The sequence below is a fragment of the Chenopodium album genome, chromosome 11 (genome assembly GCF_948465745.1).
Source record: "Chenopodium album chromosome 11, dcCheAlbu1.1, whole genome shotgun sequence".
In the NCBI taxonomy this organism is placed as follows: domain Eukaryota; kingdom Viridiplantae; phylum Streptophyta; class Magnoliopsida; order Caryophyllales; family Amaranthaceae; genus Chenopodium; species Chenopodium album.
Genome location: NC_137844.1, coordinates 2,274,259 through 2,345,758, shown reverse-complemented (window position 1 = coordinate 2,345,758; position 71,500 = coordinate 2,274,259). Strand labels below are relative to the sequence as shown.

General features: G+C 33.5%; 8 protein-coding genes and 1 non-coding gene across 10 annotated transcripts; 3 read left to right on the top strand and 6 right to left on the bottom strand.

The window, feature by feature from the left end:
• The first annotated feature begins 2,330 nt into the window (after nt 1–2,330).
• Nucleotides 2,331–2,401, top strand: TRNAG-GCC (transfer RNA glycine (anticodon GCC)). Its single transcript has one exon. It is a non-coding gene; the product is annotated as a tRNA-Gly (tRNA).
• A 415-nt stretch (nt 2,402–2,816) lies between these two features.
• LOC145567143 (photosystem II reaction center W protein, chloroplastic-like) lies at nt 2,817–4,105 on the bottom strand. The gene is made up of 2 exons (XM_081626377.1): nt 3,888–4,105; nt 2,817–3,275 (listed from the first exon to the last, which is right to left on the bottom strand). The coding sequence occupies exons 1-2, from the start codon at nt 3,982–3,984 to the stop codon at nt 2,956–2,958; spliced, it is 417 nt and encodes a 138-aa protein (XP_081482503.1). The 5' UTR covers nt 3,985–4,105; the 3' UTR covers nt 2,817–2,955.
• Nucleotides 4,106–4,994: 889 nt separating this feature from the next.
• Nucleotides 4,995–11,749, bottom strand: LOC145568198 (putative galacturonosyltransferase 6). Of its 2 annotated transcripts, none has more exons than XM_081627633.1 (9): nt 11,382–11,749; nt 11,253–11,287; nt 11,065–11,112; nt 10,799–10,955; nt 10,627–10,700; nt 9,249–9,496; nt 8,568–8,925; nt 6,237–6,755; nt 4,995–5,697 (listed from the first exon to the last, which is right to left on the bottom strand). In XM_081627633.1, the coding sequence occupies exons 1-9, from the start codon at nt 11,491–11,493 to the stop codon at nt 5,422–5,424; spliced, it is 1,827 nt and encodes a 608-aa protein (XP_081483759.1). In that variant the 5' UTR covers nt 11,494–11,749; the 3' UTR covers nt 4,995–5,421. The 2 variants fall into 2 exon arrangements, with proteins under 2 accessions (XP_081483759.1, XP_081483760.1); XM_081627634.1 differs by having other exon boundaries at nt 11,065–11,106.
• Nucleotides 11,750–22,199: 10,450 nt separating this feature from the next.
• LOC145567142 (magnesium transporter MRS2-I-like) lies at nt 22,200–25,715 on the top strand. Its single transcript, XM_081626376.1, has 11 exons — nt 22,200–22,651; nt 22,758–22,787; nt 23,227–23,347; nt 23,538–23,659; nt 23,823–23,897; nt 24,088–24,312; nt 24,404–24,448; nt 24,541–24,585; nt 24,698–24,727; nt 24,870–24,989; nt 25,417–25,715. Exons 1-11 carry the CDS (start codon nt 22,448–22,450, stop codon nt 25,501–25,503), a joined length of 1,104 nt encoding a protein of 367 aa, XP_081482502.1. The 5' UTR covers nt 22,200–22,447; the 3' UTR covers nt 25,504–25,715.
• Nucleotides 25,716–25,727: 12 nt separating this feature from the next.
• On the bottom strand, nt 25,728–32,120 carry LOC145567139 (uncharacterized). Its single transcript, XM_081626374.1, has 2 exons — nt 29,574–32,120; nt 25,728–25,995 (listed from the first exon to the last, which is right to left on the bottom strand). The coding sequence occupies exon 1, from the start codon at nt 32,011–32,013 to the stop codon at nt 29,830–29,832; it is 2,184 nt and encodes a 727-aa protein (XP_081482500.1). The 5' UTR covers nt 32,014–32,120; the 3' UTR covers nt 25,728–25,995; nt 29,574–29,829.
• Nucleotides 31,972–35,301, top strand: LOC145567141 (hexose carrier protein HEX6-like). The gene is made up of 4 exons (XM_081626375.1): nt 31,972–32,319; nt 32,911–33,001; nt 33,506–33,828; nt 33,895–35,301. Exons 1-4 carry the CDS (start codon nt 32,260–32,262, stop codon nt 34,954–34,956), a joined length of 1,536 nt encoding a protein of 511 aa, XP_081482501.1. The 5' UTR covers nt 31,972–32,259; the 3' UTR covers nt 34,957–35,301.
• Nucleotides 35,302–52,877: 17,576 nt separating this feature from the next.
• Nucleotides 52,878–54,302, bottom strand: LOC145568057 (uncharacterized). The gene is made up of 2 exons (XM_081627497.1): nt 53,297–54,302; nt 52,878–52,942 (listed from the first exon to the last, which is right to left on the bottom strand). Exons 1-2 carry the CDS (start codon nt 54,300–54,302, stop codon nt 52,878–52,880), a joined length of 1,071 nt encoding a protein of 356 aa, XP_081483623.1.
• Nucleotides 54,303–54,314: 12 nt separating this feature from the next.
• On the bottom strand, nt 54,315–55,736 carry LOC145568056 (uncharacterized). The gene has a single exon (XM_081627496.1). It carries the CDS (start codon nt 55,734–55,736, stop codon nt 54,315–54,317), a length of 1,422 nt encoding a protein of 473 aa, XP_081483622.1.
• Nucleotides 55,737–63,732: 7,996 nt separating this feature from the next.
• On the bottom strand, nt 63,733–68,356 carry LOC145568055 (uncharacterized). The gene is made up of 10 exons (XM_081627495.1): nt 68,179–68,356; nt 67,129–67,263; nt 66,786–66,928; nt 66,178–66,264; nt 65,431–65,556; nt 65,116–65,268; nt 64,442–64,543; nt 64,150–64,320; nt 63,960–64,039; nt 63,733–63,811 (listed from the first exon to the last, which is right to left on the bottom strand). The coding sequence occupies exons 1-10, from the start codon at nt 68,354–68,356 to the stop codon at nt 63,733–63,735; spliced, it is 1,254 nt and encodes a 417-aa protein (XP_081483621.1).
• Between the last annotated feature and the right edge of the window lie 3,144 nt (nt 68,357–71,500).

Sequence of the window (71,500 nt, the reverse complement as noted above, 5' to 3'; positions counted from 1 at the left end):
GAGGGTTAATCACCCATTAAAAAGGGAGAGTATATTAGGGGTTTTTAAATAATTTTCAGATTTTTATTAAACTTTAAACTTGCTGTAATTTCATGTATAAGAGTATTTTTTAAGGTTTTTATGAAGAAAATTTAAAGAACTATATATAAGCCTTTAATTTTAACTAAAGGGAAGGTTTTAAAGTGTTGTTTGATTTGGATTTTGAAGGTTTTAAAGTAAGTTAGTATTGCTGTAAATTTGATTAATTGGGTATTGATTGAGATGTTATTGTTTGGTTTAGGAGAGGAGTTTATTGAAGGTGATTTCTAGATAGTAAAGTGGCATACCAATTCGTTTATTCAAGGTACGTACAAATTACAAAACCTTGCTTTTAGGTGCATGTTTAAGGACGGATCGAGAACCTAGTATCATGTATAGGGATGAATGGGTTAAATTGTTTGGTTATACATTGTGAATTTCATTTGATGTGCACTATTCCTTATTGCAATTATTGGTTATGCTCTAATTATGCAAGGTGCGCTTAGAGGAAAAGGTATGTGATTGGTGAAATGATTTATTTATTACTCATTCATGATTAATGAAATAGGATGAGTAAAGGAAAGATTCAAGTCTTATAAGACAAGGTTAAGAATTTGGGGTGCCTTACGCACTCAAGGTGTTTATACACCGAGGTAGTAAAGGAATAAATAATAAATGTTGTTTTGTCACTAATAAATCAAGAAATGAAATCGGAAACTTGCCTTGCTTGATTTAATTGTGTTTGGAATGTTTGTATTGTTATGCATATGAGTCATCACCAAGTTTAAACCTGTAAATCACGTAAAGTGCAAGATGGATGAGCAATAAAACTCTGGATTGGTGCACATCTGGAGTAATGACAATCAGGGGTTGGGGTACATGGGGTATTAGCCGTGTACTTTTCTCGAGGCCGTCTGATCTATGAGTCTCTTATTTCAAATATTTTTCTTAAAACTAGGAGTTAGGTGAGATCTCATGCTAACTACGATCACGGAGTCGTTGGATGTTTACTGATGTTTCCGAAAGGAGGCATGGGGTTTTTCTTTATTGATGTTTCAAATGGGACATGGGTTGGACAACCTTATCTATTGCTAAATCCAATGAGTAAATTGAAATGAGTTAGCTACTATTAACTAGTGAAGTCTTAATAAATTGGATAGTTGAGTCATGTGTTGAGTTTATTATTTAATGATGCATATGTTTGATTATTAGTAGCATGTTAGGTATTTCTTAAATTATTTCGCAGCTTGTATGTACTTAGCTTTGCTGATTGCGTGCTTTTGTGTGTGTCTTTCTTTGGTCACGGCCTTTGCCTTTCAATGACCCTGTGACGATCCAATTTTTACACTTGTAATATTGGGGAGCAGATTAACCACAGGTTCTTACACATTCAGCATTCGCATCAAGGTTGTGGGATTTTGAGTGGAGTGTTGATTACTTTTCACTATTTATTTTGCTATTTACTTTTGAATTCATCAAACTCAATTTCATTTTATACTATTTTAACTAAATTGGGTTTTGAATAAGGGCCTTAATGGTTCCAAGTTGTAAGATTTAATTTAGTTTTGGTTATTGGTTTTGAAACTTATTTATAACTGATTTAGTTTTCCGCTGCTAATTTCTGATATAGCCTTAACGTTTGAACACGTGGCGGTAGCACGCCAGTAATTCTCTTGAATATTGTTCAGGTTACTCCCAGGTTTAAAGAGAGAATTATTGGGATGTTACAGCCGATCTTTTAGTTGTTGACTTTAGTATGTTAATACTTGATATATATTTTTTATTTAAATACTAACTATAATTTCATTTTTAATCAAATGTTTTACTTTGTGGATATGAATTAGAGTAATAGTTATAAATGATTAACTGAAAATTGTTTGATATTATCAATATTTATTTTGATAGTGATTGAACATTGAAGTATCATTGTCTCCATCCTTTCTCCAAAACTTGTCATTTTACATTCACATGGAGATAGTTGCTTTGCTACAATCAGCGGCAGACTTTAGTGAGGCTTAGGTCCCTAATATTCATCACCGATTATTACTTTATAACACTATAAGTACGAAACTCGTTAAATATTAATTGCAACACAAAGTCTTATATGTGGCTGGCCACACGGTGTGACCAACCATTATATGGGTTACTTCGTTAGTGTAATAGGGATTACTTAGTCAGTATTAAAGGGGTTACTTATACTAAATATCTTGTTGGGAAGAAATTAGCCTAATTGTGAGAAGTTAAGACTGTCCCAATGCTTATTTAGCTAAGTGCGGACTACTTGTTTTGAGAGTTAAGTTTATCATCAAAGTGCACCAGTGGTCTAGTGGTAGAATAGTACCCTGCCACGGTACAGACCCGGGTTCGATTCCCGGCTGGTGCAATTCGTTTTTGGTTATCTCTTTTTTTCCTCAATCACCCATATATGGTGCATGAATCCAGGGAAGAAGTTTTTTTTTTTGCTATGAGGTTTTGATTCATACTACTTGTACAACATTTACTATGAGCGAGGCGTGCGATTCAAGCTTACCTAGCTGACAGAAGTTATACTATGAGGTCTTGATTCATACTATCAGTACAACATTTACTATGCCATTCAAGCTTACCTCGCTATTTACCTACAGAAGTTAGACAATGAATGAGGAACGATTCAAGTTTGGAACCTAATTTATCAGATCAGGTACCTCAGCCTTAACCTCAACCTTAGATTACCCATATATTATATCAGGCACTCATTTTTAAATTTGACTCATTGTAAGAATAACAATAGTACAATATTATATCAACAAGCTAGAAGGTAGTAAAATCTTACAACAAACTTGATAAACCATAATATCTTGTCATTTCTACATTCAAAATATAAAAAAGTTTACCAAATTCGATCAGATGAAATTCACATCAAAATACATTTGGTTGAGTAGAATATGGTCATTTAATTTAGAGGGACAATCCAGACTCCTCATCCTCCTCAAGACCAGAAACATAGACAAAGTAAAGAGCCCAAATGAGACCAAACACACCCAAAAGGATCCACCCAAGAAGGTTGTTGCTTAACCCAAAGGGAAGTCCTGTTCCTTCTGTGCTCATTCTCTCATCAACAAGAGCCATTGCTGGGCTCGACATGGCGGTGGCAGCAGCCGCGGCTAGCATTGAGGCACCCATCATCCCCTTGTTTGTGGTGCTTTCTTGGGTTGATGGCTTGTTATTCTCCATTGAACATGTTACCTTGCCACCCTTCTTTGTAATTGCTGGCAATCCTGAAACATTATGAAAGTTTTCACCATTAATTTCATCTGATATTGACTAAGTTTAATGAAATTGATCAATAATACACTATGAACTATCAAGAAATTTTCAGTTATATATCATGCTTAGGGACAATTCAGAAGTCATGTGTTCCTGTTTGGTTATATGTTGCTTTTGAATTGTTTATAAATAAAATATCAAAAAAAAAAAATATGCCAAGTTATATGTAGATCATATCATTGTGTTGTGTGATAACTAGACATCTCTAGTTAAAAACTACTTTGTACTCTTAATAGCTTTAGGTCCTATCCTTCTAGACAAAGTAAGATCTACTTCATGATTTATATGCCTAGGACGGCATACAAAACCCCTAAGATTGGGGGAGGTCGATAAAATTTAATCAATAAGAAATTGAGGGTATAACGAGATGAGAATCAAACTCTTAACCTCTTAATTAAAAGGCGATCTTTTGAGCCACAACAAATCTATAAAACAATTTTAAAAATCAACTCCAATCAAACCAATTTGGATCAATATGAAAGTACGATGCTTTCTACCAACAACATATTATAAAGAAAATCAAAATATGAAAACGAGGAAAAAAGAAACATTAGGAGACGAACCGAGAACGGGAGAAGATGAAACACCAACCCTTCTGCTCTGCACAAGACTAGCACGGGCTACCAAAGATGCTGAAGAACTAGCAGTAATGGTGGCCATTGTTTTTCTCTTTCTAATTAACGGTGTTAGACCACTGCAAAGCTAGCAACGAACACAGCTTATTGTTAGATGAAAAGTGTGTAGTTCTAAGTTTGTGGTAGTAATGCAAGTCCTTCAAATTAATATTTGATGTAACAAAATAAGTGGCAATTGAACCACTTAGCGTGGATAGATTGACGGCCCTCACTTCATATCCTTTATCTTCTATCAACCAATTGATCAGCTCCACGTGTTGTATCATCTATTTTAATTTATCCTATGTGGCATCATGTATTTGGTTGTTTTTCTCACCCTTGGATTGATGGGACCTCTTAAATTGTCCAAAATAGATAATTTTCAATTTTGGGGTAAGAAATTAAGAATGCCAAGGGGGACGATAGCAAAATTGACGAATTTCATAACTTAAAAAATAAACGACAGAGCTTTTCATGAAATATGCTAAAACTGAAACTAATTCCTTATGTGCGTTGGTGTGAAAAATAATATGGTATACTCATTAGTTTCTCAACAACAGTAGAGCAATAGGTAGATTAGGTATCCGTATTATTGTATTAATTTACATTATTGAGTACTGATTTATGTCAATTGAGCTCCTAAAATGAATACAACAATTTCTCGGCCAATTAATGTCTACATGCTCACATTTCCTTCTAGGATTGCTTAAACCACATAAATGTGCAGATTTATCAATGATTGACCGACTCACATGCAATTAGCTGTAAGAAACAGAATATGATTATATTACAAATATCTCCAGCTCCTTACAAAATTAGCTCTAAGAAAGCAACGATATCATCACTAATTTACAGCTCCAACGCAGTTAGTATATCTCCGGGTACAGTTTGATACGGAGTGACCTGCTGTGAGAGACCGAGAGTTTAGGATTCACCAAGACGCCAACACCATCGGTATTTCTCGGACTTGAGTACTCATGTTAATTGATCGTTAGCAGTTTAGCCAAGAGACGGACTGAAAGCAATAAATACCATTCAAATAAAAAGAATATCATATACCAGTACATAAAAGCTGCCACAACTCTTGATCGAGTTATATACAAGTAAAGCAACTGTCATTACAAAAAAACTCTGCAAGTAATTTCTCATTTTGCTCACTATTGCTATAAGCTGGCTCAGATCAGCTCCCTAGAATACTCTGAGCAGGATACTGGAAATGAAAAGAATTATAATCGGCTGAATTTACATGAATTAATTAGATGAAAGAATGAACTATTCTTGTATCTGTTTGTATGACTTGAAGAGTAGTTAACAAGCCAAAATTGGCAAAAGAATATACTGTGAGTTGCCGCTGTTGGTCGAAATCCCGACCCTTGATGTCATTGCAAGCCCCCGACAAACCTCGTACTCAAGGAATGAAGAGCCTTCCTTCATGGGGTCTTGATGAGCGTGTGAGCCAATTTCCAGTCTCAACTAAATCATATTACCCATGAAGATTACATTGTTGCATGTAGGGATGATCATAATTCGCAAACTTGTTCCAGTATCCTTTGTACTTCTTTATCCCAATATCCAACCAAGGTTTCATGATTCCATCATAATGTAGAACTGCTGCCTGTTCAATGTCCTCCAACCTCAATACTGAATCAAATCCTAGCCCCAAAAGATGCCATCTTTGGTCCAAAGCCACTGTCTGATTATAGAAAGTGACCCAGCCTAAAGGTAGACTTCCTGCCTTCCAAAGAGGCCTTCCATTGCCCTGCAACCAGATCCAATGAGGCAAGTCATGCAACGGTGATACATAATAACTAAGGTCATAGCAGAAATGTTAAGAATCCTCGGGTTGGCACCCTCATGAGGAAGATGTAGAGACAAGCGAAGGAATGCCGTAAAAAATACTGCACCTATGACACTCATTTTATCTTTCTTGAGGGTTGTCAACTCTAAGGTTTAACGAAGTATTCACCTAGTCTTAACAGTTTCACATCAAAGAGACATTTTCTACAAGCATAATTTATTAGTAACCACGAAAAGAATCAATGCGTAAGTCATTTTGAAAATCATGAGTAATTCAAGGAATTGTACAGAACACAGCATGATCTTTGAGAACAAGATGAAGGAAAGATGAAGGAAAGACGGACACAGAAACTGAATGGGAAGGGAAAGGGGAAAGGGGTGAAAAAAAAAGGTTGGATGAACAAAAAACATTTAACCCAGACGCAACATTACCAATGAAGAAGAATAAAACAAGAGTGACAATATGGTACAATGAATGAGGAAACAAATCATTCAATTTACCTCTTGAAGGAATCTATGGTAGCTTGAGGTCAAATCATGGTGTCTCCACTGTCTGAGGTCAAACAAATTCACCCCAAAAGCCCATGTACATGCATTGGCATTAAACTTCCTAGCCACCAGAGGATCTGAAAAATTGATGAACATCGCCATCCGCCTGAACGAAGACTTGTCTTCTTGGCATGTCTCTACTGCACCATTAACTTTCCCCTTCATATCAATGGTCCAAAGACCACTTAAATCTCTTTGAACCACCACATCATGGTCGAGAAATACTATTTTATCTAGCTGAGGGAAAATTTCAGGAAGGTAAAAGCGTAGGTGATTAAGTAGAGATGAATATCTTGGATCACGGGAACCTTGCTTCTCGTGTGATGATTCATATTCCTGCCACCACTGAAAATCTTGCATATTTAGAACCTGGACAGTGGCTTTTCCAGGAGGATTTAACAAAAACCACATGGAGAAGGCAGGAAAATTCAGAGAATCTGTCACCACATGAAAGACAACTCTCTCCGGTTCCTGCAAGCAATACCAATGTAATGTCATTTAAAGTGATAATCTGAGGGCAAATATAAATATATATGTCTAAAATGAGTAGGCACATATAGCCAAAAGATTATGTCAGACTCAACAGAAATACAACAGGCAGCTCTTCAGTTCCCCTCAGAGGTAAACCTAAGCTTTAACCTAACTCTCTGGTCAGCACTATAACGAGCATCATCATACATTAGTATTTCACAGGTCCCCATCAGTAAAAAACATAAATCTTATATTTCTGTTATAGACTGGTAATCTGATTTGTATACTTTACTGATTAAGAGGAAACTTAAAGGAGAAAGCTTGGAAATTTGATTTAACAGATAAATGGTTTCTTACAAAAGATAGCAAGTTTAGCCTACAAAGCTCGTATTGGTCACAACTCTCTAATGAATGACTTGAGGTCACAACTCTCAAAAGGACTTTCACTCCACAATTCTGCCTACCTCCATCCTTCCCCTCTCTCTCTCTCTATTTATACTAAGCTTAAGACTACTAACCTAGCTAATAATACTAGACTACCAATATTGCCCCTCCTTATGTTAGTCTATTACAATTTCTCAAATTAAATTTACCCAAATTTCATTAAGTTGTACTGTACAACTTTGCAACAGCAATAACTTTGCTAACCTTCTCCAAAATAGGACCAACTCATTATTTTCTCCCAACATACATATCAGACTTCGTCAACCGTCAAGATCCCCAACCAGCAGATCTTCAAGTTTCACCAGCCCAAGACTTTAATATTAGATGCTTTTATTTCGTGCAAAAAAAAAAAAAAAAAAAAAAAAAAAAAAAAAAAAAATCAATACTGACTATCATGCTCTATTTATATTTAATAGTAGATTGATTTCTACTAGAGTCCATCCTGGAAGTAAGACAATTATTAAATGGAATTAGTTTGCCGAAACTATATTGCTAAAGCCTCGCACTCTTTTGGCCTCTTTTCGCCCAAAAAAAAAAAAAACAAAAAAAAAACTTTTGCCACTAATAAGAACAAGACAATAAGAAGGGGAGGAGTAATAAACTATAATCCTAAACTTAGCGAGATTCAGGCAATGATACGTTCGGATAAAGACCATTTCTACAACAGTCAGATGATCTGCCAAGCCAACTTTCTGCTTCTAGTCAACAAATAAATATATAATGATAAAAGTATACACTGATTTTACATAAAAGGAAAGACCACAACCTTTGCAAACATCTCTATCCTGAATTCCTGATCATCTGACTGTTGTAAAATTGCATTTAATGTTTTGATCTGAAACTCCCAAAGCTACGTTAACAAATCCCAATTTCGCACGTCCCATCCATGAACGTGGTTTAAAAAGTTCAAAATGTATAGTCCTAAAAGATATGATATGCAGTTCATTTCACTGATATCAATAAGAAATCAGCACTCCAATCCATCAAAACACTAAACAGTTACGGAGTAAAAACTATGCGGCCTGATAGAGTTCGTCCAAAGAAAAACCTAAGAGGTACTCCTGTAGAAAACCCTTGTTTATAAGTTTCAAAAAGCAGATGTCTACTCAGAAAATAAAATTTAGATAGAGAGGGGACATGCATGCAAGAAACAATCATGAGTAAACACCATAATCAACACATAATGAAGGGGTTTTTCCCAGCCACATAAAGATTTTCAGATATTGATTAAAGGAAAATGAATAGAAGTAAAGTAGAGCGTAGAACCATAGAAAAAAATAGAGCAAATGGCATTGGACACTGTGGAGTTCACACAATCACTTATGATAGAACCAAATCAACAGAATTAAGTGAAAGTTAGGCAATTACCATGGCATTGGACACTGTGGAGTTCACAACCACTGCAGCAGCCAAGACATTGTCCGAGAAGGTAACATAATGATGAAGATCAGGGTTGTAAACATTCTGTTGCTTGGGAAGCTTCTGTTTTTCAGACTGCAACATAAAGTAATCTGTAGTGAGTCGCATAGAAAGACAATGCAGCCCTTTTGGAGTTGTTCTTCCCGCAAGCTCGGTAAGAAATGTTGTCTGTTTCCTCTGCGACTGGACTTGTTCTTCAGCACTGTGTGTCATTGCACGGAGCTTATTAACCATGTTTGAGCAATCTGGAAATACATGATTTGCTTTTGACAAGGTGTTCTCCATAGATTTAATTTTTTGCAGACGGCTGCAAAAACAGAAAAAATAGTACAACAGAAATTAGAATACATCCCATAACTTTATGATGACCAAATTTAGGGAGATACAGTACTAATCTTCACACGAGCAACAAGAATATATCACGTTTGACATAAGAAAATTACAGCAATTAGCTACCGTGAAGAAACTATTTATGTTGATCACTTGCCCACAGTTTTCACTACTTGTCTAGTCATCCCTATCTACTCTGTTGATAACAAAGTAAAAGAGCTCCGAAAAGAAAACTAGGAAGAAATTCTTTTCAAGATAAAGGTCACGACACATAAATCCTTGTACAGTTTGACATATTACCTTCTCGATAATTCTGAATCTTTTCTGGCTTCCCCCATTGCCCGTTCAACTTCTTTTATACGTAACTTCAACTCTTTCACTAAATGAGTATTGCTTGCAGCCGTAGCAAAACTCAAGTATGCCCTGGCCCTAATCACCTGATCTTTCATTTGCTTCACCTTCTCATCTGTAGCTCTCCGCGTATCAGGACGTGGAGGGGCCCGAACTCCATGATCATGTTGACTAGAAGACATTTGATTTGAGTGAACCTGATACACCAAGAGGAGATGTAAATATGAGTCATGCAAGGAGCCAAGGACGATAGTTGACAACTCCACATTATCTATGATGTTTTCTGCAAGTCTCAGCTCTTCACATCAGAATAGAGGGTATTCTTGGAAAGGAAAGCATGATAATACATTAGAACACAAAAGGATGACTATCTCAGAGTCCGACTGAACAATTTTAATGTGTGTTGGAGCAAAATTTTGGTCCTCTATCATTTTGAGCTATGAAGCACTCAGAATTATGTATCCTGTAAATTCTCACAACAGAAGTGGTCATGATACTTGATCCCCATCGAGGATAAATCTCAACCTTCAGGTAAAGAAAAACGATAGGAAAACCTCGATTCAAACATGCCCCAATCTACCTATTACTACCAGCTCAATTTGTTCGAAGAAAGGAGTTATGCTAGTCAATTAGTATCAAAAGTGAAAGTCATCAGCAACTGCTGTGAGCTAGCCACCTAAATGGTATCAATATATAGAATGGAGCTTCACCCTCATCCATGTCTATATTGATGACAGGATTTATCACCGTTAACAAGGTAGCTTTAGCTTTATTAGTCATAAGGCGTACCATTAGTTGCCTAAATAACTCAAATCACTCATTGGTGTCATGTCAGCAGCCAGCAATTGATGATGAGTAGATTGCCACACAGAATTTTTACTTATAAAACGCTATAAATCACTATTGAGCATAATTTATTTAGTAGATAAGTGGTCAAATTGACATTTTCAGTCTGGGACAAACAGAAAGATGTGACAGGAATAAGAAACAAAACATCTCCAGAACTGGGTCACAACGTTGTATATTTGACAATATAGGTCCAGATAGCTGAGCCCAACTAACTACTTGTGATAGCCTATAGTTGGTAAAGTGATTCTATCATCGGACTATTGAACAGTACGATTAGGACAACCATAAAAACTACAGCCAAGTTTTGTCCTCAAAATCCATAACTGCGGCGATCAAACAGGCATTAAAAGCTAAAATGTAATCCTAAGTTTTCTCTTCAACTACTACAATAACAACATTCTGATATGATGATTCATGATCAACATGTGAAGTTCTATATAATCATTTGTTATTAAAACTTATTTCCTGTAACAAGTACCTCGTTAATTTTCGTTACGAGTTCTTCCCTAAGTTGAATTGGCTTGACTTCTTCCCCAACAAGTTGCCGAGTTCCTAAAATGCCAAATCAATAACAACATTATCAATCCTCTCATCATCATCATATAGCTAAGCTAAGAATCACCGAGCAAAATACAGTCAAGTATACTAACCCCGACGTTGTGATCCAGACTCTGCCACCTTGCCGTCACTCGCCCTCGAACCCTGCACCGTTGAATCCCCACCCTGATTCTGATTAAAATTAACTACTGAGTAATTCTGATCTCTATAAACTTCTTGTTTAGGCTCTTTCACACCCTCCTTTGCTTCCTAATTTAGTTAAAATATTGAAAAATCAAAATATTATCACTAAATCAAGCTCAACTAAAATCATCATAATAATTCAAAAATACACACTACATTAATTGCGCTTATATACCTGTTCAACTGCATTTAGTTGTAACGCATCTGACTTATACTGCTGCATCTTAAAAAAAAAAAAAAAAAAAAAAAAAAAAAAAAAAAAAAAAAAATAATGAATTTCTTTGACTTAATCATATATTCCGCATTAATTTATACACAAAAATGGAAAGAAATTAAATAAGAACGAAGAGAGAAAATACATACAATACTAGGTAAATCTTCAACGAAATTGCTACTTCCTGGAAATATATTCACACACAAATTCAATCAGAAACATAAAATTATCATAAAAATTAAAAAAAAAAAATGGAGATCAATAAACATAACAATCACCTTCAGAAGTAAGAGTTTTCAGTCGAATGGAGACTAGAACAAGAGGAGCAAATACAGAAAGAGAGAGAAAAAAGAGGATGAAGATCCTCTGCCATCTTCGAAACCGCTTCATCAATAATATCAAATTAATCGGACAAAAAAATCAATCGATTAAGACGATCAAAGAAATGAATCGAATGAAGAAAAATGTGTAGAAAGAATAAACAAATTTAGAGGAAGAGATCGACAGTTGTGATTGAATTTCTAGGGTTTCCTAAAAAATAGGGATTTGAAATCGGAAAAACAATAAAAATGGAAATTGATTGTAGAAGAAGTTAGAGAGAGAGAAAGAAGAGGAGGAGAGAGAGAGGTTCTTCCATGTTAGCGCTGTAATGTTATGTAAGGTAAGGTATCTTATTATTAAAGCGAGTGGTTTTAATTAGGGAGTAAATTATTTAATTAATTAATTTAGATGGGTAATTAAGTGCGGAGAAGTGTTTACTTTCTAGTCATTAAGTGGAACCCACACGCCATGAGTGACAACCCTGTGATGCTGATTAGTTTGTCACTTTTTTCAACAGTTTCCCGGGACTACCCACTATGTTTAGAATAGAAGCCGCATATACGGTGCTACGGCCCTACGCTTGGTTTGCTTTGCATCGCCGACATTTAGGTTATAGGTTCGATCCTGTGAAGTTCAACTCACTTAATAACTTAAAAAATAAAAGAAAATTTTGTTAAAAAAATCCCTTTTAAAATTACCATTTTGCGAAAAAAAAAAAAAAAAAAACTTTTTAAAAGCTTTTTGGTTAAAACAAAACCACCACGTTCATTTTTTTGCGAAAGGAAACTCATTTCCTTAATTATTAACTTAATTAGACTCTAATTTTCTCCCATTTCTTTTTATTAACCTCTAACCCACCCAATTACTTAATAATTATATTTAATTTATACATAAAAAAAACCACCACCCCAATCACCAACCAACCACCCTTTCTTCCTCACTTTCCCCCTCCCTTGGAAGCAACCCCCTCACCTATTGGACTCGCCGCCCAGATCCCCCACCTCCGGCAACCTACCTCCACCGCCGGTTGACCCTCCCTTTCCCCTTTATCCCCTTTGGGGACCACCACCTCCCTTCGAATTTTTGGCTCTTATTTACTCAAACATTCTCAAATCAAGTCCAAATCAATTGCAATTTGATTCTAAATCACCCTAACATCACATACATACATAATCAAAGCCAAAACAAGCATCAATTGTAAGCAAGATGCTTAAAAACCACAAAATCGATTTTATAGGGTTTTTCAAAATCAAGGAGGCGGTGATTAGGGGGAAAGGCCGGGAGGGTGGTTTGGCGGTGGAGGAGGTCGCCAGAGGTGGGGGGATTTGCTAAGCGGATCCGGTGGGGGAGGGGGTTGATGCCATGGGAGGAGGAAGGGGTGGGGGTGGGTTAGAGGTTAATTAGAAAAAAAATAAGAAGAAATTAGAGTCTAATTAAGTTAATTAGAGGTTAATTGGAAAATTAGGTTTCCTCTGGCAAAAAAAAAAAAAAGGAACGTGGTGGTTTTTTTAACCAAAAAGCTTTTAAAGGGTTTTTTCCGCAAAAAGGTCCTTTTAAAAGGTTTTTTTGACAAATTTTCCAAATAAAAAAGGAAAATTCATGAAAATTACGATGCTATTTTTTTTTCTTTTATTTTGTTGTTGTTGAACTTTATGTTTAACTTAGGGTCTGTTCACATCTATTGGATTGAAATAAATTGATTGGAGATGAACTGAACTGATTGGAGCTAAACTGAACTGAATTGAGCTAAAATAAATATTTTATGAGAGAAGGAAATTAAGAGCTGAACTGAACTGAACTGATTAGAGCTAAACAGAACTGAATTGAAGTGAAATTAAGCTGAAGTGAACAGGCCCTTATCCTATTTTTTTCGGATTCTTATGTTTAAATGTTGCTCAGTAAAATGGATTTTATTTGATTAAGGTTTATTGTATTTTATGGGTTTAGTTTGAATTCTACTAATTCATTTCTATATGTATTGAACATACTTTGTTTATTTATTGTACGAGATTTTCAATTTTACAAATTAAATAATTTAGACTTGAGCTATGCTTCACTATCAAAGTTTAAATGTAACTTTTAGTATTACCTTCCCGAATTATAATTCAACTTATTTTAATATGCTAAGAAAAAGAAAAAGAAAAAAAAAAAGAAAAAAAAAAAAAAAAAACAAAAACTTGTGGAGTAAATTTTAGGCAAAGCCAAGTGAAAAGATAGGTGTAAAAAACAATGCCTTAACCCCTTAATTATATAACTAAAAAAATTGCATTATTTTCACTTATTTGTTTCTAACTAAATTTATTTAAACATAATTTCGAAGGTGAACATTGGTATATCAACATTTTTTTTTTCCAAATGTTATTTTCTACTTTCTACCATATAAACGTTGTTTTTTTTTTTTCTTTTTGAAAGACTAAGGGCCTGTTCATATTTACTTATTTTCAGTTCAGTTCAGTTCAGCTCTAATCAGTTCAGCTCTTAATTTTTTTGTTTTAGATGTTTTAGCATATTACAACAACAACGACAATAATAATAATAATAATAATAATATAATACTAATAATAATAATAAATATAATAAAAAAAATAATAATAAAAATAATAATTATTATTATTATTTTAAATTATATTCGTCGTTCAAAATGGTCACATTTTTTTTTATAGTTGAACTCATTGACAAAATGAGAGTATTACACAACAGTTACTAGCTTTCATAATCGGTTAGTTCTTCGTCTTCTTCTTCTCCATTAAGTTGCTCCATTACCTCGGCACTCCTCTGAATTGACTCCCATATCTGATCAATTATTTGGTTTCGTACAATATCCATAGCTGCTTTTCTGTTATCATCGTACATAGTATGATCTTCTGTTGGTCCCATGACTTCAACTTGGTTATTTTTACAAAATTTAATAATTTAAAATATAATAATTTAAAATACAGAGTTATTTTTATAACACTTTTATATTTTCCACAATCCACTATATATATTATCATTAATTTTCATAAACGTTTTCATATATTTTTATGCATTTTAGTTTTCCGTTCAGTTTAGTTCAGCTCCAATCAGTTCAGTTCAGCTCCAATTAGTTCAGTTCAGTTCAGTTCAGTTCAGCTCAGTTCAGTAAATATGAACAGACCCTAACCATATAAACTTATTACGGAGTAACCTATTTACGAACTTTTTTTGTTTGTTTTTTTTCTTTTCTAAATTTAACTTATTTAGACTTATCATTAGACTCTAATTACATGCACTTATCATTATGAGATGATCATTAATTCATTTTGAGATGTACGAGTAGGTTGTTCAAATAAATAGTACTATTAATAGCAAGGATGATATTTATAATTATAGTTTGGTAGAATAGCAAGGATGATATTTATAATTATAGTTTGGTAGAATAGCAAGGACTAATTAAGGAGTGACGGGTAATTAGTGAAGTATCTAGCTAGTGCGATTTTATGCTGCAATGATGACACTTTTAGTCCATTGGAGAGATGATGCTAGGTAGGCAAGAATGAAAGATAGCGTAAACATTAATATGCATTCACTTCATATTTCAAGAGGATGGTTAAATGGTAATTGGTGAATGATGAGCCGAATTGAAGAATAATAAGGCCTTATTTAGTTGGACGTAGGAATTAAAAATTTTCATAAAATTTCAATTCCTACATAGAGATGTGTACATACATGGTACATGTATGATGAATTTATAATGCGTCATTGAAGTTTTTGATCAAATTGTAACTTATTAATGATTTTTTTTTTTTTTTTTTTTTTTTGGCACATTAGTGATATGCTAAAGTAATTAGCCAAATATAAGAAAAGTTTTATTTCAAACAAATGTTAAGCTATTACAAGTTCTTACTTTTTGGTTATTATTATTTTCTTACAACAAATTTATTTCTCAATGTATCAATTGTACGTCTACATAATGAATTTTACAGTTATTTAGGGCTTGTTCTGATATATTAAAATGAAATAAGCTGAAATGAACTGATTGGAGGTGAATTGAACTGAACTGAATTGTTTATGAGAGAAGGAAATTGAAAACTGAACTGAATTGACTGAACTAAACTGATTAAACCTGAATTGAACTGAACTGCATTGAAATTATGCTAAAGAGAACTAGCTCTTACTCATGTTTGATGAACTTGATTTATGTAGCGCTATATATTATATTGTGCGTAATAGCAGAAAATGTAAATAATGCTCCCACTTTTACCGAGTGTATAACACGAAGATACACAATATTATTATCAATTTATTGTACATATGTCTAAGTACTCCGTATCGTGCTTAATTAAATGCTATCAAATGCGACAGCCATCTCAAACGGATTTCTGTAATTAGAAATCATTTTCCATTAGTTTTGAGCATGAAAATTTGCCTTTTATCTCACAGTACATGACCCACCTCTTGTTTGTTTGTTTATTTATAAGCCGTTAACAAAATGGTCACAATGTTATCGTTATGGCATTGAATGTGTGAGCAATTATACAAAAGGCATACTTTTCCCCTAAACAAATAAACACCCTTTAACCTGAAGGTCCATAAATGGTTCTTCGCTTTAAGAATAGGATTGTAACTTATTGCCCCAAAAGGTGCTAAAAGGCTTCATGAGTCTCATTCCTTTTCCTCTTTTAGGCCACATTAAAGTATTAAACCATTCAATTTCTAGACCAAATGTCAGCATTTTAATACGAAGCAGTTAAAAAAGTTCAATTTGTCATTAATGTGACACATGGTAGAATAAAGATTTTTAAGCAGATTTAGAGTATAAAAGTTGTGAGTTTGTGACATGTAGCTTTAAGTTTTAATGGCCTATCCAAGTATCCAGTGATAATAGATGACATAGGGAGTAATACTATTGTAATAATTTAATACTATCCCCATTACATATAATTTGCAACGATTTGACATAAAGTAGAGAGGAAAAATGTTTAATCGTTGCAAATAATATGTAACGGAGGTAGTAGGAGTAATGAAATTATAAGTAGTTTTGTACTCCGTATTTTGTAAGCAAAGTGAATATCGACATTGATTTTCATAAGGTTTATATAAAAGTGAAATCATCATTATAACGTTTATTGGTCCGTCAACACTAATTAAGTAATTAATACTCGTAGTTTAATACCAGCAGCCATGAAGTAAAAGGTTAGTGCTAATTTTAACATTGTTCGGTTTACCTTATTTTCAATTGTTTAAGGTTTATAAGTTCTCTTTCCAAAAAAAAAAAAGGTCTTATAAGTTTAAAAAAGTTTAGGTTAATAAAGTTCAGAAAAAATTGATTTTGATAAGGATAAATTCAGATAAGAAAAATCAAATGAATAAAATACACCTCCATTGATAATATTATTTTGACATGACATTTCAAATGCTAATTTTTTTTTTATTATTTTTTTTTTAATTTTAATAAAAATCCGTTAATTTAATTTATTATTTTTTTTTTCATTGGGCAACTCATAGCCCACATGGAGAGTACTACTACGAGTAAAACCTGGCAGACAACCTTAAATGATGCTACTCAGACTAGACTTTCAGTGGGCTGCATACATATGTATACTTGTATATAGTTGACTCATGATCATTAAATCTATAAAATAAAGTTTCTTATGCAATATTCATATTATAAAATTTGGTACACAATAAATATAATGGGTACTCGTAGCAAATATTATATGAGTATGATGATATGATTGGGACATTATAACTAAAATTGTGCCATCATCGTCATCAATATTGACCTTATGTGTTTATGCGCATGTACCATGTATGTGCAAATTCCTTGTGATGACATGATGAGTATGTTGAGAAAAAAGAAAAAAGTTATTGAAATAAATAACTTATAAGTCATTACTTGGTCATTTTGGTTCCTTGTTTTGAATTATTGATGAATTCAACTTTTTTGTACTATACTAGGATTTGTATATTTTAAAATAAACATAGTAAGGCCCCGTTCTTTAGAGCTGCTCTGCTCTACTTTGCTTCTGCTTTGCTCTGCTCTGAAGAAATCTGCTCTGCTCTGCTCTATTTTCAAATAATAATTAACAATAACAATAATAATAATTAATATTGTATTGATGATAATAATTTATTATTCTGAAAATTATAATAATTATATAAAATAGTTTTAATAATTATTAATATTAATGATAATTAATATTTATTAATCATAATAATAATTAATAATAATAGTTATCATTATTAATATTTAATAATTCAAACTATTAAGAATTAATATTTAATAATATTATTAATTAATAATTTCTAATAATTATAACAATTCTTTCAAAAAAATAAATAATAATAATAATAAAAATTAATAACAATTTCTTTTATAAACATTTGATATTAGAATCACAATGTGTAGAAACATTATATATATGTGGGTATTGATTGTTAGTTCATTGAGTTGAATTATTTTTCAAATCTTTCCATACAATTTAAGAATTTAAAAAAAAAGGTTGTTTCAAGTAGTACTTTTTATATCATTATTATATTTAGGGTATAAAATATATTATTAAGACAAATTTATAAGTAAAATCATAATTACTCATTAAATCATTTTATTTTAAAATTTTTGTGAAATAAATATAAGTAAACCGTTGTCTTTTATCTTTCTACTATTAACATATGTTAAATATGGTATACATATATTTATATTTTCACTCACCTAAATCAATGGTATATGCACTTAGTAATAGTAATAGTAATAGTAATAATAATAATAATAATAATAATAATAATAATAATAATAATAATAACAACAACAACAACAACAACATTAATAATAATAACATTAATAATAGTATAAATAATAATAGTAATAATAATAATAATAACAACATTAATAATAATAACATTAATAATAATAATAATAATAATAATAGTAATAATAATAATAATAATAATAATAATAACAACAACAACAACAACAACAACAACAACAACAACAACAACAACATTAATAATAATAACATTAATAATAGTATTAATAATAATGTTGAAATCTACTCTGCTCGGCTCGGCTCTGCTCTGCTATCCTAAAATCTGCTCTGTTGAAATTTAATCTGCTCTGCTCTGATGACCCCAGAAGCTCAAAAGAACAAGGCCTAACTTCAATTTATATTAAATTTATATATTAAAATATGAGTTTACATCCGATCCCTTTCAATGCATACTCATAAAGCCATAAGTATCATGGCTAATAAGAATAAGGTCAATTTCGATTGGATAAAAAATATATGAAGTATTAGAAACTAATTTATGAAATAAAAAGTAATTGCAATATATCATTACTATCTTTATAAAGCCTAATGACAACAAATTACTCCATTAAAATATGAGTTTACATCCCTTACAATGCATACTCATAAAGTCATAAGTATCATGACTAATAAGGTCTATTTCAATTGGATAAAAAATATATGAAGTATTAGAAACTAATTTATGAAATAAAATGTAATTGCAATATATCATTGCTATCTTTATAAAGCCTAATGATAACAAATTACTTCATTGATTTTAAAAGTTAGAAAGCAAATCTAATAAGAAGAATTATTTAAATTAAAAAAAAAATCATAGTAAAAATATAATTTGCTCATTTGTTGATTAAATGAGCAAATAACCCTGGGTGTACGATACACCCGGGTGTATATAACAAATTCTATAGTAATCGATTTGAAATTTGGTGTACAATTCATTCCAATGATACATAAAAAAAATGTATTAAATAAGTTTATTTCTCATAAAATTGTATTTATGGTCAACTAAAGCTTTTTCTATCTATATATCATATAGTGTGACATTCTCTCTCTCTCTCTCTCTCTCTATATATATATATATATAAAATACTAATACATTTTTAGATAATTTTCTTTAAAAAATTGTAAAAAGTATAATTAAAAAAAGTGTAAAAACTAACTCAAGAAATAAGAGTTACAAAACCTTAACCTTTTATCATATCCGGCCTTTTTTTTTTTTTTCTTTTTTTCAATCGTTCATGGGCTTTTTGTGTACCTTTTTTCCCAATTATTTTGCCTTTTTGAACTATACTTATTTTACTTGAATGATTTTAACATGAACATAGCTAATATAAAATTCTTTTAATGATAAAAAATTGAAAATAAGGCAAGAGGAACAAAAAAATAATATAATAACACAAAGAAATAGTAAAATTAAAAATAAAACTAGGCAAATAATCCAATACCAGAATTTGGTAACCTTAGATTTCTAATTAGCCTACATTGAAATTGGAAAACAGAAATGATTTACGAATAGGCCCAATATATAACTAAATGGGCTTGGACAATCCCAAGGCCCACATCCATTAAGCATTGCTGCATTGGGTACTTCCAAATTTATTTCTCTATATCGTTTTATGATAACGATATAATAATATGTAGTACTACGTTCTTCGTTTCTTATTAAAAAAAAAAAAAAAAGAAAAAGTAATTCCTTATACTGTATTACATTATTATGCATTAAAAAAATAAAAATAAAACTATTGAGGGAGAAAATGTCAAAATGATACTGTAAGAGGGTATTAGTATGGAAGATATCTATCACTTTTAGTTGATCATCAATCATTGAGTCATTGTAAAGTGGTTAATTACTAAAATAAAGTAAAAGCTACCAACCTTGCTTCACTACTTCACTAGTAATAATTGTAAGTGTCTAAGGCCCCGTTCTTTAGAGCAGCAGCAACAGATAATAATAACAATAACAATAATAATAACAATAATCTAATATAACAATAACAATAATAATAACAATAATCTAATATATATATATATATATATATATATATATATAAAGTAAGCATTTTTGGAGAGCATTCGGCGCGCCACATAATAAAAGGTATTATTTCAACCAATTAAAAATTAGATTTGTATTTTATATTAGAATTAAAAAATTCACTCACCACATAAGAAAAAGTGACGGATGATAAAAAATTATATTGCCACGTAGGAAAAAGCAACGAATTATATTTGATATCTAAAATTTCAATTCCATGTTAATTAAAAACCACAAATAAAATTATTTTAAAAAAATTAAAGATAAGTGCACTAAATTATAAGATAAAATTTGATAGTAGCGTTTATGATATGATTAAATTGGAATCAAAATTAAAATTTAATTAAATTAAAAATTAATAGAATTAAAAATTAAGATGCCTATTATTATAAATAGACGCATTGGACCAGCAAAATTTCGTATCAATACGAAATTGGTGATTTACGTGGCTTAATCAAGTTATTAAATTATCTTATTTTTAATTATGGGCAAATTAAAGCCAACTGTGTTCAACACTTTTGTGCAAAATTGACTGAAGGAAAAATTTACCCCGTTAGTTACTTTTCAATCGTACCAAATAAGAAGCAATATCACGATATTAATGACAACAAATTAATGATTCAATTTTTCTAGAATATTGTTGTTCTAGCGATTAGGATGAAGTTGGTGATTCTCCTGAAATAAAAGATAAAAGGTATACGTTTTTTTTTATTTTTTTTTATTTTTAAATTATAATACTTCTTATATATATTTATGTGTTTCTAATAATTTTTGTTACATGTGTTTGTGTATATTTTTTTTAATAATGTTCTTATCAAAATATTTATTAGAAAAAACATAGTCCCTTTGGATTGGAACAATTTTGTGACGGATGAGATACCAATCATACCATATTTATGATTTATGTATTAATTATAAATGCAATTTTCACACAACTAAAACTAATGAATAATAAAAACAAGCAAATTAATCAAAATATTATATGGTTTAACATTTAAGTACTAGGATGTAAATTATTTTTAAAAAATATAAAAAATTATCTTTTTAAAAAACTGAAAATTATCTTTAGATATTAGTATATAATTTATTTTTAAAAAAAATTATCTTTTGATATTAATGGTTTTATCTAAATATATCCGATGAATGACATGATATTTTCATTAAAAAAAATAAAATTAAAACTTATAATGCAAGAAAAACTTTATACTATTAAACATTTATGTGTAATTTATGTTAACATATTTAAATAAAAAAACAAAATTGTTAAAGTTTAAGAAATCACCAGAAATATTCAAAACAAAATATAAAAAACCGTGCATCGCACGGGCTTTTATCTAATAATAATAATAATAATAATGATAATAATAAAATCTGCTCTGCTCTGTTCTGCCCAAAAGCTCAAAAGAACAGGGCCTAAATGACTTGGTAAGGTCAATAATATGCTGAAATTGATAAATGGATGTTAATGCTCATTTAACTGATCATTTACCTTGTCAAATGTCAATAATCATTCCGGTTGCAAAATTTTTGATCTCCAAATTAATTGTGTAACTACTCGATTGAAGTTGTTATGAGATCACTAAATAACCTCAAGTCTTATACGTTGATTAGAGTAATAATCATTCAATTCGAAACAAGCTTAACTGGCCAACCTGAAGGGTATCTATTTGTCAACCTAACACCAACATGACTTGAATTTCCAAACTACCTTGTACATGAAGAAATGAATAAAACTCAAAATTTTGACTAATCTAATACGACCAGAAATGATCTGATTTGTAACCAATCCAAATCATCTGATTGTCACCTCTAATCCTACACGGGAAATTTGTTTACATTGTAATGCCCGGAATGCCCCCGCCCACAAATTTAAACACATCAAGAGTTTGTGAGTCACACAGCAAGCACATCCCTCCCCCACCACCTGCCGCTAAATGCCATGCAAAATTTGATGATAACCACCAAACATCGCACTCACACTCTCTTACCAGTTATCACTCTTAATCAGTGCCTCATTACCATTAACCCACCTTTCTCTCTCTTCCTATCCTTTCATTTTTATTCTCTCTTCACCTTACCCTCTTCAAATCTACCTGTTTGATTCACTTCAATCATGCAAATTTGAACTATAATTGAAGAATTCTTCAGTACCCATTTGATAATTTGAGCAATATTTGAAGAAATTGTGAATACCCATTTAATAATTTGAATATTATTTGAAGAAATTATGGCATTGAAGAACATTACTTTGGTTTCCAGCAGCTGGGTTTTGTTCAATTCAGAAGGAGAAAGCAGATTTTTGGACTTGGATAAATATTCAATTCTTAGACGTTTGAGAATTCATGCTAGAGATTTGAGAATTTTGGATCCTCTGTTGTCTTACCCTTCAACTATTTTGGGTAGAGAAAGAGCTATCATTGTCAATTTGGAGGTTAATTAATTTATTTAATCATTTAATTAAGTTTATTTCAGTCATTTTATATGTTTTTCTGATCTTAATTTCTGATTTTTGTATGTTTTTTTTGGTGTGATTTCAGCATATCAAAGCAATCATCACAGCAGAGGAGGTAACACTTTCAATTATTAAATAAAAAGTCCAATTATTTCTTGTGAAGTTGTGATTCGTAAGATTCGAACCTGTGAACATATGCGTACTAGAGCTAGTAAAGGAAATTCAATTGTTTGACTTGAATTGTTGTATACGACGTCCGTTTCATGTTAGTTGTAACTTTGGGGTATTATTTGTGAGATATAAAATATTCTAAAGTTGCAACTAATACGAAACGGAGGTAGTAAATGATTAGCCCCTACTTTTGGAAAATTGGCCTATATCACTATATGACACCCATTATAGCACCTTTGAATTGGGACGTAAAACAACTAAAGCGAGTGTACAAGACATCATCAACTATAATGTTGGGTGCGCTCAATACGTGCACTAAAGTTTTATTTGTTATGAAAGTTATATTTTATTTATTCATTTATTATTTTTGTTAATTGGGTCAGGTATGGCTTCGGGATCCACTAGATGAAAATGTGATTCCCGTGGTTGAGGAGTTGCAAAGAAGGTTAGCTGTCCGAGGAGCATTTTTCGAAGGGCTTGGAGAGGAGGACGAGCAGGCTGCTGGTAATTTGATTAGTTTAATTGTTTAAAAAAACTCGTACTAGAATTGTTTTGTTGTGGTCTTGTTGAGGTATTGATTGAAAAACGAAAATTGTAATGCCAATAGATTTGATGTATGGTGTAAAACTACTCTTAACTTTGGTACACCTTTGATATTGCTGATTATTAATGAGTAACAAAATAATAAATGTAGATTTTCCGTTCGAGTTTCGGGCGCTAGAAGTAATGCTAGAAGCAATTTGTAGCTACCTAGATGCTCGTACCACAGAGTTGGAAACTGATGCCTATCCAGCTTTAGATGAGCTTACTTCTAAGGCAAGCTCCCTAGTCTCTACCATATTTTTATAATTGAGTGCATTGAAAAATTTAGTCGTGAATCTTAAGAGGTACCATAGCCACTTTCTTATCCCTAGGACTATGATGAATTGGATGCTTTTGCCTGACTTTAGAATGATGACTTTTGTAAGAATTATGACAGATTAGTAGCCGGAATTTGGATAGAGTGCGTAAATTGAAGAGCGCGATGACAAGATTGACTAACCGGGTTCAAAAGGTGTAATTCTTGACTATACTCTTTGGAATTGTGAAATCCACACATCCTCGTAAATCCTTGCTTGATCATAAATGATGCTTCATTTCAGTTCTTTGAAGTTAATTGATAACAGATTATTTGTGTTAAGCATATTGTTGGGAAATTTCCGCAGCACTTATCTTATTTGTCTTGTAATATAATTGGAGGCTAGGTCAGGGATGAACTAGAACAACTCCTAGATGATGATGAAGATATGGGAGATCTTTACCTGTCAAGAAAATTATCGCGTAATTCTTCACCTGTCAGCATTTCTTGTGCCCCAAACTGGTGTCCTGCCTCACCTGCTGTCCGTTCGAAGATGTCCAGAACAAGCCGAGCAAGTGGGATATCGGCTCATGAGGAAAACGATGTTGAGGAACTTGAGATGCTGCTAGAGGTGAGGATATTAGTCTTGCTATATGCCTTTGTCTCTTTGTTGGCAATGATGAACTTAGTTTAAGATAAGATTCTCTGGGGGTACATTACAGGCTTATTTTATGCAAATTGATAGCACAATGAACAAACTGACCACTGTAAGTACCTATCATGCTGTCCTAGTTATTTTTTCCCAGTGTTTTCGATTCCATGTGTGATATAACTGTTACATGAAACATTCTCTTTTCAGCTTCGTGAATATATTGATGATACCGAGGACTACATTAACATTCAGGTAAGAAAATGGGAGATGTAACCTTATTTCAAGAAAGAGCATGTATATGTGTATTTCTGTTTAGAGGCTCCTTGCAGAGTAATCTGATTATTCACTCTCTCTAATACTGCAGCTTGATAACCACAGAAATCAGCTGATTCAGGTACAGATCTTAGTTTTTCGTTGCTGCTAAACTAATACTGTATGTTCTGTACTCATAGTTTCTTAGTCGTAAATTTTATGGAGATTGAGCCACCCCTTTGATACTTTTCTGTGTTAAATGTTTCTCCTTCAAATTGATGCAGCTAGAGCTTTGTCTCATCTCTGGGACCCTATCCTTGTCTGTGTATTCCTTGGTAGCTGCAGTATTTGGCATGAACATCCCATACTCATGGAAGGACAATCACGAATATTTATTCAAATGGGTATGATTTCTTTCTTATCTACTACGTTAGCAAATTTTAATTAAATTTTAATGAATTCAGGTATTTTGGCACTCCACATAAATCACACCTAAATATAGAAGATAATAAAATATTAAAGATTCCACGTATTCGATAAAATTTCTGGTCCTAGGTTTCATTTATGATATTTTGTGCACCCAATGAAGAAGTTGGTGCTGTTACGGCAACTAGTCAAAGTTCATGCTGCTACATGCACCTTGTTAAAAGTTCGTGTTGTTGAGGCCAATTTTGCCTATAAATTATGCAAGTTTCTTCAAATATAGAAGCTTGGAAGTCTATATATCTTGTAATTTAACTTTTTAACAAGGTGAAGTACCTCCAAGCTAATATTCTTCTCTAATCAAGGACAAAGCATATAAGGTATTGATTCATTGAAATCCTTACTTAGGTGGTCATCCTCGCTGGAATGGCAAGTGGATCCGTCTTCATATGGATAATGACTTATGCTGGCCATAAAGGTCTTATTGGGATTTGAATGATAAAAAAGTGACATGAAGAAAGGAGGTGCTGTGAAAATCATAGGGGGCAATATTACAGTATTAGTTATTTACACATTATCAAATTGAAGGAACGCAGAGATTTGCTAGCTATAGAGATATCTAAATAGCGGCATCATGCAGTGGAATATTTATGTCGTACTGTATTCTGCTAATTGATACTTTTTTTTTTTTTTTTTTGAGGTAGAAAAGGAACTTAGTTAATAATTAAGGAGGTAGTTAAGTTTACAAAAGGCGATCTCTCACTGTGAGAGAACAAAAGTACAGTCTGATCAGAAGCACGATCATCTAGAGAGATACAGTCAGAATCTAGGTAGTTTATACAATAAGGAGGGGGACTTTGTAAAACAAAAAGCTGGTTCCGTTCAGTTGCCTCCTTCCGTGCCTCCTTTGCCATGATGTCAGCAACTCTGTTCTTCCCTCTTTCTCCATAGTATAGTTGGACCTCAGGCAGTTGAAGAAGCTGCGCCCTGCATTCAAGCAATGGTGGGGTTAGGACACTATTGCTTGTGTCATTTAGATCAAGCACTATGTTCCTGCAGTCTGTTTCAATTTGGCATCTATCCCATCCATTGTTCCTGATCCATTTTAATGCAAGGGAGATTGCCTGTAGTTCTGCATCTTGTGCTGAAGGTGAGAAACCTTTCCATTTGAAACCTTCTATCCATATACCCTTGTCATCTCTAGCAACACCTGCACAGCCCACTTGTTTGGAGTGGTTGATGTATGATGCATCCACATTTATTTTAATGAAGTTTTGGGGGGGGGGATCCCAGGCAATAGGCTTAGGCTCTGTTCTGGCTGAACTAACACTGGAAAAGTACCATTCAGCAGCAGCCCAAGTGCATTGGGATGTAGATTTTTGAACAGGGGAATTTGAGTGTGAGAATATCCAGGAGTTTCTCCTCTTCCAGATGAACCACAAAGCAAAGGTGAAGGTGATGTGCCAAGGGATATTGTGGTGGCTTAGAAGTTTGTCTTTCAGGTTCCTAGATAGCCAATTTGGGAAGGTATCTAGCTGTGAGTCAAATGTAGAGGGAGGTGGCTTAAGCTCAGTCCAGAATTCCATAGCTCTTGGGCAGTCAATGAACAAATGGGTAAGGGTTTCAATGTTTGCAGGGCAAAAAGCACAATATGGTGTGGGTTTGCAGTGTCTATTATACAAGTTCCTTGCAGTGGGAAGTCTATCCCATAACAGTTGCCATAGGAACAGTTTGATTTTAGGCAGGGTATGCACCTCCCATACACATCTCCAATGGTACTCAATGCAAGGGGTGGTAAGATCTGAGTTTATTATCCAAGCCTTTGCAGCAGCACTATCAAACTTCCCTCTTTTTGTCCAACTTGTGAAATTAAAATCTTCACAGTCAGATAATTGAACACTGTTAATTCGAGCCCTGATATCCTCTGGAAATACAAAGCCTAGCTCACCTTCTAACTGTTCTCTATCACTAAGTATTGCACTGAGGGATTTATATTGTGAAGAGAGTGTTAAAGGTCCCACAATCAAAGTTCTTGGAGTCTCATGATGTAGCCACTTATCTTCCCAAAAAGTGATTTTCTCTCCATTCCCAGGTTCCCACATCAAACTATGTTTGAAGAGCTCCCATCCTTTTCCTATGGCAGACCAAATGTGGGAGCCTTTGTTAAAAGGGGTTGGGTTGGGTTTGTTTTTTACATACTTCTCAAAAAGGAGTTTTCCAGCCCAATTTGATCTGGTATCCACCATCCAGCACAGTCTAGCAAGGCTAATGAGATTAAGGTCTGAAAATTTCAGGAATCCCAGCCCACCCCTCTCCTTAGGTTGACAGACAAAATTCCAAGCTATCCAAGTTATCCTCTTTCTAGTGATATCCCCCCCCCAGAGAAAGTTTGAGCATATGGAGTCAAGCTTATTTAGGATGCACTTTGGTAATTTTACACAGTTCATTTGGTACCTGGGGATAGAGAACAAAGTGGACTGGAGAAGAGTGAGTCTTCCCCCCCTTGACAGTGTCTTTGCTTTCCAAGAGGCTAACTTCTTCCCAATTTTTTCAATAAGGCCATTTAGTTGCCTCCTAGTTGGCTTTTTCTCAGACAGGGGGTAACCTAGGTAAATGCCTAAGTCTGCAGATCTAGTAACATTTAGGGTTTGTTCAAAATCATCAATCATGTGGATGGGGGTGTTAGTAGAAAAATAAATTTGGCTCTTCTGTTCATTTATCTTCTGACCAGAGATGGAACAAAAATGTTTGAGGGTGTCACTCAGGGATTTTAGTGTTTTGCTATCAGCAACCCCAAAGAGTAGGACATCATCAGCAAAAAGGAGGTGAGAGATTGAGGTCTGGCCCCCTCTAAATCTAAATGGTTTCCATTTATTCAGGTTGCATTGATCATGGATCTGTCTGGATAAGAACTCAAGACAAAGGATGAAAATGTAAGGGGATAGGGGGTCACCTTGTCTAATCCCTCTAGATGGGTGGAAGGGGGAAGAGAGCTTACCATTTATGAGAATTTGGGAAGAGACAGAAGAGATGCAGGACATGATAAGGTGTACAGTCTCAGGTGAGAAGTTGAAAAAGAGAAGGCAGTGCCTTATGAAACTCCACTCAAGCCTATCATAGGCTTTCTCCAAGTCTAGTTTCAAAGCAAAAAGACCTCTAGAACCTCTTTTTTTCCTCATAGAGTGTAAGACTTCAGAGGCAATTATGTAATTTACCTCTGTCCCCCTCCCTTTTAGGAAACTGTTCTGGTTTGGAGAAATTATTGAATACAGGTGAGGTCTAATTCTGTTAACCAGAATTTTTGACAAAAGTTTGTAAGAGGTATTGACAAGGCTAATGGGTCTAAAGCTAGTGATTTTACATGGAGAAAGCACCTTGGGAATGAGGCAAACAACTGTTTTGTTTATTTCTGGTGGGATTTGTTTGGAGGAGAAGATAGAGTTTATTAATGACAAGCAGTCCTGATGAATAAAGGGCCAAGAGGAGTGGAAAAATGAGGCATGGAAACCATCAATTCCAGGAGCCTTGAGAGCTCCAATAGAGAACATGGCCTCCTGGATTTCAGGCAGGGAGGAAGGCCCTGCACAGTGTATACTACCAGAAGAGTGTGGGGTGGAGGGGACAGAACAGGGCTCAGAAGAGAAGAGTTTTATGAAGTGAGCAAGAATATGCGAGTGAATATGACCAGGGTCAGTGATCCAATCCCCTACATCATTTTTCAAGGCATGAATTTTGTTCCTTCTGTCCCTAATAGTTGCTGAGCAATGGAAGAACCTAGTGTTTCTATCTCCTTGTGACAGCCAGTCAGTTCTAGCTCTAGTAGCCCAGTAAAGTTGTTCCTGGTCAAGTGTTTCACTCAGAAGTTTCTGTAGGCTACTCTCAAGGTCAAACAGGAAGGGGTTAGAGGGATTTGATTGGTAAGCTAGTTGGACTCCATTTAGTCTAGCATTTATTCTTTTAATTTGGCTTCTGAAATTCATAGGGTGATTTTTACTCCAGGTCTGTAAATCTGCAGTGAGCATGTGCAGCTTGCTGTGGAGATCTCCCAAGTAAGAGGGCCAATTATGTTGGACAAAGGAAATGAAATCTAAGTCAGTTAACCAGAGAGGTTCAAATCTGAATGGTTTCTCACCAGGGAAAATTTGTGTTGCTGTGAGAGTCAGTAACAAGGGGTTATGATCAGAGGAAAGTCTAGGGAGATTTCTAACAACATTCTGAGGGTGCATTTGAACCCAGTCAGCAGTAGCCAAAAATCTATCTAATCTCTCTAAGATTGGATTTCTTTTTTGTTTGTTGAACCAAGTAAATTTGTGCCCCACATACCCCAAGTCTACAAGATTGCAGTGTTCAATGGTATCATTAAAGGCACTCATTTGATGCAAGGGATGAAGATTGCCCCCCCATTTTTCATGTTGATAACATAATTCATTAAAGTCACCACATACAAGCCAAGGTAAGGACATAGATTCACTCATCTTTTTCAAAGACTCCCACATTTCCAATCTAGCATTAAAAGAAGTAGAAGCATAGATTGCAGAAAGAAAGAATTTGTGTTTTGAATTTACCTGTACCACAGCATGAATTGCACGTGGTTCTTTACTCACAACATGGAGAGAGTTGAAACCAGAGTTCCACAGAATGAGGATGCCTCCGGAGTAGCCAATTGGATCCACCACCTCGAAGGAGTTATAGGGTAGGATTGAGAGTATGTGTTCACAGCTGATTTTTGGCACTTTAGTTTCGGTTAGGATGATGATATCAGGGTTGTGATCCCTAATCAAGCAACGGATGTTGAGTTTAAAGCCATCACGGGCTATCCCCCTAGCATTCCATAGTAGGATCGACATTCCGGGTTTCATGTGGGGGAGCTTTGATAGTTCCTTCCTCGTGGGGTAGGCAATCTGAGTGTTGAGGTCGACATATTTGCTCAGAAACGGACTGAACATGGAGGTGGTGTTCTTTTTTATCTTGATTCCCGACATTTGGGTCTCTTTCCCTTTTTGTTTCCCCCACCCCACTGAGAGATGAAGTTGTTGGGCTTCCTGTGCAAGGTGCATGAGTTTGACGTTGTTTGTGCCTGACACTGATTGAAGCACCAGCAAGTCGTCGGTAATCGACAACGCTTTTCTTACGCTCGGAAGAACGGGAACCGGGTCTAGTATGAATTGTAATTCCCATGGTACCGCCATTAGTGAGCCTTCCTTGTTCAGTTTTTCCATCCACCATTTGAATAGTATCCCGAGTGGTTCGCTGATGATGGAGACATCCGACAGGGAGGGGACATGTGCTGGAACAAGGTAAAAAGGATTGTCCGGGGACGCCATTCGCAGGTTGGAGTAGAGGGGGGACTGATCTTCCGGGCTTAGGAGAAGCCCCCTGATGCTCGTCGGCGAGATCGCATGCCATTCCCCGAACAGGCCTTGAGCGTAGAAGGACATTAGGTTGAGCATTGTCTCCGGGAAGGTTATCACCGGCTTCGTCTTGGTGATAATGTTCCTGTCCTGCGATGGTTGAAGATGGACAATCGAAGGGGGCATGATCGGAGGTCTCAGGAAGCCTCCCTGATCCGCTAGCTCGTCCGGGTCTAAATTGATGAGCTTGTTCAAGTAGTCTGGGAGAGACATGCTTGCCATGGTCGCTGTTTTGGTTTTCTTGTGATGGATGGCAGTGGTGGTAAGGTGGGAGGAGTGGTAGATAGTGAAAGGGGATGGATAAAAGAAGGGTAAAGGGTTTCTCGGAAATAGTCATTTTAAAATTTTTTATGGGAAAGGAGGAAAAATTGGTGATGAGACAGGAGGGGGAAGGGCGGCGAGAGGTAGGGGTTAGCTGTTGTTGAGTGTTGCAGGGAAGTTGAAGTGACAAGTTGGGAGAAGGTAAGGAATTAGAAGGCAAACTGTCATTTTTGGTGGGATTTATAGTTTCCTCGGGCCCCACAAGTTGAGATAAAATCTCAAATTGATTTTCCGTATTTTTGGATGAGTGTGGGCCCCACGTGTTTACTTTTTGATTTTTGGAAGCCAAATTACCGGTGGATATTACCCCCCTATTCTGTATTTGGCGCCAAACTTTTTGATGTTCCTGCATCGGCGATTTCGTTGTTGCCGGAATGGTATTTCCGGCCATTGTATCCGTTAGTTTGATGTCCGTGGAGTGCTGACCCTGGTTTCTCCTTGAGATTTGATCCAAGTAAATCAATCTCTGTTTGAATCCTCCTATCCACAGTCCGTCCTTCCTCTGTTTTTCGTAATCCATCATTACCAGGATTCGGGCATATCTGAGGTTGCCCTGCTCTAATTTTCTGGTAGTGGCTCGAATGAAAACTCCCAGTGAGTTCCCTATTTTCCTAAGTATGCAGTCATTCATGAATTCAATAGGTAGCTCCGGGAGCTCGACCCAAATTGGAATGCGGTTGATCTTCTCCTCTGAGGGTTTAAACCCTGCTCTCCATTTCTGAACATGTAAGAAGGTACCATTAATGAACCAAGGTCCGCCTGACAGGACTTTTCCCATGTCTGCCGCGTCTTCAAATTTAGATATGAAGAATCCCTTCCCAATTGGAAAGGATAGTACCTTTGCCTTTGGTTTCCATATGCGAGGCAGAGTTTGCACAAGGTATTCAGTGGAGAAGGATTTTCCATGAGGTTTGGATATAATTGCATTAATCCATGGTTGGCAAAGGGAACTATATTCTTCCTGGGTAATTGGAAGAAAAACCTCTTTTGTTTCATCGAAATTTGAGGGGGGTGAGGAGGCTGGGAGGGTGGACAAGGCCTGCAAGGGGTTCGTACTACCACCCAATTGAAGTGCTTTTTTGAAGGAGAAGGGGTGCGTGGTGGTGGGTTGTTTTGGGGGAGTTGGTGTGGGGAAGGAAGGGTGGGAGTTCTTGACGGCAGATTTGGGGAGGGGGAGAGGGAGGAGAGGTGGGTGGTGGGGTGAATGAGTTTTCATTGTCCTCACGAAGAACTTGACAGATGTATGTATGCAATCATGTTCAATGCAAGTCATACCTCCCCAATTTTATTCCCTGTAGAATGGTTTGTTGCAAAGCTTTAGAATATGTGCCCCTTCCATTGATGCTGAATATGTGAAGTATATAATTAATTAAGCATCTGGCCAAAATCTGTTTAGGGTGCTAGTGTTGGTCAACCTGTCTTTTTTTCTTTTGTATGGTAATGGAAGGAGGACTAACAGCTAATTAGTTGAACCAAGCCTTGTACGATAGCCTCACAATTCAGGCTCGGAAATTCCTAAATGAACAGGCCTAAGCAAAAGAAATCAGTTGAGCCCGAGTTTGTTACATTGCAATTCAAGGTAAAATGTAATAATTTTTTAGACTAATGTAATGGTTAATGTTATTTTATGTATAGTTATTAGTTGCAGTTGTTTGTATATAAGTTGATATTTCTGCTAAAATAAAACTTTTGTACATAAAATCTTAACACTCATACAAGCATCACAGTGAAACAAAACATCAGCAAATTAAGCAAAAACCGACTATTTCAGCAAATTAGCCTATCTCTGTAATATCAATTCCCCCCCTCCCCCCATTATTATTTTTTGGGTTTTATTTATCTCTTTTACTGCTGTTAATCTATCATACGATATATTTTCATTAGCTTTTACTAATTAAAAGTCATGTCCATTCAAAATGGCTTTGAATCCCAATATTCCCACCATTACTTTTCTGGCATGGACTTCCCTATCCACTTTTGTCCCCACTATCAATATCTGTAGACTGTAAGTAGAAAAGTCTTGTACACAACTACACACTCAAACAATTTAGTGGATGAAAACAATTTGTTTAGGGTGTTAAGACTCTTAGTGTCGGTCGTTTCTCTGTTTTTCTGTTTTTCATTGATAATGGCAGGAGGAATACCTATAACAAGTGATCCTACTGTGCAGTTCAATGGAAAAATAACCTGTTTTGTTATCTTTTCCTGCATAATTGCTGCTCTTGGAGGAGCCATTTTTGGCTATGACATTGGTGTATCAGGTATATGTATAATATCTCAAAGTTTTATGTAGCCTTTATATCTTGACTGTAAAGTTTTATTCTGTAGAAAATTTTGTATTGTCATATATATCAGTCTGGCACAATTCACAGAACTGAGGGAAGAATCTAAAACAAGGCAGCACTTTAATTTGATAAGTAGTGTTATACTGTTATGCAGAACAAAGCCTGAAGTGTAGATAATATAATAAACCATCATGAAATCATTCCTCGTCATAGGTGAGGTCGCTAATGGGTTGTTCGGATTGGGTTTATTTAGATCATGTGGTCTATTGGAGATTAGCTTATTAATGTTGATTCAATCAATATTACTGTCATTATTTTTTGGGTTATGTATTTTGATTGAATCTTGGGTTTGGGTCAGGGAGTTTAGGTTGGGTATTGGCTATGGGTCAATTTTGTGAAATCAGAAAGTAGTAAATATGTAACCAAAGTAGAGAATTTACGTTACATTAAACTAATGAAGTATTTTATGTCAATGTGAAGGTGGAGTTACATCAATGGATCCATTTCTTAAAAAATTCTTCCCACATGTATACATTAAGATGAAAGAAGACACAAAAATCAGCAACTACTGTAAATTTGATAGTGAGCTATTAACTTTTTTCACCTCATCTCTATACTTTGCTGGCCTTTTTGCTTCATTGTTTGCCTCGTCGATGACCAAAGCTTTTGGACGTAAGCTATCGATCCTGGTTGGAGGTATAGCAGTAATTGCTGGTTCCTTTCTAAGTGGTGGAGCTCTTAATGTTTACATGCTCATTTTAGGCCGCGTCCTACTTGGAATTGGTGTTGGCTTTGCAAACCAGGCAAGTAAGTTGGTCATGATATAGTAAGACTAAGGTTATTATAAAGATATCCAAATTTTCCTGCAGGTAATTCCAATGTATCTGGTAGAGATAGCACCAAGTAAATACAGGGGAGCATTCAACAATGGCTTCCACTTTAGTCTTTCCGTTGGCATACTCTTAGCATCCTTGGTCAATTATGGGACTGCAAAAATAAAAGGCGGCTGGGGATGGAGAGTCTCAATAGCTGTGACAGCACTACCAGCAATTGTTGTGACTTTGGGCTCATTTTTCCTCCCTGAAACCCCGAACAGCTTGATTCAAAGGGATCACCAGAAGGCGAAGCTTATCTTACAAAAAATACGAGGTACAACTAATGTCCAAGAAGAATTGAATGAACTCATAGAAGCAGCATCAACCTCAAAATCCATCAAACATCCCCTCAACAATTTACTCTTCCGACAAAAATACAGACCTCAGCTCGTGATGGCAATAGCAATACCGTTCTTCCAACAAATGACAGGAATCAATTTGGTGGGATTCTATGCTCCTGTACTCTTTCGCACCATTGGGTTTGGTGAGTCTGCATCCCTTCTCTCATCAGTGGTAATTGGGGTTGTAGCGATTGCTGCAGACGTTTTCTCAATAATAACAGTTGACAAATTTGGGAGAAAAACTTTATTTTTCTGGGGTGGTGTAGCAATGTTAGTTCCATTTATAGTTGTGGGAAGTATACTCTCAGCAAAGCTAGGAGATTATGGAAGTTTAAGTGAAGGATATTCCTACATAGTTTTGATCCTTTTGTGCATTTACAGTGCTGGTTTTAGTTTCTCTTGGGGTCCTCTAGGATGGTTGGTGCCAAGCGAAATATTTCAGCTCGAGATACGTTCTGCTGCTCAAGGCATAACTGTGGCTCTCAGCTTTATATTCACTTTTCTTGTTGCACAAACACTTTTGTCTATATTATGCCACTTGAAGGCTGGAATTTTCTTCTTCTTCGGGGGGTGGATTGTGTTGATGACTGCTTTTATACACTTTTTCTTGCCCGAGACTAAGAATGTGCCCCTTGAGAAGATTGATCTGTTATGGAAGGAGCATCGATTTTGGAGTAGGGTCATCGGTGAGACTGCAGATAATTTCAGTAGCTGAATGAGAGGGGGAGTGTGAGTGAAAGTACTGTTATATATACTGCAGACTATATAAGTAGCTGAATGTAAAGCCTGTTATGTTTCTTTAGCATCCTAAGCCTTTAAAAAAAGACACATATATAATAATGTTGATGTTTTCACCTAAACATAGAATTTGGCAGAGCAAAAGAACGAATTGCTCGAATCAAGCCATGTACAACAGCCTCACAATCCAGGCTCGAAAATTCCTTAAGAACCGGCCTAAGCAAAAGAATCAGTTGAACCGTAGTTTGTTACATTGCAATTCAAGTTACAATGTAATAACTTGTTAGACTAATCACTAATATAATGGTTATTTTTTATTTTTTTTAATGTACAATAACAGTTCTTTATATATCAGTTGATATTTCTGTTAAAAAAATCTCAACAATCATACGAGCATCACAGTGAACAAAACATCAGCAAATTAAGCAAAACTTGACTATTTCAGCAAACTCGATGATTACCTATCTCTTTTTCTTGACACAGATCAGTGGCGGATCATGGCCGAAAATATTAGAGGGGCCGGGATTTAAAAAGTATACCTCTTGCTTAAAACTAATCTTTATATCCCAATATTTTATAAGTAAATATAGGTTATTTAAATTCATTAACTAATTAATTACAATAATTTACGGGAGACCTGGCCCCGGATGGCCCTGGTGGAAGGTCCCCCTCTGACACAGATTACCTATCTCTTAAATACAAGTAACAACATAAGCAACTAAGGAAAGGTACACACTCCTCAGGATAACAGGATTGGATACTCTTTTGCTTGTTCTGCTTTTAGGGTAACGGTTTAGCATCACTTGTTTATAGTTCGTTCAATAGGGAGAGTATGCAAATTTTCTTTGTTGTATCATATAAAACTCTTAAATTAGTAAATGTGACAATATTTTCCGAATAACTAGAAATGAATCAATTATAGTGTATATATGTGAATTATGACAACTAATTTTTGACGAACATGGGGATGATACAACCTTTTTTTTTTTTTTTTTTTTTTTTTTTTTTTTTGAGATAAATTGATTAAATACCCTATCATAAGAATATCTATAGAATAATTACTTATTAAAGAGAATTCAGATATGATTAACCAAATCTTAAAAATGGGGTAGAAAAAAAATTTGATTTGAGATCTCACAATGTAATCAAAAGTGTGTGATTTGTGCACACCCATCTTTTTTTGGGGGACCTTTAATGGTTAATGTAATTATACTGAACCTAAATTATACTAATGTATTGTATCTTTATCTTCCAATATATTACATGATTTTATTTATTTAAATTTTTCTATCTAATAATAATATAAATACATAGGCATAATGCATGTAAAACTCTCACAAAATTTTCAAAATACAAAACATACATTTTAGAAGGAACACCAAATCCTATAGCTAAGCCTCTCAAGAACAAAAAAATACAATGGTTTCTTATTACAACCAAAACTCCGTAATATTGACACTATTAATTCCTCTCCTTTGCCTTAACATTTTAACACATGGCGCTGACAACGATACATTAATAAACCAAATGTGTGGCGCAACATACGTGCCAAACGTATGCATCAGCTGCATAAAGGGCGACGGCCAAGACGCTAAAACCGACGTAGATGTCATCCAAGGGATGCTTGGATGCGGGGATGATGATGCTACGCAGCTCGAAGAAGACGCGAACAAAATACTCGACGATATAAACACGGATCCGAAGACAAGAGAGACCTTACAACATATCAACCCATGGATTCAGGCTATTATAATTCAAGGTGGCACAGTACAAGATCAAGCTGCTCATAGAGATTTTAAAGATGCTAGATCAACAATTCGCGACGTAATATATGCGAATCTTCATTCTTGTAATTCTGCGCTTAGTTCGTCTGGAATTAGTATTCCTCCTCCCGTTTTTTCTGGCCTTTTTAATGTTGAAGCTGATTATAAGCTATCTGATCAGTTGATGGCTTCTGTCAAGGCGTAATTAGTTGAGTTTATCAAGTAGTCGGTTTTTCTAAAGAGTGTTCATAAAACTTGTTAAGATGTGACTTATGGTTTTTTAGATTGTTATGCGCAAGAAAAATAAAATTGATTTTATCATACTGACTTATTTTAGAAGAAGTCAAATGATACTTAATTTATTACTCCGTATTTTAATTTGTCCTTACTATAATAAAATTTGTATGGGAAGATACAATTTACTGCTTTTTCATCAAATGTCATTGAGTTTTTTAAAATTCATCAAATGTTATCGAATTATAAAATTGAAAAAAATTCACCAAATACCATTAATGACTAATGACCATTAACTCTGTTAGTCAATCATAACACGCATTATGTTATGTTTGATTTTTTTAATAATTTATATTAATCAATAAAAAAACAAATTTCTCGATTTGCGTGCCGAAAAATATTGTGTTAAACTTTTGGGTCATTTTGCCCCTCTATGAGACCAAATTAAATTCTAGATTGTCAAAAAAATAACAGAAATGCCCCGTTAGGATTAAGGTTAAGTTATGATTGATTACGAGAAGAAAGAATAATGAAGTTTAATTTGATTAGATTTAAGTGGAATTATGGCTCAATTTAAACCAAGCGGGTGCAATGTGAAATCCAAATAATTTTACCTTTAGCCATATTTTCATATCCATTTAATGTCAAATTGAACACTACATTAAGAAATGTGACAATATCTTCTTATAAATGACATTGGCTTAAAAACCTCAAGTCCTCTTATCATGCCATGCTTTGAATTCTCATGCATTGATTATATAAATTATGTGACAATATTTTCGGAATGTTTGTATATTATGTGACAATGTGAAGCTGTATAACTATTATTTCTCGGCGACAGTAATGATACAACTATTGTAAAAGACTAAAAGGAATCAACCGCCCAAGACCACAATTGCTAAATTAAAGTATTCACTCATTTTAAGACATTTAAAAATGGATTAAAAGAATATTATTGATTATTATTGATCTCACAATAATGTAATCATAATTTTATCTTAGGCTTGACGTGATTTGTGCACGCCAATTACTGTACCTAACCGAATATATCTTTACCTCCCTATTAGTTACATGATTACATCTACTTTAATTTAGTAATTAGAGATCATATTAATTTCATAATGCATGCATAATTCCATATTTTTAATTAAATTTACAAATTAAGTAGATTTTCTCATTCACCAAAACACATATAATGGCTTCTTATAATGACCAAAACTCCATGATATTGACACTACTAATTTCTCTCCTTTGCCTAATTGCGTTCACACAAGCCGTCGACAATGGTGTACTTGGTTAAGGATGCTAAAAAGCTCGAAGAAGATGTGAACAAAATACTAAAAGACGTAAAAGTTGATTCCAATACGAGGGATGCCGTACTAACAGTTAGCTCTAATATTAGGGCTATTATAATTGCAGGTGTCCAGGCAAATGACAAAGTTGGGAAGAGGAAGCTTAATGATGCTAGAGTTTAATTAGGAACGTCATTGTTGAGAATCTAAGAACTATTAATTTTGCAATTAGTAAGGCGGTTAGTAAGGATGGAATTAGTATACCTCCTCCTATCTTTTCTGGGATTTTTAATATTGAAGCTGATCATAAGATCTCTGATCAGTTGATTGCTTCTGTCAAGGCTTAATTATTAGATAATTAGTTTATCAAGTAATCTAAAACTATTATTCAAGCAATCCCTTCAATTTCCCTCCTTTCCCTCCCCCTCTTAAATTATAGGAAGGTTTTTAGTTGATACTTTTTCCTTTACTTATTAAAAAATATTTATAAGTTTGTTTAACACTTTCAACACACTCCTAACAAATTGTAGAAAATTATTTCCCTTGATTTTTTAAAGCTTTGATTTTTTTTTTTTTTTTTTTTTTTTTGGTGTTTAGGGAGCCACAAGAGCGGGTGATGAGAATCGATCACAAGATCTCTTGGAATCGGGAGGGGAGCTCTAACCACTTGAGCTATCCCTCACTCTCAGCTTTGAGTATTAAGTGTATTATATTTTACAAGTATTTTTTTTCTTCTAAATACGAAAATTTTAAAATAAAAATTTTAAGGGCATGTTCATATTTACTTAATTTCAGTTCAGTTCAATTCAGTTCAGTTCAGTTCCAATCAGTTCAGTTCAGTTCAGTTTAGCTCTTAATTTCCCTCTCATATAAAATATTTATTTCAGCTCAATTCAGTTCAGTTCAGTTCCAATCAGTTCAGTTCAGTTCAGTTCAGTTCAGCTCAGTTTAGTAAATATGAACAGGCCCTAAGTAATTATTGTTAAAAAAATTTAAGTCATTCCCTAACTATTATATATATATATATATATATATATATATATATATATATATATATATATATATATAAAATTGCCACAACGCCTATACACTCACATTATATCATTGATTTGGTAAAGTTGGATATGACAACATAAATAATCACTTGTCATGTAGTATCCATTAAATCGAAAATTTGGTACTTTGATATTTATGGATGCAATTAGAGAAAGAATGAATTGAGGTAATTAATTAAAGACAAATAGTAGGGTTCTTGTACAGATATGGAGTTTGAACAAAAAGAAAAAAAAATTAAAAATTAATGGAGTTGAATAAAACGTAGGGCATGTTCGGCAAAATATAGCTGTGAAAGTTACTGTAGCTGTGGAGGTAGTTGTGAGCTGTGTATGTAGCTGTTAGCTGTCAACAAGCTGTTAGTTGTGAAGATAAATAATTTAGATATGAGTGTTCGGTAAAGTAGCGGTTGACTAGCTGTTATATATAGAAATCAACATTTTATTTTTAAAACTATAGATTAAATTTTCAACAGCTACCTCCAATTTCAAAAGCTAATCTTTCTAACTTTTCTTAAAAATTACCTCAACCACTAAAAGCTACCCTAACCACTACTTTGCCAAACACTCACATTTTTTGTCAAATAGTGATTTGACTTGGTCAAACCACTAAAAGCTACTCAAAAGCTAGCGCCGAACACGCCCGTAGTATACAAGAAAAGAAAGAGAGGTAAGGATTTGAACATAAATTTTGATTGCTATTAAAAATTAAATCAAGAAAGAAATAGTTAAAATGATGTGAACCAATAATGTTGAATTGTTGAGTGGTACATGAGATGAGACACATGAGTGGAATAGAGAATTCAGACTAAAAAATAGTACTTTTGTGAGGAAATTTAATTGCATTATTCAAAACCACATTAAAATTATATTATTATGGTTCAAAATATATATTTGTCCAGCAATTTATGTTTGGCCTGACGTGATTTGTGCATGCCCATCCATAGGTAGCCTTCATACATTTCAACTCAAAACATACATTTCAAAAGCTAAAGCACACCATATCATAGCTAGGTAGCCTTCATTCCAAAAACATAATACAATGACTTCTTACAACCAAAACTTCATGATTTTGACACTTCTAATTTCTCTCCTTTGCTTAATCGCTTTCACACATGGCGCTGATAATGATACACTAGTCAAGAAAATGTGCGGCACAACATATGCTCCAAATGTATGCATTAGTTGCATAAAGAGCGATGTCAAAGATGCAAAAACCGACGTAGATGTCATTCAACAAATGCTTGGATGCTTGGTTAACGATGGTACACAGCTAAAGAAAGATGTGAACAACATTATGAATGATGTAAAAACCGATTCCAAAACGAAGGAAGCCCTAAAAAATTGTAACCTTGCTATTCTGAATATTATAAGTGCACTGATAAAATGAAATACGTAGTTGCTCAAAGGAATTTTAGCAGTGCTAAGACTATAATTGATAGCATAATTTTTGGAAATCTACATACGGTTAATATTGAGCTTAGTACGGCGGTTAGTACGGATGGAATTACTATACCTCCACCTGTCTTTTCTGGGATTTTTAATGTTGAAGCTGCTTATAAGCTTTGCAATCAGTTGATTGCTTCTGTGAAGGTCTAATTATATAAGTTTATCAAGTTATAATAATTGACATTATATGTGAATTGTTGATCAGGGCACTGGTATCAATAAGTTTTATATAAGGCGAATTTTTGTTAATAGTATTGAAAGATAGTCAATCTTAGGGTAATTTTAATAATTTTATGATAACTTTCACTTCACCTTAAAAAAATAATATTTAGTAAAAATAATTTCATTTCAGTAAAATTAATTTCAATTCAGTAAAAATAAGTTCAGTTCAACAAAAATAATTTCAGTTCAGTAAAAATAATTTCAATTCAGTAAAAATCAGTAAACTTAAAGAAGAAATATAATAGAACATTAGTAAAAATAATTTCAGTTCAGCAAAAATAATTTCAGTTCAGTAAAATTAATTCCAGTTCAGTAAAATTAATTTCATTTTAGTAAAAATAATTTAAGTTCAGCAAAAATAATTTCACTTCGTTAAAAATAATTTCAGTTCAACAAAAATAAGGTAAAGTGAACGGGGTCTTAATTGAGTTTGATGTATTTTAGTAAAATTTGTGTTAAAAAATGATAATTGTTTATAGTATATAATAAGAGTTCCTTTAATTAATTTTAGAATTACTTATTAATTTTACAATAAATTAATTAAAAAAAATCCGTCTTGTTCAATAATTTGTGATTTGATATTGGAGAGTTGATGAATAGGTATGATATATCTCTTGGTATATATAAATGTTATTATTAATTTATTATATCCATTCATCATCTTTGGTATATTAGGATATCATATTATATAAAAATATATGATGGGTTCCAGGTTAGGTTCTAGGATCCAATCAAGGTCCGTTTTTTTTTCCCTAATTTACAATTGTATTTTTTAGTGTATAATTGCATATAGCACGCAAAAATATGAAAAACAATACATGAGAATATTAACAATTAATTTGACAAATCGTAAAACAATTATAAACCGAGGATGTGGATGGCTGCCTAAGACCGGCGGCTCGTCAAACAAAATGCGGTGTAGTATTGAAGTTGAGGACTTGGGGTATCTCTGTTTGGAAATTGGAACCTTGGATCGGTGAAACAAAATGTGGGATATGCGGCAAGCCGGCAAGTCATAAGCTCCTTACATACTTAGTGCTTTACAACTTACAAGTATTTTTTGATTTTGATATATATTTTTTTGTTGGTCTAGGCCCTATCCACTTGACCTTAAAAAATAATATTAAGTAAAAATAATTTCAGTTCATTAAAAAATAAGTCCAGTTTAGTAAAAATAATTCATGTTTAATAAAATTCAGTATCTTTAAAGAATAAATATAATAGAAATTCAGTAAAAATAATTTCAGTTCAGCAAAAACAATTTCAGTTCAATAAAATTAATTTCAGATCGATCTGTAAAAGTAATTTCACTTCAACAAAAATAATTTTAGTTCAATAAAAATAATTTCAGTTCAGCAAAAATAAGGTAAGGTGAACGGGGTCTAAGTACAAGTATGGATAGGGTCTAAGTTTGACAGGTCCGCGGGTAGAGTCTGGGTCTGAATACATTGTACCCGAACCTTTACCCTACGTACCCGATAGTCCGATACCATCTATACCCATACCCATAGGTTCTATAAAAATTGGACCCATGCACGTATCTTAGGCTAGGATCCGACATGGTCTAGCAGGGTCTTGGACCCATTGCCATCTCTACCCCGAACTAGAATACTCCAGCTCCTTAATCTGTGTATTTGGGAGGAAAAGCTTATAACATGCCTGACTTTGTACGTAACTTAAAAAAGCTTGAAACAGATTAATAAATTGAAAGATCGATTTTTCAAACTTTTAACTGTTGAATATTTAAACACTATTAATATCATTACCGTTAGACTTTAAAAAAGTAATTGTACGTAACTTAAATCCTACGTTAAAAAAAGTAATACTCGTATTAAAATTCAATTGCATTGAAATTATTTAAAACCACATTAATATTATTGGTCAAAATATATATATGGATGCCTTTTGAGTGGCTACGATATAATTGTGGTCATTGTATTAAATCTGATCACAACCATTCGTTTATGTTGACTAATATGAACGGTTGATATAAATTATTTTTTTAAAAAAGAAAATTTGAAAAAAAAAAAAAAATTCATGATTTGTCAGTTTCTTTTGTGTTACAGTAGGTTTGCTCCATCGAGTTCTTCTATCCCATCCCAGTTCAAATAAGGTTAAAAACTTTCAGTTCACCAAGCATTATGATGGAAACTAGTACTCCGTATGTAGGTGTATTTATTGCAAATCAATCAATTTGGGGAAAAACTAATTAACTTCATCTTCTTTCATGCATTATAGATAGACCTCAATTTTCTTTTCGTAATAAGAGAAGAATTTGCAGAATGAATGTTGCGGAAAATCCTACTCTCCATTTCTTTCGTAGATTTCGAACAAGATTGAGGAGCAAAGCCAAAAATTAACTACTCGTAATCAAGAGAAACTGGCAGATTTTTTTTTTTTCCTCAAAATTTTTGAAACAAAAATTAAAAAGTAAACCCTATCAACGGTTCATATTAGTCAATATAAAATAAATGGTTATGATTTGATTTAATTTAATGACTACAATTTTACTGTAACCATTTGAAAACTATCCTGTATATATGTCCAACAATTTACCTTCGGTCTGACGTGATTTGTGCACACCCACCCTTTTTCTTGCCTCTTATGGTTAATAATTTAAACCAATTGTACATTTGTACCTAAATCTTTAATTTTAATTAGATGGTTCATAATTCCGTGTCGTAAATGTTAAATTAACATTAGTTACCAAGTAAGTTTTATCTAATACGGAGTACTAGTGTATAAATAAATTGTTAGGTAAAATGCAACAAAATTTTCAAACCAAAACATACATTTCAGAAGGCACACCATATCATCTATCATAGGCAGCCTTACAAAAACATAATACAATGGCTTCTTACAACCAAAACTTGATGAATTTGACACTTCTAATTTCTCTCATTTGCTTAATCGCTTTCACACATGGTGCTGACAACGATACACTAGTCAAGAAAATGTGCGGCGCAACATATGTTCCAAATGTATGCATTAGTTGCATAGAGAGCGATGGCAAAGATGCAAAAACCGACATAGATGTCATTCAACAGATGCTTGGATGCTTGGTGAACGATGCAACACAACTCGAAAAAGACGTGAACAAGATTATTAATGATGTAAAAACCGATTCCAAAACGAAAGAAACCCTACAAAAGTGTAATCCGTTTATTCTGGCTGTTATAGATGCAGCTAGTAAATTGAATGACGTAGTTGCTAAGAGGAAATTTAGTGATGCTAGGACTATAATTAAAAACATAATTTTTGGGAATTTAAGTACGGTTAATTTTATTATTAGTACGGCGGTTAGTACGTATGGAATTACTATACCTCCGCCTGTATTTTCTGGGATTTTTAATGTTGAAGCTGATTATAAGATCTCTGATCAGTTGATTGCTTCTGTAAAGGCTTAATTACATAACTTTATCAAGTACTGTAATAATAATCAAGATTATATGTGAGTTGTTGATCAATGGGCACTGATATTAATAACGGTTTATAGTATATATACTTAGGGGGTTCCTTTTAATAATTTCAGAATAACTTTGGTTTGTTTAGCATTTATTTTTTTATTTTACGTTTTCTAATTTTTTTGAAAACTAAAAATTAAAAATAGGAAACAAGAAAATAATGTTTCCACTTTTCTACTGTTAGTTTAATAAGTTTGACCAAATTTTGATTCATTATATAAAAAAAATCATATTATTTTTACAGAAAACTACATCAATTACAAACGAGTATATTACAAAAAATTAATGAAAGTCGTCTTATTATTCAGTAATTTGTGATATGATATTAGAGATATGATCGATAGGTATGATACATCTCTTGGTATATATAAATGTTATTACAACAACTTTTGTGTGTGACTGGTAACTAACACACGAGTAATCCATAACTAAGTAATCTTTGATTGAGTAACCCTTAACAAGTAACTGAGTAACCCTTGACAACCGAGTAACCCTGATTGACTGAGTAACCCTGGATTGAGTGAGTATTCTCTTATTGACGGAGTAACCCCTAACCATGTAACCACCATTCTTTTAAAATAAAAATGTGATTGGCCACACGACTAGCTACATATGAAAGTTTGTGATATTATTGTATCCAATCTCATCTTTGGTATATTAGGGTATCATATTATGTAAAAATATATGATATCATCTTTAATTTTTGTTGATTTCAAGAGATTATCCTATCCTATTATATTTGGTATATTAAGATATCATATTATGTAAATATCTTTGATAGCATCTTTTGTAGGTATCAAGAGATAGGAAAATCTTTTGTCTTTTGACATCAAAGTTATTATATTATCCTATTATCTTTGGTATGTTAGGATATTATATTATGTCTTTGATATTATCTTGATTTTAAAATTAATAATTAATTATTATATTAGATAATATCAATGATATTTACAACTTATGATGATAATAAACCAAAAGATAGCATTCTGTTTACATTAAGATATAATATTATGTAAATATCTTTGATATACAATTAATTCTAGAGGATGTAACAAATTTGTTTTCTTAGGTCCGTTTCCTCAAAGTTTATTAACTTTGGCGGAAATTGATCTCTGTTAATATTAATCCGCAAGGTGATTAAAAAAAAAAAGCTAGCATGATACGATAATAACATTGATACCAAAAGATATTGCATATCTCTAATATCTATTGTTATATGCATAATTAATATTGCTTTTGTTATATATTGGTCTAATATTACTTAATTATCTGTTATTAGACTATGTTTTTCCAGTTCAACAAAGATAATTAAGTTCAGTAAAAAAAAATAATTTAATTAATTAAAGAAAAATTATTGTATGACTTTACAGAAATTAATTTTTAATATCAGTAAACCCAATTTTAGTTTCGTAAATAAATTAGGTTTAAAGAGAATATAGCCTTAGAGCAAATTCAATGGTAATTTAATAAACAGATTAATTAGTTTGCTATACCACATAAGATTGGTAATTTAACGAGAGTGAGGGATAGCTCAAGTGGTTAGAGCTTCCTTCTCGATTCTAGGAAGTCCTGAGATCGATCTCTTCCCCGCCCTTATGGCTCTCTAAACACCAAAAAAAAAAAAAAAAAAAAATGGTAATTTGACTAACGTGTGATTTAAATGAGCCTTACTTTCTTAATTATCTTTAAATTTAATTTTATAAATATTAAAATATATCAACAATCAACTCTTCTTAGCTTTTTGGCAAATTTTTTAATTAGCTGATTCCAAGCAAGCTAATTTTTAAATTTTATAAGCTAATTTGCTTGACCAAGCTAATTTCATTTTTTAAGCTCCAATAATCAACCTAGTAGCTAGAGAATTTTTTAAATTGCAAGCAAGCTCCTAGCTACTATACATAATTGGAGATTATCTTCGTTTCATGCATGCATGAGTTGTGGCTGAGCTAATTTGACAAAGGAGATTGTTCTCAAAAAAAAAAAAAAAAAAAAAAAAAAAAAAAAAAAAAAAAAAAGATTTTACAAAGGAGATAGTATTTAATTAGATTGGACATACAAGCTAATTTATTTGGTTTAACTAGCTAGTTAGTGAACTAGAGCGACTCCAAATCCCCAATAATGGTTGTTATTGGAGTCACAGTCACTTGCAATTTATATAACTTTCAATTAAGTTAAGCTAATAGCCGGACCACTTGTGGATGTCTCACTAAGTAGTCACTAGCAATATTGTTGGAATATTTAGAACGTACTATTATATACTCCGATATATGTTAGCATAAAATATATATATATATATATATATATATATATATATATATATATATATATATATATATATATATATATATATATATATAATTTTTTTTTTGGACAACGGTCATAAAAGGGTAATCCCCATAACACCGTAAGAGGTTTATAGCTCTTTTTCCGTTTTTTTTTAAACGTTTATTTCTTGGTGGATGTAGTAATGACTAATGAGTTAATGATACAATGGTTACGAAAGGAATCGGTCAAACACCTTATTACAAGAAAATTCATATATAGAGTATTCACTGGTTAAGGAGAATTTGTTTGATAATTTGCCATCTCTTTGTCAAAAAAAAAAAAAAGATAATTTGCCATCTTAATAGCGGAGTAAAACAAAATTTGATTTTTGAGCTCACAATTTAATAATCATAAGTTTATCTTCGGCATTGCGTCATTTGTGCATGCCCATCCTGATGCGGGAGCAATAGACCAATATGGGTATTCTTGAAAATTCATGGAATTTTAAGAAAGCCTACACTATCTTTTAGTTATTATTAATTATTAGGATTTTTGCCTATGGGTTTTTACCTTTCACTTGAAAGGATTTTTCTTATTTTTAGGCTTTAAAAGTTTTGGCCATTAGGATGTTTATTTATTTAACTTATTTATGATAGGATAGATTTAGTAGTTGGTTAAAATATGATTAGTAGATATATTAAGATTAGGATTCTTAATATTTTATCTTATTTTAGGATATAATTATTAGTTTCCTATCTTATCTTTGTACGATTTGTCACCCTATAAATATAGGTGTATATCAATAATAGTTTATGAATGAGAGAGTTTATTTTGGGAATTAATCCTTTTTGAGCGTTGCTCGTTTGATTGTTAATCAAAAACATCACTTGTTGCGACTCGTGATCATCTTCTAGTTGCGACTAGGAAGAGACCCTCTATTCTTGTGAGAATTAGAGTACTAACCATTTAATTTTCGTGTAATTTTTTTACTTATTAAAATCCGAAGATCCAATGTTATTATAACTTGCGAGCCTTGTGAGAGTCTTGAGAGATCCACATCACATCCCTTTTTTTATCTAATAATAGTTGTATAAATAAATTCATTGCCAGGCATAATAATGCATGTAACCTAAACAAAACTTGCAAACCAAAACAAAACTTGCAAACCAAAACATAAATTTTAGAAGCAAAACCATACCAGATCTATTGATAGAGTATAAAACACATAACTTAGCTTAGCTAGCCTGCCGAGATTGAACATAAGAACAATGGCTTCTTACAAGAAAAACTCGAAGAATTTGACACCAGTATTTTCTCTCCTTTGCCTAATTGCTTTCACACATGCCGTAATCACAATGATACATTAATCAATTCAATGTGTGGCGTAACATACGTTCCGAATGTGTGCATTAGCTGCATAAAGAGTAGTAGCAAAGATGTTTTATTGCCAAAACATGTTGGTCATGAAATTCTTGGATGCTTGGTTAACGATGCTACACGACTCAAAAAAGATGCCAACAGAATTATGAATTATGTAAAAGCAGGACCCAAGACGAGAGGTGCCCTAAAAGCTATTATTCCTCGTATTGAAATAATCATAGAAAGTGCTACAAAAGCGCAAAACTTTGTTGATGGGGAAAATTATTATGATGCTAGCACTCAAATTGATAACAGAATTACTATGCAACTTAATCATATTAATAAGAACTTTGATTCAAATTCAAATATTGTACCTCCTGGGCCTGTCTTTTCGGGATTTTTACTGTTGAAGCTGATTATAAACGTTCTCAGCAGTTGATTCAAGGGTTGAGAAAAGCTAACCCGATCCCTAAGTACACCTGATATTGAAATAACCACCTATTTTTTTCAATATTATAAAATACCACTTTTTTTTTTTTTTTTTTTTTTTTCAAAAGCATCAATTTTAACTACCTCTTAACCAAAAGTTCCATTTTTAACTCTAAAGAAACCGACCTAGCCCACCTAATAAAAGCTCTCTCTCTCTCTCTCTCTCTCATTTATCATTTTTTCCTCTCAATTTTCTCTCTCTTCAACTCTTTAACTCTCAAGAATTTATAAGGTAATTTCGATTATGCTTTTATACAGTTTTGCTTTAGATTTTGTTGTTTTGCCTTGTTGATCTGCTTTAGATTTCTGTAATTGTTCTCTTTTTGATATAATTCACATAATTTAGACATTTTAATTTTGATTTAATTTGTCTATGTTTGTTTCTTCTTTTTTTCCTTATTTTGATTTAACATGTATTCTCATGTATGATACTTTGAGGGTTGATGATGTTAGCAGTTTTTTTTTTTTAATTTTTTATTTTTTATTTTTTTAAGGAACAACAATGTTTTATTTTAGTAATAGTTAATAGATTTTATTGATTGATTTTGGATTTTCTTTAATCTATTCCTTAATTTTGTTTGATTATTTTTCTTTTTTCCTCATATTTTTTCTAAACTTTCTTATCCAGGACATGCAAGTTGCGAGTTCATGGTTTACCAACAAATTAATGTGATGCATTTGACACCCTAAATATTATAGTAGGGGGTGTAAGTACATTACATATAAATAAAAGAGTATTGGAATAATTTTAATTTTTTTTTATTTATATGTAATTTTTTTTTAAAATAGAAATTTATATGTAATGTTTTTTAATTTATTTTATATGTAATTTTATTTTACCCCTTCATTCTCTCCCTCTCCATCTAAATTCTTCTTTCATTTTATTTCTTGATTTTTTTATAGCTTTTATGTGCTTAATTCATCACTCACAAACTAATAAAAATATGCTTTTCACCCTTGTACAAGAGCATGTTGGATTTTAAGTGTGGATGTAGCATTGACCCTCCTCATACACAACGCAGATTATTCCACTTTGAAAGGGAGATATGGATGAGATTCGAACTTGTTACCTATGTGTCACGCACTCACGCGTTGACTCTGATACTATGTTAAAGAACAAACTCAACCAAATTTAAAGATTAAGCTAATGGTCTAGGCTAGAGTTGGTTATTGGGTAAAGTAGTCCAATAATAATAGGGTCAGGGCCAAGCTAAGCTTAAAGGGCTTTTAATGGACATGGTCTTTAACGGATAAGGCCTTTTTATTGAGTATGGTCTAAATATTTTTCCAATTTAATAGACAAACAAAATAGATAATGTAAAAATAATTGCATAGATAAATTTGTATTCATATATACTTAATAATGGCTTTGTTCAATATTTATTTTAATTGATGTTTTGTTGGCCTGCCCATTATCGACCCGCTATTGACCTGCGACTCGCATTGGCCCGACCAGCTATTGACCCTATAAAATGTGAGCCTCTTTGATCCGACTCACAATCGACCCGCGCCAACCCTGGCCCGACCCACCCAATAACCAGATCTAGTTGAGGCTCAAGAATATAAATTATATTCTTTCACGTTTTCTCATATATTCTTTCACGTTTTCTCATATGAGAACCCTTTAACACGAGGCAACCAACTGGTAATGTTAATTTATAAATATTGAGTTTTTAAATCATACGAATTATATTGAATGATTCATATCAGATATTAAAATGTCAATTTTTTTTTTTTTTTGACGAGAATTAAAATGTCAAAATTTGCTACGGAGTATAGAAAATGTCAAAGACTGATATTAGAATGTCTAGATCTGATATAAAAATGTTATGTTATACTTATAATATGATGGTGTAAACAATGGATTTACGGTGAGCCTCGCTTCACATAATAGATTTTGGGGGAAAAAAAAAGAATGACACTTGGCTAATTAACTATTGTTGGAGCTAAAAATAGCTAGAAAATTATAGCTAGATCGAAAAGACAAGACTACACATGCGAATAGCATCATAATATGTGTTCTTTTCCAAGTCATTGTGTCAAGTCACATCACTCCACTATTATGATTATATGATATCATTTTACTCAAATGACATCTTTTATATGAGATTATTATACTTTAATAATATCCTATTGTCAAGTCACGTCATATTATGACATTACATCATTAAATATATAATTACAAATATGACATTATTATACTTTTATAACATCATTAAATTCATAAGACATCATTATAGTCAAGTCACATCATTTCATTATACTTTCATGACATCATTACAATCAAGTCACGTCACATTATTATACTTATATGACATCATTACGTTTTAAAATTTCATGAATTTCAAAATAGAAAACAAAAGTCATTCTTGGCACTTTATAGACATTTTTATAAAGGTGTTATGGTTTCAAGCCACCTTATAGGACCCCAAAGTCACCCACACATTCAGTTCATTTATAAAAAAAAAATGTCAAAAATTGACTCAAAATGGTGTATTATAACCTTCAATTGGACAATTTTTCACTTTTTAGGACTCGAAAACAAAAAATTTGGAGATGCTTCCCACGGACCCTAAATACACCTCGGGAGTCCAATTGGGTGGGTAAAACCAACCTGTTAATTTATCCGTTTACAACTTGCACCGATTTCATAAACTAAAGGCTACCACAGACATTTATGACAACATATAATAATCATATATGGTTCTAAACGACATTATATGACCTCGGGATGTCCCCTATTATCTCGAGACTTTTCGACACCGAGTCCCGAAACCTTCGAAATTGGCCAAAAAGCGTGTATTATAGCCTTCAATTTTGTCAATTTTCGACTTTTTTTTACCCGAAAACAAAAACTACCGAGAAGTTACCCATAGACCCTAATATCCTCCGGGAGTCCAATTGAGTGGGTGAAACCATCCAATTTGCCTTTAAGCATCCAATTTATCCGTTTTTGTACACTCCTCTTGTATTGGCTATAACTTTCACGGGGCCTTTACGTAGCCGACTTATGGTCGTATATGGCTCCAAACAACATTATATGACCACGGGATGTATCCCGTGGAGTTCCATGAATTTCTGACACCGAGTCATGACACCTCCTAAATTGCTCCGATTTTGTGTATTATATAGCCTTTAAATTTAGCTTCCGTACATTATTTTTTCACCCGACAAGATTATGCATCTAGGTACTTCCACAGGTTCTCAAAGGGCCTTGAGAGTCATGGTTAGTTCCTGGAACCATCTTATTCATCCTTAATCATCATGTCTTAAGGCAAAGACTACATACCCTCAAACGACAAAACTAACTTTTTGTATGCCTTGTTCTTGGGTGCACATGTCTTATACACATGCCACACGCCCCCTTAAACCATCCAACACCCCAAAACTTAGCTTTGCGACTTGTCTCAATCCAGTACTTAGCTTTTTTTTAGCATATATAACAAGCACGGCTAACCTCGTTTTTCAAAATGTAAGTGTTTTTACGGAATAGGGTAGGGGGAGGGACGAATCGAAGCGACATAAGATTAAGCTTATGGTTGATGCCCAAGAATATGAATTATACTCTCTCACGTTTTCTCTTATGTGACCCCTTTAACACGAGGCCAACAACTTGTAATGTAAATTTATAAATATTGAGTTTTTAAATCATACGAAGTATATTAAATGATTCATATTAGATATTATAACTTATGTTTCAGATATTAAAATGTCAAATTTTGTTTTGTTTTGTTTTTTTTTTAACGAGATTAAAATGTCAAAATTTGCTAGCTATTGAAAATGTCAAAGGCTGATATTAGAACGCTAGATCTGATATAAAAATGTTATGTTAAAATCTAATGATGTAAACAATGGATTTACGGTGAGCCTAGTTTCACAGAATACCTTTTGGGGAAAAAATATAGAATGATACTTAGCTAACTAACTATTTTTAGAGCTAAACATAGCTAGAAAATTATAGATAGAGAAGACAAGGCGACACATGTGATGATGTGAATAGTAGTATTATTATCCATAGTCAAATCATAACATGTGTTCTTCTTCAAACCATAGTGTCAAGTCACATACACCACTATTAATGTTATATGACATCACTTTACTCATATGACATCACTTATATGAGATTATTATATTTTTATGACATTAATATTGTTAAGTCACATCATATTATGACATGACATCATTATAAAAATATAATTACGTACATAATATGACATCATTAACGAATTGATATTACTTTAAATGAAATTACTTTAAAATTAATATGACTTAAATCTAATTCATGATATTAGATATTAATCTATGTTTGTTACACAAAACCAGTGGCGGATCCAGGATTTCCGTCCTTGTGAGTCACCCTGAATAATTGATCACCTGTAAAAGAAAAAGAAAAAAAATTCGAATCCAAAAATACTAACAAAAATATATATATGACAACCACCTTCATTTCAATCATTCAATCAAACAAAAATAATCCATACTACAACCAAATAGTACCTAAATAATTCATCTTACAAACTAAAAGTACTACAAATAATATATTACAATCACATAGTACAATAAACTATTACAATTGTTCACGACGAGTTTTCATATTTTGATATCGATCAATAATGTGATCTATTTTTACATTCGAAAACAAATCACTTTCTAGAAAAGTAATCAAACAATCATTCAACATTTGATCTCCCATGCTATTACGCAATTTATCTTTCACGATCGTCATACCAGAAAACACTCTTTCAACACTTGCCGTTGCAACGGGGAGAACCAACACCAACTTCAAAAGCAAGTATACTCTACTATGAGTTTCGGACAATCCCGTCTCAACGAGCTTCTTTGACAATTCACTAAGACTCTTCAAATTCCAAAACCTTTCATCATCTCTAACGGCCACAAAGTAATTTTGAAGTGTGTGTTCAAAGTAAATCAATTCCGAGCTTGAAAATTCATTTGGATAGAATGTTGCTAGCTTGGTCAATTTCACTTTGTTAAAAGAAGAGAACCGATTAACTGGACTAAAACAAGACATACACACAAGAAGTTCTTTACTTATCTCGGGAAATCGATTTTCAAGCTCTTGTAACTGAAGATCAATGACACTAATAAACACCTCAACTCGAAAATGATGAAGATTTGACACTCCCGGACGCTTACCTCTAAACATCCTTCTCCCGGGAACAACGTATGTCGCATTCATATCTGGAACCTCAATCTCATATTTGGTTGTGAAAGACAAGATCTTTTCCATAAAGGAATCCCATCCTTCATCTCTCAACTCTTGCAAATTAGTCTTGGTTACGTTAACCATGGCCATTGCATTAACAATATCTTGATCATGTTTTTGTAAAGCCACATTCAACTCATTTGTAATTGCAAATATAGTAACCATTAAGTGAGCCACAAAAACAAAATCAAAAGTCATTAACCAACCAATAATACTTTGTGCTCTGTTAAAATCATCTGCCATAGATTTTGCTTCGGCAGCTTTAGCAATGTCATCAAGTGAGCCAAGGATTGAAGGAAATATATCAAGAACATTTACAAGTGTTTTAAAGTGGGAACCCCAACGGGTGTCACAAGGTCTTCCTAACCCCCGTTCTTGATTTAAACCCGAACCCGTTTCAAGTTCACCTAGGGATAATGCATCAACAACTGCTTGAGCTTGTTTTTCACGAAGAAATTCTTTCCTCTTTGGTGAGCAACCCACAAAATTCAAGAGAGGAGCAAGCATGTCACTAAAGAGTCAAGCACAATCAGGATTCTTTCTAGCAAGTGCAACTTGAGTTAACTGAAGTTGGTGAGCAAAGCAATGAACAAAGTATGCTTGTTTACATTCTTTCTCTATTAAGGTTCTAAGGCCATTAATTGAACCTTGCATATTACTAGCCCCATCATAACCCTGACCCCTTACTTGAGAGAAAGACAAAGAATGTTGAATTAGTAATGACTCAATAGCAGCCTTAAGGGTTAAAGAAGTTGTATCCCCAACATGCACAATACCAAGTAAACGTTCACACACTTCTCCTTTTTTATTTACATATCTCAAACAAAGAGCCATTTGTTCCTTATCAGAAATATCAGCCGACTCATCAGCAAGAATAGCAAAAAAACCACCATTAAGATCTTCAAGTATTGCTTTAGTAGTTTCTTTTGCACATGCATTTATGATGTCTTTTTGAACAACCGGAGAAGTAAGTTGACAATTACCAGGAGCATTTTTCAAACAAACTTTTGAATAATCAAGATGTAGTTCTGAAACAAGAGTCAAAAGTCTGAGAAAATTACCTCTGTTTGAAGAAGTTTCTTTTTCATCGTGAGCTCGAAAAGGCAATGCTCCAACTAAAAGCCATTGTACAGAAATAATTGATGCTTCCAATCGCTTCCTATAGTTACTCATAGATTCCTTGCTTTGTTTTGAAAATGCAGTGGTGATGCTAGACTTTTGTTTCTTGAACAGATCCATAGCTAACACGGCATTGTTGTGAGCACTCATGTGCTTACCAACATGAGCTTTAAGTATGTCTAATCTATTCCAAGATCGAAAACCATCGCTAACAAATGCATCACCTCCAAATGCATTTTCATCCTTGAATAAGTAACAAATGAAACAATAGGCAGCATCCTTTTCCACACTATATTCAAGCCAAGAACCCCAAGTTTCAAACCACTTAACACAAAATCGACGTTTTTTAGGGGCAATGAGTCTTTGAGGAAATACATGGTTTTTAGGTTGGCATGGACCTTTTTGAATGTAAGTTCTCCTCACTAAGTCTCTATCATCAGGATGGAAATCACTCATCTTTCTTCTCAATCCCGGGTCGTGAGGAAGATTGGCAAGATCATTTTCAGTTAATCTAACACCATCTCCCGAAGCATTAAGAGGACTAGAGTGTTCCACTTCATTTTGAGGGGAGTTGTGAGTGGAATTTTGAGGAGAGTTGTGAGTGGAATTTTGAGGAGAGTTGTGAGTGGAATTATGAGGTGATCTTTGAGGGGAAAATTGAGGTGAATTGTGTGTGGGAGAGGTATGTTGTTCACTAGTATGATGTGGAGTGGAAATTTGTTCATTTGGAGAAGAATTTTGTTGACTAGGAGGATGAGGATTACATTTAGCAAAGAAACTAGCGATATTCTGCATTTTATTTGGAGTACGTTTCCGCTTCATTCTGAAAATCATTTAAGCAAATAAGCAATTGCAAAAAAAAAATCAACAATTCATTTATACAATCATATATACACATTACACAATTTCAGTTCATTTGAATACACATAATACATTCAAATATCAATCAATTAAATCTGAATCAAATGACCACCTAATCAACAATTCTGCATTTCAACACCTCAAATCCATACCACAAATCCACAATGAACAACATTACAAAATTTACAACAAGCAACAAGGCCAACAACCTGTCATTTTGTCAATTTCAAATTTTCAAGAGATCAAGAATTCAAGACTATGAAATTATAATTTATACTATGAAATTATAATTTATAAATGACTGAAAATTTTAAATTATAATTAATTAAGTAATTTACACAAAAATGAACAACATATCAACAATTCAGATCAATTTAATCAATCAAATGACTAAAATTACACAAATTTATAATTAACAAAACAAATTAAAAGATGTAAATTAATAAATACCTTGCTGCTTGCCGCCTGCTTCACGCCTTCACTGCTGTGATTCGGTGAATCGGTGGTCCACTGGTCCACGGCTGACAGACGGCTCACGGAGTCACGGCTGGCGTTAGTGGAGTGGTGAGGGCGCCGTCCAGTCGGGCAGTAGGCCAAGGGATGAACGACGAATTGAAGCACGATTCGTCGATTCCACCAATGAAGTGAATGAACTGGTGGTCTGTTGTTTGAAGTTTGAACAACGAAGGAGACGAACGGATGAAGACAAGGTTGCTCCGGCGTGGTTGGCTGCTCCGGCGAAGTAGCGGCGCCGCGAGTTTGCGATTTGCCAGAGAGGGATTTAGGATTTTAGGGTTGTGAGGTTTCGTTGTTTCTTTCACGCGTTTTCCTTTTGGGCCTTTGTGCTTTCAGCCGTTTTTCTTCTTTTTTTTTTATTATTTTTTTTTATTATTTTTTTTTTTTGGCACTGCTGAGTCACGTGACCCAGCGTGCACACATGTAGGTCCGCCACTGCACAAAACGCGGGTCTATATTTAGGTCAAATGTAAACGCAAGCCAATTGCAATTGCAATTCCTAAACTAAAACTAGAGTGCATGCAATTCCTCTAAAATTTCAATTCAAAATCATTAACACCTTACATCAAGCAATTGCAATTCCTAAACTAAAACTAGAGTGCATGTAATTCCTCTAAAATTTCAATTCAAAATCATAAACATTTAACAAAAATTAGCAAAAACAAATATTAGATAATAAATTTAAAAGCAAAAATTTACTCACGAAAGATGAGCTGCTGGTATCAGATTGTTCTGGCTCTCTCCTCTTTTTCCCACTTAAGGTTTCGGTTTGCTCTCTCCTCTTTTTCCCACTTAGGGTTTCGGTTTGATGGTTTGTAGACATATTTATTGGTGTTTGTTGTGCAACAGAGGACGAGTAGAGGAGAAATGACTATACTTGTAGACTGCAAATTCGAAAATCGAGATTGAGATGACCAAACAGAAAATCGAGAAGAGGGAATCGAAATTGAGATGAAAGAGAAGAAAGAACGGTTATCAATTATGAAAGAGACAGTAGACAGTTGAGCATCTTCAAAGGAGTTATGATGTGGGTAAATGAGGTGGCATCATTTACTCTTTTTTTTCCCTTTTTTTTAAAGGAAAAATTGATTCTAATAATCTCACCTATCAATTATTATCTAATAATTTCACCTTTAGGGGTCATTTTAGGAGGCTCCACCTCGATGTGACAGCTCCTAAAATAAAGTGAAAAATGGAATATAGCTAGACCTGTCAAACGATTTATTTTGGATCGGGTCATTTTGATAATTTCCAGGTTGGCGGGTCATATTAGGGTCTTATCGAGTTAGGCATACTATGGTCCGTGATAAAAATGCATAAAATTACATCGATATCTGATATCCAAATAAATGGATATCTGATATCCAAATTTGGGGTATTTTATACCAATTTTGTTACTAATTTTGGATATTGCCTTCGGACTACCGATTATCTGATATCCTAAATCTGATATCCGACTTATTACGGATTTCGAATATTCAAAATTAAGAGCTCGGTTGTGGGCTATGTGAAATCGTTAATAATAAAATAATTGATAATTCTAGGCATCCTTATAATTTCATTCTCACCACAACAACCACTCATGTTAACCACCCCAGACTTCAAATTATTTTTACTTTATGTCAAATCGTTGTAGTTAATACGATATGGACTAATACCTGGAAAATGGGTTAAAATCGATCGATCGGGTCAATAGCAGGTCGGTCAATATTATTAATGGAATTTTGGTGCGGACGCAGAAGACACAAGCAACAACAAGCCAGCTGAAAGTGGTTAATCTCCACGTAGACCTGCACCACTTCCTCCACCTTCACACATCTTCTTTCCATCTTCCTCTTTTCTTCCTTCATCATCTGTAAACGAAAATCAACCCCTATCAGACGGCGGTACTTGATGACCCCTACTGGGTGAGCGCGGGTATTGATTTGTGTGTGGGAGGGAGTCAGATCTGAGCAGAAACATTAAACAATGAGGAAAACATAGATTTGTGTGTACGGGGGAAGTTCCCTGAAAGGGTGACTGAGGGCGACCGTCGGACGGTGGGACTTGGTGAGCCCTTTTGGGTTAGCGCGGGTACTCGTTGAAAGATGGTGACTCGGATGGGATTGAGCCCTTTTGGGTTAGCGCGGGTACTCGTTGAAAGATGGTGACTCGGATGGGGCAAATGTCGGATGGTGGTACTTGGTGAGCCCTTTCGGAAAGTGTGATTGAGGGAAAACGTCGGTCGACTGTTCTAGTCGGGCAAATGTCAGACAGCGGTACTTGGTGACCCCTACTAGGTGAGCGCGGGTATTGGTTGAAAGACACACTACTACATAAAAAAGCTAAGGCAACGCTCTATGGCAACGGGTTTTGGCAACGGTTAGGTCTATGGCAACGGTTTTTGGCATCGGTTCGAATAAAATTTGAGTTTTTAACGTCAAATATATCATTTTGGTAAACCGTGAAAAAAAATCTAAAATTCAATATGGTGCAAGTAACTACAAATACGTATTTTATTAGTACGAAATAAGCAAAAGAAAAAATATAATAAAAAGTACCAATAATCAAATATTATATAGTACTTCACAAATCATTAGTTCGTCATCAGTAATTCAAATATTGAACGTTCATAATCAAAAACTCAACTAAAATCAGAAATTCAAGTATTCAACCCAATTATAAATTAAAATCATATTGACAATAAATTTACAATAAAGACACAAATATCAGCGGCATAACAAGGTGCAGTACAACGCCATCCTCAACCAGCTTCATGAATAACGTTGTCGGCGTCCTAGGCAAAACAAGGTGCAGTGTTATGGATATGAATAATATAAAAAAAAATGAGGAAATCGAAATAGAACATTACAGGGGGGGTATATTACCCTTAATCATGTTACCTCAAAATAAATTAGTATCTATGTTCATCTATATTACCCTTATTCGGCTTCGGCGTCGGCGTCAAAGGCAAAACAAGGTGCAGTGTTATGGATATGAACAATATAAAAAAAATGAGGAAATCGAAACTTTAACTAACTGAGCTATGCGCACACCCTCATCATCAGGTGATTCTATTATAATTGTTGATGAAACACAAACTCACATTGGATTTCACTTTACAAGTTAGTGTTCAATCAATCCCCCAAAGAATTCCAATAAAACGAACTTCAAACTATAATCATATTCCAAGAGATCAAGTATAAATCACAGCATACCATTGTCATTGAAATTTCATTATATCTAAACCTTGTTTCTTTAAAACTCCCACATTTTTTGTACCCATGTTTTGCTTGATAATAAATTTGGTGCTTGCATGTCTTTTTTGCCACGAGATTGACCCAACTGAATTCCTATGCTACATACTTATGATTGATAGTGTAGATTTACCTTGATAATGGTTGATTGTTAGATGAGTTTACTACTCAAAGACAAAAGCAAAAGAAAAGTGAAATGAAAGCCAACACATGAAAAGTGGCTCTATACTCCCCCTAAGGACACGTGCTGGTACTGGAGGAAGCTGTGTGAGCTGAAGGATTTATTCTTGCATCTTGGTTTGAAGCAAAAGCATAGGTTTGCCCTGTGTCCAAGGTAATATGGGAAGGTATCATGAATTGGCTTAATGTGAAATACCACTGCTTGCAGGTTTATCAGTTGTGTAAACAACTTGATAAAAGGTATCGAATTTCTCAATTCCAATTTGGAGTAATCGGTGCAGCTATTCAAGCTACTGTGTATGCTATTTGGAAAGCTCGAAACAACCTTCTATGGAATGGAGCTCAATGTGATACTACTGTCATTATTAGTCAAATTAAAGATGTTGTTAGATTGAGGATTAATATCATTCTCCCTAGGAAAATTTCTAGAAAAGATAGCAGGTGGTTTGTCACCTTGTTGTAAGTTTGTTTTTGTTGAGCTGTTGCTTGTATGGTTCTAAACTGTATGCTGGTGTTTGAGCTTAATAATATCTCCTGATTTATTGATCAAAAAAAAAAAAGCCAACACGTGTACTAAGTTCACTTCACTCAAGAGATCCAATCGTGGCAGCTCAATACCACAACAGCATAGCAGAGGCAATAGAGGGCCAGTACAGTCCTCAACCAACCAGAGCAAGACTAAGCACACCCAACCAAATAAAACACCGTATATTTCACACACAAAATCAGACAATCATAAACAAAAATCAATATTGACCCTAACGAGGACCCTAATGATGATTTATAATCTATAAACGAAACAAAAATCATACCACATCTGTCGATTCAAGTACTCTGCCTAGTTGCGTCAACTTCCTCCCTAAGTTGTGATGCTCCATGGAATAGTGGTTTGCTCCGATCTTTTTGGACAACTTATTCACCATAAAAGCCAAAGTATAGGGCGCCACTTGAAGCTCAAGCTCAATTCCAAAAATGTCCGAGATGTTGAAACGGCAAAAGAAAAACACTTAAGGGGGAAAAAAAAAGTTAGTTAAAGACTAAACAAAAAAAGATGAGCAAAAGAAAAAAAAAGAAAAAAAAACTTGCTTACCAGAACTAGCCACATAAAACCTACAGTCGCTTTCCCCTTTTTGTATCGTCTCAAACCCTCGTACAAGACTGATAAAAATACTGCACCCCACGCATATGAATCCATCTCGTCCAATTTTTCAACAAACTGGACATAAGAAGTCGCAATAGGTCCACTCGAATCGGGAACGATCATGCAATTAAGAATAAAAAACAGTATTGGCTTCATCCGCTGATCAGTAGTCCTAGCCGTATCACAACAAATCGCCTTGAGTTGTGGTATAGTTAGAGCTTTTCTCTCCACGCGCTCACCAAATACCCTAGAGAAGGCACCAAAATCCTTGCTCTTCTCCGGGACAACTGGTTTGCCCCTAATGGGCAAACCGGTCAAGTACAGAACATCTTCAAGGGTGATGTTCAAGCACTGACCATCACATACTCTGAAACAGAAAATCCCATTTTGCTCTACATCCTGGTAATAAGTCATAAGCTTGTCAAATAAGCTCGTAGGGAAGTCAAGTTGCTCGGGCAAATCATAGACTTTAAACAACCGCAACAGGGAGCTTCCCTCTCCATTAGAATTAATCATCCGATTGATTTCATCTTTCATATCAAGGTCCAAGTCCAACCAAAGACCGCTCATGGTATTCAGCTTTGAACACCCTTTACACCCTTTTGTCATGGTTTGCTCAGAGAACTGAACAAACAAATTTTCAAAATATTCAAAATCAAGCAATATTCAAAATATTCAAAATCACATCAAAAAATATTCAAAATATTCAAAGAAAGAGAAAAGGGATGTTATAACAGTATGCAATTAATATCAAGAGAAAACAGAAGAAGAGATTGGCACAAAAACAAAGTGATTACTCAAAAATCAAAATTATGTACAATACATGAATTCTATGCAAATGCTATTGCAGAAGTACAATTCTGTTTGTACCAAGTTAAATTTCTCAGTTGTTGTTGTTATAGAAAAAAAATATTTCTTGATCCTAGAACAAAATAAAAACAAGACAACATAATCACACAATTACATAATCACACTATAGTAGATTCTTATATTAATAAAAAAGTATGTTGTCTTATATTAGTTATTAATGTATCATATTTATAAAGGGTATTTCATATTTATAAGACAGTATACCTTAATTTTAAGTATATTATAATGGAATATACATTACACATTAGAGGTATATTGTCTTATACTATTTGTTCTCTAATTTGTTTGAAAAGCTATGTTTCATGTTATTTGTTTCATTTAATTGGTTTTACGATTTCAATGCACGTACATATATTAGGTTTTGTATTGATAATAAGGATGGAATTGGAATATATTAAGGAATATTAGGTTATATGATAACATTTAAAAATTGTAGAAAAATATGTAGCTACAATGTTGGTGTATCTACATTGAAGAAAATGTTAGTTGGTTATGTTCTAATGTTGCATAGGATAGCTTTCGTAAATATGTAGCATATAAAAGAGTCACATCATAGTTTTAATTTGAAGGCACTTACTCTGACCCATGTTTTAGTGAGGGTTTTATCACTTTTCAATTGTACAATTAATGAAGAGCGTACTTTAATTTTTATTCTTTAGTATTAGAGTTTAAAGTTTTTTTTTTATCTTCCACGACAAGATTTAATTTTTTATCATACATTTTTAAAGTTCTTGGAAAATGAAATAACCGAGGATCACATCAAATCCTACGCAAATCCTATTGCCATGACCTTGATCAGTGTTCTACTTTCAAATGTATACTAACAAAACCAAAACATATATTCTAACTCATCTTTTAAGATATGTATTCATTCCCCTATTCTAATAACCATTATGATGTTTGGAACTCATTATTCTTGGAATTATACACTTTATGATCCATCATCACTTAAGATTTTTTTTATATATATAAAAATAATGTGCCACAGCCCTTATACTCCGATAACATAAACTTGCATGAGTCTGGTTCAATCATGCATGACTTAAAATGTAGATTCGTTCATAGATGATGGTGTGATACGAGGGTTAACCCTTGCTTTAGACATAATTGTCACATAATATCAGTGGCGGATCTAGGGGGGTACATAGAGTTACAACTGTACCCCCATTCCAAAAAAAAAAAAAAAAAAAAAAAAAAAAAAAACTGTGAAGAATAGAGACCGCCTTTATGTAATAGGCGGTCTCTTAGGTACTGTTATGCAGTATGCCGCAACACCCAATCAGCCGGCCTTTTATGTTAAATTGAAAGAGACTGCCTATGTAAAAATTTGGTCTCTTAGGTTATTTTTTTTAATACCCTCCACGCTAGAAGCCCAAAAGTTTCAGAATAGTACTTTTTGATCAAAGAGAGCCACTGTTACAATAACAGGTCTCTTAAGTGATATTGTTTATTTTTCCCACACAAGATTTGCCCGTTTTTATCAAAGAGACCTACTTTTACAAATAATAGTTCTCTTAGATAAAAAAAATTTCCTCACATACATCTATAATTCTTAATTTTAAGCCTTATTGTCGGAAGATAGGGTGTATCCGTGTATAGTACTCACAAATATTAATACAATAGTGAAATGATTTATTAACTCAAAATTTAGTTAGGAAAAAATTATTACGCTCCACATATTATTTTTTATTTTGTAATTTGTCTTTTATTAAACGTAATTTCGTACCCCCATTCCTCAAATCCTGGATCCGCCACTGCATAATATCATGTAAAACCTCAAAATATTATCAATGTCACAATGTCATAAATATTAAGTTCAACTTCACCAGCACAAAATGATGTGCCACTGCTCTTTTCTAATCCAATTAGAAAAGAAAAAAAAAATAGTCCACTGGAAACAACCAGCAGTTTAAAGACCTTGCTAAATTTTCCTCATCGGAGGCTTTTGCAAGTACACCAATCAACACGAAAGTGTGTGCTACATTATTCGATTTTTCTATTTCGATCACCACAACTAGAACAATCTAAGATCATAATCAGCAACGGGCTGGCAACGATCATGAATCGGCATTGCTTCTTCCAATAAAACCTCCCTGCCAAATATTACAATGGAGGACAAGTATCAATATAGTGCTTGCGGAATAAATGAAGATTATTTCCAATTACAACCGTAATCAAATATTTATATAAAAAAAAAAAAAAAAAAAAACTCGCATAATTTTCATTATTGTTTGAAATTACCTGTAAGCGTCCTCAAGCTTCTTATTCTCAGGGCAAAACTTCATAGCAGTCTTAAAAGCTTCCTTTGCCTTATCATAGTCCTGCACCAATACAAATATAACACAATTGAATTGTACTAGTTTAGATACTAGTCAAAAATTGAAAAATTATCCAAAAAAATTCGATATTATAACATCAATCATATACAGACCTGCAACATTCTGTGAGCTTCTCCACTCCGGTAATGTCCCATCCAAAATTCTGATTCCAGCTTTATACACTCCTCTGCATCACTGAGTGCACGCTTTCCATCGTTGAGGCGCATCCAACACAGGCTCCTCTCGACATACACGCTTGGTTCCAATGGAAACGTCATGATAGCCTGTATTCATAAACAATTAGTCAATTAGTGTTAAGAATGAATAACAAGCAAATTTATTAATGACTGCCTATAATTGATAATACTATGTGACAGTTCAGTTTTTCTTTTTAATTTATTTTACCTCTGTGAACCAGTAAATTGCAGACAGATAATCATTTGCTTCGAAGGCTTGTGTTCCTCTATCTCTAGCTCCAAGAAACTTCGATTCAACTTTGGATAAACGCTGCAAGGCATGTAATTAAGCATTAAATGGAATCGCAAGAGCTGCAAGTAATATACTAGAGATCGACGAACTAGTTAATAATAAGACTCGGTCATGTACTCCTATGTTAAAACAATTTGAAGGATAGAACAAGAGGGACCGCATATTTTTTCTATGCACGTGACTTAATGTAACTTTCCTAATAGTTTATTAGTGCCCCTTTACAAAACAACAAAAATAACACGATAAAACTATTGAGATACTAGGAAATAAAAGACCAATTGATTTAGGTTGTTTAATGAAATCAACCTGTAAGAAGTTTGTGAACAAGTGTTTGTAAAAACCAAGAGAATATACTCTAAAAAATTCTCTCAAAAAAAGCAAATTAATTATTGTTTTATTCTTGATCATCTTACATTCACATCAGGAGAACCAAATCTATTTATACAGAATAAGGGATGTACATAAAAGTGTACGTGTCCCTCAAGAGGCATATCTTTTCACTCAAAAGACATCAACGTAACTTAATTAGAAAGTGGCACTATATAAATTGCATAATGAACTTAAAATCAGTCATTAGCCTAAAACATTACCTTTTCTATAGCTTCCTTAGAGTTGGTATACTCGAGTATTCCTTGACAGCTCCAATTCGGAATATGAGGAATTCGAGCAGTAGCATTGAAGAGGATGTTTATAAGCGCAACTTTACCTGCCTTAGCCGCGAGTTCTATTGGTGTGAAATCATACTAAGGAAATCACAGGAAAATGTCATTATACATATACATGATGTATCCCAATCATATAGAATCAAGACATAAAAAACATAAAAGACAACCGCAATCAGGAGTACAAGTTTAAGACTAAAACTCTAACAAAAACATGTGAATGTAATGTTATCTTCCACTTACAAAATCGATAGCATTAGCATTAGCTCCAGCCTTAAGCAAGCATTTGATAATCTCAGCATCGTCTACTAGAACAGCCATAGTCAAAGGGCTTTCTCCTTGTAAACTAAGATTTGGGTCAGCTCCACCCTGCACCAAGCATACCAAGAGTACCACCAATGAATAAATAAATGACATAGCTTAAATTAAAGATATGACATGATTAAAGAAGAATACTTCATCTTCCAATCCATCGGGAATTAATTGTCATGTACAATCTCGACCAATTTAAATTAAAGATATGACATGATTTTATACATATATAGGCGGTACATTCCTATGCATGATAGGTGCATTCCTAAATTCTAATTATATTCCTTCATCATTATCACATAATTGAAGTGAGGTGTGTAGAAAATTCAATCAGATACCATTAACGCTTGTTTATTAAACAAAATCAAATAGTATTAAGACATCCTAAATTAGTAGACGTGACTATTCAATCCAAGTAAATGAAGTACTGCATGCAAAATGATAATATAAATATAGTTACCAAACACAAATGATTCACAAACAATTAAAAAAGTGAATTGAAGAAAAATAAGTCACAACTAGCCTTTAAGAAGACAAAGTGGTTTATTAGTATCAAAGTTTTCTCACAATATATAGCATGATATCTTCTCTACAAAAATAAGAATACACAACCACCAAACATAATAACAAAAACTATGTATACAATAAGAATCTTCATAATAAGGCAAATAATTATACCTTGAGGAGTAGCCTTACGCAATCAACAGATTTTCTTGCAATGGCCATTACCAATGGAGGGTGTACGGGATGAATAGTCGAATTTAGCTGCATCAAAGAAGAAGATGGTTAACTTCATTATTGCAAAGAGAGAAGGTGCAATCACATAAATGTGCATAATTTACAAGATATTTTCATATCTCTAACAAACATACATGTATATTAACTAAGGGTCATAAAGCCAAGCTTCATACCTAAAGATGATCATCAGAAGATAAAACATTTATAATAAGGCCAAAATGAAGCCATTTAATTATTGAATTTCAATAGAATAAACAAACATAGTGTTTCATATATAAGATAATAATAAGAGACTTTAAAAGTGCAGAAATCAACATATAGTCAACCTTGAATAAGCTCTAATGTTATGACATGGGTAAGGACACTTGATTCATTATTTCGCCCAAAACATATGGAATTTGTCATCAGTTAGCCGAGTTTGACACTTGGACACATACCAGTATACCACTATCACAATAGTACTATACATATTGCAAATCAACTATATATAAATACACGGAAACATCTCAATCAGATACAAAAATTAAAGTGTTAGGGTTGTCACATACATTAGCCTTGTTATCAAGCAAAAACTTAACACCCTCTTTCACGCCATATTCCGCAGCAAATCGCAATGGTGTGCCTTTTATAAGCGATGGTGCATCAACTTTAGCACCTTTTGATACCAACAATTTCATCTGGTCTTTTTTTCCTGCCACATTAAAGCCAAGAGTAAAGTATAGGAAAAGAATATTGCATGTATAGCTTGACAATGCAAAAAATCCGTAAGCCTTGTTCACACAAGACCAACTACTGACTGAAAATTGAACTAGTAATGTGACAATCAAATGTAAAAGAACGAATATAATGTAGTAGAATTTAAGACTATATAGCTCGACAAGTTTTAGAAACCTTTTACGGCAGCAAAGTATAATGGAGTCAATCCAGCATCGCTTGCCAAATTAGGATTTGCTCCTTGATTGAGCAGAAAAGAAGAAGCCATATAATTATGACCTTCTGCAATTGCATAATGCAAAGGAGTGTGACCTGTAAAATAGCCAAAAATCAAAAATTAATCAATCTAATATGACATGGTATAGTAGGTTATTCTAATAGTTCATACATATCATATTATGCCACTAAACAATTGTAGAATCTCCAAGTTTATTGCATGAAATAATGACTTCTTGATGAATCAAGTGTAGCAACTTAGATAGGCAATATTGTACACACAATTTCATAATTCGCATAATATTAAAGAGATCAAATATACTCTTATACACACAATTTAAGAGATCGAATATTATTATTGGTTGTCAAAGAAGTCGAGAAATCAAAGATACTCTTATACATACAATTTCATAATTTGCGTAATATCTTTGTAAATTCATTACTACTTACACATACCACCTCCTAAATAATTCGTTATTGTTAATTGTACTTTATTTATTCGTTTTGTCTAGTTTACCCTTTAAATACTATCCTCATTCCAAACGTGCAAGGAATGGATGAAGCCCTTAATACGACAACAACAATGTCTTAGTCTTAAAATAATTTGGGGTATAAGAAACCGTAAGAAAGAGACATAACAAGATTGCCTTTGAAAGATTAATAGCAAAAATAAAATGGTAATCGGTTCAAGGACATAATGTAAGGTGACTATTGAAATATAAACACCACTATATAAATAATGGGGCATAATTTTGTTAAGATTTGATCTAATCTAATCTAGTTTGAAAATTTTTACGGTCCAATCTAATTAAATTATTATATTTATATTTATAATTATAATTATATTCGATCAAATGTGGTACGATCTAGATCTTTCTCGCTTGATCTATTCAAAACAAGGGATACTGAAGGACCATTACTGACATCCAATTGATCATATATAATTCACAACTCATCACAAGCCCTAAAAATGATTTAATAAATATAAATAATGAGAAATATCATATATACCCTTAAGATCTGTGATATTAACATCAAATTTGACCGTCTTGAGGAAAAACTTGCAGAGAGGGGTATCACCCCCGGCAGCAGCAATATGTAGGACGCTACGCCCTTTCTCATCTTTTGCTCTCAACATTTCGTTTGCTCGCAACAATTGTTTTGCCTCCTGTTTACCATACCTATCCATTAATTTTTTTCCCCTCTTCTGCAATTAATAAAATTATAATTAATAAATTAAATAAAATGAATGAATAACCCAATCAAATTTATGTGAAAAATAATTTAACAATTGAAAAAAAAAATCATTTGCAAGTTAAACCACAAGTGCAAAGATATGATTTTCGGTATACAACAAATATTAAAAAAAAAAAAAAAAAAAAAAAAAAAAAAAAAAAAAACCAAATAAATTATTAGACAAATCAAAATTATGGTAAAGAAATACATTTACAAAAAAAAATTAAATCGGATCGTAAATTTTGAGTTATCAAACCACAAGTAAAAAATTGTTTTATGAACAAAATAAATTACCTTTGAGAAGTCGACGATCTTTACGCGAAGCTGACAAAAAAAATACCATTACTCATGATGACAAAGTTTTGCGGTAGAAAAAAGTGACAAAAATCACAAATTTATGCCAACAAATTAATTAATTAATTAATCAATCAGAACATAAAATGACTAATGTATGATTTTAGAGTGATTATTTGATTATCAGAAAATTAGGAAGAAGACAAGGTTTGTAAGAGAATTTGATGAGTTTTGTCAAGTTTTTGTATCAAATGAGTCAACGGCGGTGTGAGTGGATGGTACAAGTAGGGGTGTTCAAAAAAACCCGACCCGAATGTCCCGGCCCACTGTCCCGCTGTCCCGGCAACTACCCGATGGGATTTTTTTTAAAAAATCATGTTTTTGCGGGTCGGGTTCCCGACCCGGGAAAACTGCCTTCAATCCGGGTCGGGATATGGGGCAGATTTTTTAAGAAACGGGTACCCGCATACCCGAATTAAAAATTAAAAAAAAAAAAAAAAAAAAAATTTACCCTCTCACTCTCTCAGACAGTCAGACACTCAGACCCACCCCCAACCTAATTTCGTGACATTAGGTTTTCCCCACTCACCGCCGCTCCCTCTTTCCTCTCTTTCTCTCTCTCATCCTGCGGTTCTCAACTCTTTCTTCTTGCCTTCTTCGTTCTTCCCCCTCACGAAACTGCCTTCTTCTTGTTTCCCCTCACTCTCTCTCAGCGATCCGAGTTCCAGTCCAGGTAATTTCAGTCCAGCGAGTTTCAGCGAGTTTCAGCGAGTTCAAGGCTTCAGTCCAGGTAATTTCTATTCTCATGTTAATTTCGTGCTAATTGATAGTGTATTATGGTGTTTAATTTCTATTCTCATGTTAATTTCGTGCTAATTGATAGTGTATTATAGTGTATTTCGTGCTAATTGATAGTGTTTTATGGTGTTTATTCTATTCTCATGTTAATTTCGTGCTAATTGATAGTGTATTATACTGTATTTCGTGCTAATTGATAGTGTATTATGGTGTTTAATTAGATGACAAATTCATACATGCATGCTCGAATTTGTTCTTATCTTTATTTTTCATTTTTATTTTATGCTGATTTGCTCGAATAATGGTGCATTATTTTGAATTATTTCATGTGTGACCTGAATTTTAGTTTCAAGATATTATGTAGATTATCAATTCGGTATTTAGGCATTGACAGAATAAGTGATTAGTGTACATTGTAGTCTTGTACAATGTAATTTTCAGCTTTAAAATGAATGGACTGATTTATGTATGTTTGTTTTTTTACCAGAAAATGTCAGATTCAAATGACATGATGGTGACAAATTCAAATGAAACAGTTGGGAACCAAAGATCTGATGATAGTGATGAGGCAGAAATTTTGGAGAAGGCTCCGAAAACATGGCATAAGAAGAAGAGAGCGGGGAAAAAACCAAAAGCCGAAAACAATGGAGGTAAGAAGAAAAAAACCTCTGATGCTTGGGATCACTTTTGCGTGCTTGCAAATGATGTAGATCATGCTAAATGTGTTTATTGTGGAACAGTAATTGGTTGTAAAAGTTTAAATGGAACTAATGGCATGAAGAGACACACTGAAAGGTGTAAAAAAGCTCCATTTTACAAAGATAAAACTCAAACAATCTTAGATTTTGAGTCTAGGACACAGATTAATACCGATGGGACTGTTCAAACTGTTAGTGTTCCTAAATTGTGGAGATATAATTATGATGAGATTAGAAAAGCACTTGCTAAGATGTTGATTGTAGATGAGCTGCCTTTTGCATTCGTTGAACGTGAAGGTTTTCGTCAGTTTTGTAAAGTTGCTTGTCCTGAATTTGTTACTCCCTCGCGTGCTACAATTACAAGGGAGTGTTATGGTCTTTTTATTGAGAAAAGGAAGGAGTTAATGAACGTTTTCAATAATTTGTCATCTAGAGTATGTCTTACTACAGATACATGGACATCGGGTCAAAATTTGTCATATATGTGTCTTACTGCTCATTTCATTGATGATAATTGGAAATTGCATAAGAGGATCATTAACTTTTGTCCTGTTGCTGGTCATTCTGGGGAGCTTATTGGTAAATCTGTTGAAAAATGTTTGTTAGAATGGAATGTAAAGAGGGTTTTAACTGTAACAGTTGACAATGCTAGCTCAAATGATTTGGCTATAAAATACTTGAAAAAAATCTTTAATCTTTGGGATGGGTGTGTGTTGAATTCTGAGTTTTTGCATATGAGATGTGCCGCACATATTTTGAATTTGGTTGTCAAAGATGGCTTGAAAGATGTGAATGTGTCTGTTTTAAAAGTTAGAGCTGCTGTGAAATATGTGAGGTCTTCTCCTTCTAGGCTTCAAAAGTTCAAGTCTTGTGTTGAAGAGGAGAAAATCACTTCCAAAGGTCTTGTTTGCCTAGATGTTGAAACAAGGTGGAATTCCACCTATTTGATGCTTAAGAGTGCTTTAGTGTTTAGGAAAGCCTTTAAGAATATGAAAACAAAGTTCTCTCCTTACACTAAAGAGCTTATGAAGCAACCGGTAGGGGGTGCTCCGGATGATGAGGATTGGGATAAAATTCAAAGTTTCTTGCCTTTTCTTGAAATTTTTTATAATGCTACTTTGAAGTTGTCCGGATCCCGTTATGTGACGGGAAATACTTTTGTGGAGGAGATTTATGATATTGGGTACACAATATATGACTATGTTAATGACCCGAATGATGATGTTAAGAAAATGGCAATGCAAATGAAGTTGAAATTTGACAAGTATTGGGCAAATGTTCATAATATTAATATTTTGATGTTCATT

Bases quoted from the DNA above. Each gene is read 5' to 3' on its own strand.
- LOC145567143 (XM_081626377.1), bottom strand. From the start codon at position 3,984: ATGGCCACCATTACTGCTAGTTCTTCAGCATCTTTGGTAGCCCGTGCT. The intron at 3,276-3,887 runs GTTCGTCTCCTA...ATAATGTTTCAG, and splicing joins TTCATCTTCTCCCGTTCTCG to GATTGCCAGCAATTACAAAG.
- LOC145568198 (XM_081627633.1), bottom strand. From the start codon at position 11,493: ATGAAGCGGTTTCGAAGATGGCAGAGGATCTTCATCCTCTTTTTTCTC. The intron at 9,497-10,626 runs GTACTTGTTACA...TTGGTGTATCAG, and splicing joins TCGTAACGAAAATTAACGAG to GTTCACTCAAATCAAATGTC. The intron at 5,698-6,236 runs GTAAATTGAATG...ATCTGGTTGCAG, and splicing joins ACCATAGATTCCTTCAAGAG to GGCAATGGAAGGCCTCTTTG.
- LOC145567142 (XM_081626376.1), top strand. From the start codon at position 22,448: ATGGCATTGAAGAACATTACTTTGGTTTCCAGCAGCTGGGTTTTGTTC. The intron at 24,313-24,403 runs GTGAGGATATTA...GGTACATTACAG, and splicing joins AACTTGAGATGCTGCTAGAG to GCTTATTTTATGCAAATTGA. The intron at 24,990-25,416 runs GTATGATTTCTT...ATCCTTACTTAG, and splicing joins ACGAATATTTATTCAAATGG to GTGGTCATCCTCGCTGGAAT.
- LOC145567139 (XM_081626374.1), bottom strand. From the start codon at position 32,013: ATGACTTGCATTGAACATGATTGCATACATACATCTGTCAAGTTCTTC.
- LOC145567141 (XM_081626375.1), top strand. From the start codon at position 32,260: ATGAACAGGCCTAAGCAAAAGAAATCAGTTGAGCCCGAGTTTGTTACA. The intron at 32,320-32,910 runs GTAAAATGTAAT...CCTACTGTGCAG, and splicing joins TTGTTACATTGCAATTCAAG to TTCAATGGAAAAATAACCTG. The intron at 33,002-33,505 runs GTATATGTATAA...GTCAATGTGAAG, and splicing joins CTATGACATTGGTGTATCAG to GTGGAGTTACATCAATGGAT.
- LOC145568057 (XM_081627497.1), bottom strand. From the start codon at position 54,302: ATGCTTGCTCCTCTCTTGAATTTTGTGGGTTGCTCACCAAAGAGGAAA. The intron at 52,943-53,296 runs GTATGACGATCG...TTTCTTTTACAG, and splicing joins TGTTGAAAGAGTGTTTTCTG to GTGATCAATTATTCAGGGTG.
- LOC145568056 (XM_081627496.1), bottom strand. From the start codon at position 55,736: ATGAAGCGGAAACGTACTCCAAATAAAATGCAGAATATCGCTAGTTTC.
- LOC145568055 (XM_081627495.1), bottom strand. From the start codon at position 68,356: ATGGATAGGTATGGTAAACAGGAGGCAAAACAATTGTTGCGAGCAAAC. The intron at 66,929-67,128 runs GTTTCTAAAACT...TTAATGTGGCAG, and splicing joins ATACTTTGCTGCCGTAAAAG to GAAAAAAAGACCAGATGAAA. The intron at 65,557-66,177 runs GTATAATTATTT...TGCTTGGTGCAG, and splicing joins GCGTAAGGCTACTCCTCAAG to GGTGGAGCTGACCCAAATCT.